The following is a 72,089-nucleotide window of genomic DNA, read 5'->3' on the forward strand; positions in this document are numbered from 1 at the left end:
GGAATCAATGCCATTACTCTGAGGTCTAGAACCAAATTGCAAGAGAGGAGTCCCGAGGAGCCAAGCTCAAGAGAAGACATTCAAGTTGAAGACATTGTTGAGGTAGAAGATGTTGAAAAAGAGGATGAGGTACAAGATGCAGTTAAAGAAGAAGCGGCTCAACCAAAGAATGGAGTACCTAAGGAAGATGATGCTGTGAGAGAAGCCATTCTCATTCCTTTTCCACACCTTGCTAGGAGGACCAAGAAGCAAGTGGAGCTAGACCCCAAGATAGTGGAGATCTTCAAAAAGGTTGAGGTAACTATTTGATAAACCACTATTTTATGGTTTATCTTATGCTCAATTGAGTGGTTCTTATCAAGTCTTTGCACACTTATTCATACTAATCGCATGTTTTACATTTTCCTTCCTGATTTTGTTCTATGATTGAAAACTTGCTTCCTAGAGATCTTTAATTTGTATATTTTAATTCTCCTTTATACCATTCGATGCCGTGATCCGTGTGTTAAGTGTTTCAGGCTTTATAGGGCAGGAATGGCTTAGAGAATGGAGAAGAAGCTTGCAAAAATGGAAGGAACACAAGAAACTAAGGAGATGACCAGCAAGCACTGATGCGCATGCATGACTCATGCGAGCGCGCGGAATGGAGAAATTTACAGCAACGCGTGCGCGTGCCTAACGTGTACGCGTGGATTGGAGTCTGCACACAAGACGCGCACGCGTGGACGACGCGTACGCGTGACAGACGACACATGCAAAAAGTTGCAGAAGTCGCCCCCAGCGATTTCTGGGCTCCTTTTCGGTCCAAATCCAAGCCCAGAAACACAGAATAGAGGCTATAAAGTGGGAGAATCCATTCATTCACATACAACATTCATAATTCACAATTTTAGGTTTTAGATGTAGTTTTTAGAGAGAGAGGCTCTCTCCTCTCTCTTAGGTTTTAGGATTATGATTTCTCTTAGTTTATGGTTATTTCTTCATTCCAGGTTTAATGTTCCTTTAATTTAATTTCTCTTCTACTTTCAACTACTCTATTACTTTAGTTTGTTTATTTTCCCAATTTGGTTTATGAATTCCTATGTTTAATTTGATTTTCTATTCAAATACAATTTCAGGTATTTCAGATTTGTGATTGCTTTCTTCTATTTATGATATAAATAATTTGGATTTTTTCCCTTTTGGCTTTGGTTGAGTAATTGGTGACACTTGAGTTGTCAAACTCAGCTGTTGATTGAAAATTAGAAATTGTTAATTGATTTGGATCCCTCTAAAGCTAGTCTTTCCATAGGAATTGACTAGGACTTGAGAAATCAAATTGATTAGTCCACTTGACTTTCCTTTATTTAGTAAGGGTTAACTAAGTGGGAGCAATAACAATTCTCATCACATCTGATAAGGATAACTAGGATGGGATTTCCAGTTCTCAAACCTTGCCAAGAGTTTTTCTAGTTATTAATTTACTTCCTTGCCAATTTATTTTCTTGTTCCTTATTTTAAAACCCCAAAAACATACCTTTTTTCCATAACTAATAATAATTCATACTTCCCTGCAATTCCTTGAGAGACGACCCGAGGTTTCAATACTTTGGTTATCAATTTTATTGGGTTTGCTTAAGTGACAAACAAGTTTTTGAACGAAAGGATTATTGCTTGGTATAGAAACTATACTAGCAACGAGATATTATTTGTGGATTTTTTTACTAGCAAGAATTCGTTCGTCACTATTCCCCTTTTTGATGCTATTCGCCAGGTACCTAAGTATGCTAAGTTTCTAAAAGATTTATGCATGAATAAAGATAAAATACATGATTTAGAAACTATACCTTTAGGTAGCTCTATTTCTGCTTTAATGGGTGCCATACCGAAGAAATGTGGTGATCTCAGTCCCTGCATGGTTACTTGTTCTATAGAGGGTGTACAATTTTTTTATTGCATGTATGATTTAGGTGCATGTGTGAGTATTATGCCATTATCTGTATATGATGCCTTGAGGCTCCCACCCTTGAAAAGGTCGGCAGCACGTTTTGCTTTGGCAGATAAGAGCATAATCTCGGTGGTTGGCATCGCGGAGGACGTCCTGGTGAGAGCATTAAGGGGTTGACATTCCCTATAGACTTCTACATTTTAGAGATGCCTCCTAATAACTCAGGAGGACCTTCGTCCATCTTGCTTGGAAGACCATTTTTGAAGACTTCGCAATTTAAACTGGATGCCTTATCAGGTACTTACTCTTTTGAGATAGATGGCAGAGCAGTGAGTTTCAACCTGGATGAAGCTATGAAGCACCCACCGAAAGATCACTCCATCTTCCAGTGTGACATTATTGAAGAGACTGTGCCTAAAGTTCACCAAGAGGCGGTAGAAGAGAAGAACATGGAGCAAGATGCAAGTGTGGGGAAGCCCTCTGAGCAAACTGAAGACACCTTGCTACCTCCAATGGCTCCGGATGATCAAGTGCCAAGCCATGAATTGAAAATAGAGTTGAAGCCCCTTCCACCCCACCTCAAGTATGCTTATCTTGAGGATAATCAGAAGCTCCCAGTTATTATTGCAAAGGAACTCACTTCCCAACAAGAGGAGCAATTGCTTAGTGTGCTTAGAAGACACAAGAAAGCTATTGGGTGGAGTTTGGCGGACATAGTAGGTATCAGCCCTCAAGTCTGTGAGCACTGCATATTTTTAGAGGAGGGAGCAAGGCCTATCCGTCAACCTCAAAGGCGGTTGAACCCCACCATTTCAGAAGTTGTCAAGAAAGAAGTGACCAGACTGCTTGAAGCCGACATCATCTATCCAATCTCGGATAGTGAATGGGTTAGCCCAGTACAGGTGGTACCAAAGAAGTCTGGCGTCACAACAGTGAAGAATGAGCATGGGAAACTCATGGCTACAAGAGTACAGAACTCCTGGAGGGTGTGCATTGACTATAGGCGTCTAAACCAGGCTACTCACAAGGATCACTACCCACTGCCTTTCATCGATCAAATGCTTGATCGCCTGTCAGGTAAATCATACTACTATTTTCTAGATGGTTATACTGGCTATTTTCAAATTCATATTGCTCCAGAAAATCAGGAAAAAACTACTTTTACATGCCCCTTTGGAACGTATGCATATAAGAGAATGCCTTTTGGCTTATGTAATGCACCGGCTACGTTCCAAAGATGCATGATGAGTATTTTCTCAGATCTTCTTGAACACTGTATGGAAGTTTTCATGGATGACTTTAGTGTGTATGGTGATTCTTTTGACCTCTTTTTGGATAGTTTAGCTAGAGTATTAGAAAGGTGTGTTAGTTCAAACCTTGTGCTTAATTTTGAAAAATGTCATTTTTATGGTAAAACAAGGTATTATTCTAGGACATGTTGTTTCTAATACTGGTATATCTGTTGATCCTGCAAAGGTAGATGTTATTTCTGGTTTACCTTACCCCTCCTCCATGAGGGAAGTCCGTTTGTTTCTTGGTCATGCAGGTTTTTACCGGCGATTTATTAAGGACTTCAGTAAGGTTGCATTGCCTTTATCCCGACTACTGCAGAAGGACGTTGAGTTCGAGCTGAGTGAAGACTGCATGGAGGCGTTTGATAAGTTGAAGATCGCCTTGACCCAAGCTCCGATTGTGAGAGGGCCTGACTGGAGTAGGCCGTCTGAGATAATGTGTGACGCATCCAACTATGCGCTAGGAGTAGCACTGGCTCAGCGCGAAGGTAAGGACCCTTATATAATTGCTTTTGCTTCTAAGACTTTAGATGGTGCTCAGTCTAACCATACTACCACTGAAAAAGATCTTTTTAGCTATTGTTTTTGCTTTGGATAAATTCCGAGCTTATTTACTTGGAACTAAGGTGGTAGTATATTCAGACCATGCAGCTCTAAAATATCTGTTAGCTAAAAAAGAGTCCAAACAAAGGTTAATCCGTTGGATATTATTGCTACAAGAATTTGATCTAGAGATCAAAGATAGGAGTTGCTCCCAAAATTTAGTGCCAGACCAATTGAGTCGCCTAGAGCATATTAAAAGTGACTCCACTCCTATCAATGATGCTTTTCCGCTTGATAGCTTGCACGCAATATCTAAGGTGGTTCCTTGGTATGCACCTATAGCTAATTATTTGGTTAGTCGTACCTTTTCCTCCTAATTTTTCTAAGCACCAAAAGGACAAGATTAAAAGCGAGTCCAAATATTATATATGGGATGACCCATATTTATGGAGATTTGGTGCTGACCAAATAATTAGAAGGTGTGTGTGACAATCAGAATTTCAGTCCATTTTAGAGGTCCGCCACTCTTCTGAGAGTGGTGGACATTTTGGACCTCAAAGAACTACTAGAAAAATTTTGGACAGTGGATTCTGGTGGCCCACACTTTTTAAGGATGCAACTGCTTTCTGTGAATCTTGCCACCCATGCCAAAAGTTTGGGAATATATCCAAGAAGGATGAGATGCCCCTAACAACTTATGTTGTCTTGTGAAATTTTTTATATTTGGGGTATTGACTTCATGGGTCCATTTCCAAACTCTAATGGTTTTTTATACATATTGTTAGCAGTTGATTATGTTTCTAAATGGGTGGAAGCAATTCCTACCCGTACTGATGATGCTAACGTTGTTGTCTCTTTTGTTCGAAACAATATTATCTGTCGCTTTGGATCAACACAAGCAATCGTGAGTGATCAAGGCACTCATTTTTGTAACAGGAGACTGACAGGTCTGTTAAAGAAGTATGGCATTATTTACAAGGTGGCGATGGCTTACTATCCCCAAACCAATGGGCAAGTGGAGGTGTCTAACAGAGAGATAAAGCGCATATTAGAGAAGATTGTCAAGCCTCATAGAAGAGACTGGAGTACTAGGCTTGCAGATGCGCTTTGGGCTTATCGAACCGCTTACAAGATGCCCATCGGAATGAGTCCATTCCGCCTAGTTTATGGAAAGGTTTGTCACCTCCCAGTATAGGTGGAGCACAAAGCTTTCTGGGCGGTAAGGGAATGCAACTTAGGATTGGGGGGAGCCAGGGCTGAAAGGAAGCTGCAACTACAGGAATTGGAGTGCCTTCGGCTAGAAGCATATGAGAACTCAATACTCTACAAAGAGAAGGTGAAGGCTGTGCATGACAAGAACATCAAGAGAAGAGAGTTTAGACCTGGGGAGTTAGTCCTCCTTTATAACTCAAGGTTGAGACTCATGCCAGGCAAGTTGAGATCAAGGTGGGAAGGACCCTACAGAGTGGAAAAGGCTGAGCCCTATGGCGTCTTCCACCTGAGTCACCCTTCAAGCCCCACTTTCTTCAAGGTCAATGGCCACCGCTTGAAGCTATATTATGGTGAGAAGATGAAGAACAACATGGAGTTGGAGATCTTCCTCTTGGCGGATCCAGCAACAGAAGAAGACTGAGCTTGTGGACCGTCCAACTTAAGGACGTTAAAGAAAAGTGGTAGGTGGGAGACAACCCACAATGGTACGATATTCCCTTTTTATTATTAGTTCTATCTTTTTATCAGTGTTAAGTTCTGCATAATTACATCAATTTTTACATAAAAAAAGGGGCCTGCCACGCGTGCGCGTACCTGACGCGCACGCGTGAGATCGGGGACAGGCATCATGCTGAAAAGATGCCTGAATGATACATCCACACGACCAAACAGAAAGTTGCGCTAAGGCCATGCGGAAGGAGGCCAAGGGCGCGGGCGCAAGTCACGCGTACGCGTCGACGCCCAAACTCAAATCATGTTGAACTTGTGCTGGGACCATGCCACTGCACGACCTGGACAGAAAGTTGTGCCAGGTTCGTGCTGGAGGGATGCTGGGTGCGCAATGCTGTCCACGCGTACGCGTCGAGCAACACGTACGCGTCATCCTACCCCCAAAGATAATGCTAAAATGATGCTGCAACTGTGCTTCCCATATGGAACAGAGAGTTGTGCCGAGTCCATGCAGGTACTGTACAAAACGCGCGAATCAAACCCACGCGTACGCGTGACTGACGCGTGCGCGTCGCTTTCAATTTTCGCAACCCACGCGTACGCGTGGGCGACGCTTACGCGTCGATACGCGATTTTAAATTTTAATCACGCAGACCTAGTCTGCGCCGTTTCTCACTCTCCTCTTTTGTTTCCTTATTTCATCCTTTCTCTCTTCTTTCTTCTTTCTTCTTCCATCTTCACTATTCTTCTTCCCCTTCTTCCGGCGAACCTCCATCGGCAACCACCATTCTCCGGCGCCTACTTTCTCCTCTCTCTATTACTCTTCTTCTTCATCTGCTCTTTCTCCATCTATTCTCCCTTCACCACTTCCACTTACCATTACTCTCCCTTGCATTTAAGGCTGCATTCCTCTATCATCATCTTCTTTATTTTCATTTAATTTAGTTATATCTAATTAAGCTATTTTTCTTTTCTTTTTTTGTTGCCCTTCATGTTCTTATTTCTTGTTCAATGTTAGTATTTTATTTTCAATTTACTATATGTTTGACATTGGTGTTGGGTTACTATTCTTTTTTTACACATTCATTGGATTGATTGGTGCTACTTGATTTATTAGATATCATATTCTTTTCTCATGGGGATTATATGTTGCTTTTGGTCTACTTACTTGTTGAATAATACAATGCACACTACATGTTTATGAAAAAGTTTCAATGAAACCTTACCTTAATTTTGCCCTTATTTTTGAATTCTTTGCTACTTTTTCACTTCACTTACCTTCTTAGTGCATTCTCCATCATAATTACTTGTGTCTTTACTACTCTCCTTTTTCCTACTTTCCAGTATGACGACCGCGAAAGGAAAGGAGAAATCTTCTAAGAAGACGGTTTCTAAAAGGCAAGCACCAAAGTCACCCACCACTCAGCAACCTTCTAAGGAATCAAAGGTGGATACCCACATTGATGAGTCAGATAAAAAGATCCCTGCTAAGGATACATTGCGGTTTGCCAACCGCTATTGTAAAAAGATGCATGCATGTATTATGGAGCGGAATCTCCACCGTGAACGCCTCCTTTGGGTGCTAGACCATTTACACCATTATGTGGAGGATTAAATGAAGAGGAGACGTTGGGGCTTCTTGAACCGAGATCCAATTGAAGTCAACTTGTCTTGGGTCGACGAATTCTATGCTAATTACTACTCCCCGACCCTTGACTCAATCTACATGCGTCGGAAGCAAGTCCCTATTTCAGAAGACGCCCTTCACCGAGTGCTTGGCATTCCACCTAATTCGGAACAGTTGGATGCCCTCCAAGAAGCAAAAACTGCCCGCAAAGGCTACACTTTTGATTGGGACCCCGTCCTCAAGACAATTGCTAAGCCCGAAACTACTTGGATTTATGGGAAAAGCAGGGTTACTCTAAAGGGGCTTTCGGCTAATGATCTGATAGATGAGGCTCACCTATGGTAACAAATCATGTCTCATTATGTTTGGCCGAGTACTCATGAGTCCTCTATCACTGGGGACATGGCCATGCTTGTATGGTGCATCCTGACTGAACAGCCAATTAGCATCCCTAGACTCCTTCGTCGGGCCATCGGCCGAGTTCACACGGCTGGCAACATCCCCTTCCCAGCCCTAGTCACGGTACTAGCATCTGCAGCTGGTATTCCAGACGAAGCAGATGACGTAAAGAGCATAATTCCTTTGGCGGGTGAACTGGTTCCCCATGGGAAGTGGATTATACCACAATTGCCACCCAAGAGTCCGAATGAAAACCCATCTGTGGATGCTCTATCCTCTTCTGCCCCACCATCATCAAGTACCCATGCAACACCACCATCCAACACCCAACTGCTACTTGAGATCCTAGAGAGGCTAGACCGGCACGGCCGGCGGATGGAACAACTTGAGCGCCGTAACAAGCACCACTACAGTTACTTGAAGGAGCTCATTAGTTCTCCTAACCCACCTCCGAAGGAACCCGACACTTCGGACTCTACTTCCCGTAATGGCGATACAAGCGATCCAGCTATGGACACGGAGGCGCCCCTGTCCACCCATCATTTGGCCATTGGAAATGGAGATCCCAGGAATACCTTACCGATCACTGATGGCATGGAGGACCGTGCCAAGACTTAAGTGTGGCGAGGTTGGTTACCGACTTCCGAAGGTAAAATCTCTCTCTTAACACCAATATGTTATTTCTGTTTTGTTAGATAGGATAGATTGCATGGTAGTAGTTGCTTGTATGTATGTACTGCTTGGTTGAGACTTTGAGCCTAATTGTATGGTTACACTATTTAACCATGATTCTTCTTCTTGTGTGTTTTCTTCTCTATGATTGCAATCTTTGCTTTGTTCCATTCTATACGTCCATTATTTAGTGTATATTCATGCATAAATATGATTGAGGTCGTCATTTGATATTAGCTCACTTATCCCAAATAGCCTACCATTTCATTTACCTTTATTTGCCACTTTGAGCCTTTTTAACCCCAATTTGTTCTTTATATTACCACATCACTAGCCTTAAGCAGAAAAATAATTAATTACCCTATTTGAATCTTTAGTTAGCTTAAGATAGAAATTGTGTGTCAATTAAGTGTGGAAAAATGTAGGAACTATGGTTGATGAGAATGTGTCTTGCTCTTATTGACAAATATTGGGAATTTGGGTTCTACTCATGTGAAATTAGAGAAACCATATACATTGATATATTATGCTTTCAATTATATATAAAAAAAGAAAAAAAAGGAATAAATGAATAGGGGACAAAATTACTCCAATATTAAGTTCAATAAAAAGATCAATGCATATGAGATGGAATTAAAACTGATACATGAGTATGTGAAATTTTGCAAAAGTGAGACTTTGGGTAGCTAAGCATGATTTTAGAATTATATAGAGTGTGTATGTGTTAGGTGAGAACTTAGGTTAGTCAAAGATTCAAATTATAGCTCACTTGGCCATATATATATATCCTCAACCTTACCTTAGCCACATTACAACCTTGAAAAGCCCTCATGATGTTTGTATTGGTACATTAAATATTTGTTGATTGGTTAGATGAAGAACAAAACTTTAGAAAGCATGACTAGAGGAGATTAGAGTGGATTAACCCTAGACACTTGAGCAATTAGAGTGCATATACACTTCCAGTGAGGGTTCAATGCTTGATTCTGTGTTCTCGGCTTTCATGAGCGCTCTTCTTACAAGTTTACTTGTTTCTTATTGTGTGATTTGAATTAGGGGAATCTGATTTATGTTTGTCTTGGAGAACTTGTTTACTTTTAACAAGTAGGTAGAAACATCTTAGCATATAGTTGCATTAATATACTTAGGTTGCATTGCATGAGTCTTATTTTCTCCCTCATTCTTTTGGTTTCCTTGAACTTAGTATGAGGACATGCTAATGTTTAAGTGTGGGGAGATTGATAAACCACTATTTTTATAGTTTATCTTGTGCTAAATTGAGTGGTTTTTATCAGTTCTTCGTACACTTATTCATACAAAATGCATAGTTTTACAAATCCTTCCTAATTTTGTTCCATGATTGAAAACTTGCTTCCTAAGCCTTTAAATTGTCAATTTTTAATTCCTCTTTTTACCATTCGATGTCGTCATCTATGTGTAAGTGTTTTCATGATTTATAGGGCATGAATGGCTTAGAGGATGGAAATGAAGCATGCAAAAGTGGAAGGAACACAAGAAACAAAAGTGCTGACTAGCGAGGATCGACGCGCACGCATGGCTTACGCGTGCGCATGACTTAGAGCATTTCACAGCGACGCGTACGCGTGACTGACACATACACGTGACCAGCAAAGTTGTACAACAACGCGTACGCGTGACAGAGCAACGTGCTGCATTAATCAGAACTCGCAGGGGGCGATTTTGGGCTGGTTTTGGACCTAGTTTTCGGCCTAAAAAAATACTAGAGCCAGGGGGCAAGCAGAGATTCAAGACACATTAACATTCACTTTAGTTTAGGGGTGGTAAAGCAGGCTGGCCCGTCCCAACCCGTCTCGCCCCGCTTAAGCCCGCCTCATAAACGAGACGGGTCGGCCTAACCCGCCAACTAAGATGGGTTCAAAATGCTAGCCCGCCCCGCTTTATGGCGGATTGGCGGGTCGGCGAGCTAGCCCGCTTAACTCTTTTTTTTTTTTGAAAAATAAATTCATTAAAATTAACCAAAAAATAATAATTAAAAAATAGTCAAATTATAATATATTTTTCACTATCTTTTTTTTTTTAATTTTTAACTTCAATAAAATTGTTTAAAATAATATTTGTCAATAGAACTATCTTTATTTTAAAAAATAAGTCACATAATTTAAGCAAATATACGAAATTGTAAAATAAAATAAACAAAGTTAATAACTAAAAGAAGAATAAAAACAAAAACAAAAAAAAAGTATTTAAAAATTCTATATTTATTAATTTTATAGTAGTAATCAATCTTTTATTTAATAAAAAAAGAAAAATAAAAATCTTCGGCCCAACGGACCGGCCCGCCCCGCCCTGCCAAAACCCGCCAATTTGGCGGTGCGGGTTTGGCGGATTTTTTTAATTTGACGGGCTCCAAATCCTAACCCGACCCGCCTTTTTTAGCGGTTTTAGCGGATCGTCCCTACGGGTTCAACCCATTTTGCGACCCCTACTTTAGTTTAATTTTAGTTTTGAATCTTAGAGAGAAAATACTACTTCCTCTAGGGTTCTTCACATTCTTAGATTTTTAATTTTATGCTTTTAGATTGGATATTGAGAGAGTTACTACCTTCGTTTGAAGCCTCCATCACTATAGTTTGCTTTCCTATTACCTTACTCTTTTGTTTTCTATTTAGTTTGCTCGTGGTCATATATAGATATTTTTTATTTTGGGATTTATTAATGCATTGAACAATTTTCACATTTAATTTCATTTCATGTTTGATTTCCTTTAAATAATTATCAGCTTCAAAATTTTCTTTTATTAATTTATTTTTATTACCATGTCTTCCATCTACTCCCTTTACATGTTTGTGAAAATGACATTCATGCTAATGGAGTAGATTCCCAACTTGACTTTGGAGTTGATTAATAGGAAACTCTTGAGTTGAAAAACTCAAGTATTAATATGTAATTAGAAATTGCTGGCTAACTTAGTTTTCACTAACTCTAATCCTTCCTTGTGTAGCGATTAGTACTTGTGAATTAGAGTTAGTATTAGTTACTTGACTTTCCTTTATTAGTTAGAGGATAACTAAGTGAAAGCAACAACCTTTTACTATTATACTTGGGGAATTCAACAAGGATAGAAACTCCGATAAATCTTCTCCTTATCAAGGCCTTTTACTTCAACTATCTAATACCTCTTGTCATTATTTGCTGCTTTAATTGATCGCCATTTATTCTTCCCGTTCTCAACCTTAAAAATTTTTCGGAAAATTCCTAATCAATAATTTACACTGCTGTGTCAACTCTTTTGGAAACAACCTGGGAATTCTACTCCCAGTTAATTTGTGACATCTTCTAAATTGACAGTGGGAATTTCGTCGGTTAAAACTGTACTCACAACACAGTTTTTATTAATATTTCTTAACCAGCATTTTTCCACCTGTCACCTATCATGATCTCCAGCGTCGTCATCCTCGTCATGATGGCCATCGTCGTCATGTCCACCACGGACCCTGCGTCGTCCACCACGTTTCCTGCGTCTGCCACCACCCCTCCCTCTGACATCTCACTCCGCCATGGCCTAATCGAGCCACCTCCACTCACGCTGGCTCCTATGTGTCCCAACACGAGCTCTCCGCTCAACACAACACCTATTTGGAACATCATCCACCCGATCCATGTCAGGCACTCATCCAGCACCTCGCTGTGTCGCCTCGACCGGAATAGGCACGGCTCTGGGGTCACCGAGATACAACTCAGGTGACAAAAATCTCTTACCATGCTGGACCCACCAATCCAGAAAATCATGTGACGGACCTGGGTCTAGCACAACATCAAACCGAAGCACATTATCCGCCCGGCTCTCCCAATGAAGGTGCCAGAACTGCAAGCTGTACGGGAACCAACGATCACCACCTCTGCCATCCTTTGACATCAAGAAGTCGATGTCGAGGGCAGGCTGGGGTCGAGGCTGTACTCACCAAACTGTGGTAGCACCTGATCTATTTGGTGTCACTTTATGACGGCAAAATATATCAGCGCTGTCACACACCTCCATAACGCCGTATGCCGAGACTCCAATATCTCCGGATGCACAATCTGAAGAATGTCAGGAGAGCTGTACGGCATCCAAATAAATTGCGAATATAGACCGTCATCGTTTAGCCATGCACACTTGATAATCTAAAAGAGATTATAATCAAAAGGAGTGGTTCAGATACTTACATCCCCAGCCTGTAAGAGGTCTATCCTGAGCCTCCACATCGCAACTCGAGGTCCCTTCTCGCTCACTGTAGGATTGTGACCTGACCACTTGCAACACACGCCCATGTTATCATGAAATGAAAATAACACCACGTAATATAACAGTAGAAACGTAGATATAAGAAAATAATAGCAGACAATAGAATAAATTAATAGTACCTCGAGGCCAAGGGCCAGCTAAACGTATCACATCCAGCGGGTCTAAATCCAGGAAACTGCCAAAAGATCCATGACTGAAGTAGTCGTAACGGTCCGGCTAACTTCACCACATGTCTGTTCGTCACGTGGCACATGCACCGGTATAACCACAAGAGAGCAGCTGATCCCTAGCTGTACCCACCCATGTCCTCAAGCCTAGCTACGTATGGGAGCCACCTAATATGAATGCGGTTGTCGGACTTATCGGCAAATAGCTGAGTCCCTAACAACATTATGATATAGGCCCGGGCATACCTCCTAATAGTGGGCTCATCGGCTCCCTCAGGAAGCTCTTCAAATGTCTCCTAGAACCAGCTGCAGTTCAATGCAAACTTTTGGATTTGGTTCGCAGGAGGTAACACACCCAGCAACTCCTGGAACCACACCCAAGCTGGCTGACCACCCTCGATGTACGTGTCAGGCAACCACTAACATAATGTCCATCGATCGGCAGTCCTAACTGGTACGCCACGTCCTGCAATGTAATAGTGCACTCCCCGAACAGCATATGAAACGTGTGCGTCTCCGGACACCAGCACTCCACGAACGCACTAACCAAGGGCTCATCCAGCCTAAACCATCTCTTGTTCATCCTCGCAAGATGGTACAAGTCGACCATCTGCAAGTACGGAACGTACCTCTCGTCCAAACGCATACCCTGCTATTGTCGCATGCTAGAAATGCATCAGTGGGGCTGCATAAAGAATGTACCAGAATGTCTCTCAGCTCGTAACATATTCATACGACATCATTCACTAATGCATATCTTAAACCCAAAAATTACAACTTGTCCACTACCAAATAATATAACGCATTAAGATGGAAAATAACATCATATATCCATCAAATTGGGTCAAATGAGAAAATATTTTTAAAACATACTTCTTTAAAAAAGAATAAAATCACGACAAGATAAAAAGATCACTGATTACTATTCATATTAACCACTAACATGAACACTTATATATTCTAAATTAGCAACAAAAAACAATGACTACCATTCTAACATACCAAAGGCAAAAAATATATATATATATATTAACTGATTGAATCTTATTTTAAAAGAATAAGCTCGCTCCATCCAAGCGATAAAGTCGGTCAGGGTTATTCCCTATCGGCTGAATATTCTGTTCAACCCTTTGTTGGAGTGGTATGAGGTTCTTTTCTCTGAGATTTGGTGGGCAAAAGTTTGAAAAAGTGGTTCGAATGAGCTTCCTTCGAACTCTTTATATAGGAAGAGGCTTAGTAATTTGAATGAGTGGGATTCGAATTACCAACGGCAGCCAGAACCATTTGCTAATTCGAAACAAGCTGTTTCGAATTACTATGTGCACAAAATGGTTGGCTAGTTTAAACTGAGCTAATTCGAACTAGTATGAGTTGCTGTGCGTATGTAATTCGTTACATGTTGATTCGAATTACTATCAAGAATTGATGCAAGCATAATTCGAGTTCCACCAATTCGAATTACTATGTGCACATGAAATTCGAATTACTTAGATTCGAATTACTATTGATTGGTGTAATTCGAGTTGCCTTGATTCGAACTATATAGAAACGTCCTCCTAGTAGATCCTTGTCACGTTTTTTGCTTTGGTTGAATCATGTAAATTCTCCTCCCATCTGGTTAAATATTGTGATTTATCTAAACATGTTAAACACCAAATATATTAAAAACTAAACACATTAAAATCCAAACATATTAAACACTAAAGACATTAAAATCCAAACATATTAAAAGGCATATATATTTTTTAAATTTTTAGTTTTTATTTAATTAATATATGGTCGGGTCTACGGGTTGGTTCGGGTTCCACACTCCAGAACTGTTCCCCGAACCAATTATTAGAGAGAGTCATTGGTTTGATTCGAGTTGGACCCAATTACCCATTGGTTTTAGAACCAATTTAATTGATTCAGTTCGGATTCGGACGAGTAATCGGGTACCCGCGACCCGTGCTCACCCCTAGGAAAGAATTTTAGAAGAATGGTAGATAATAATGTCTTAAATTGAATTTTGATGACCACGTTTTTTTTTCTTTTTTCCAATAGTTCAAACCTCTAACAAAGATCCAAAAGGAAAATGAGGAGGCTCAAGTATAAAACCACAAAAGACACAACACAGGATACTACCAACTAAAAAAAATTAAGAAAACACAAGTATCATAAACATAAACATAAGCAAAAGTCTCAATGATAATGTGTGAATAAAAAATTTTGGACCACCATATATATATATGAAAATTTTTAATTTAAATGAATTTCCAATTCAGGTAACGTGTGAACTAAAAGTGAAAAAAAAAATCATTTAAAACGTGCTTGTTCAACACTTGGTCTCTTCTCCTAAACCAACAAGTTGTAGTGCATGTACCCCAGAATACCGTTCAAGAGAATTTTGCTTTTGATATTGGAATAGCAACGGTATATTTTCAAAATGTGGTTTGATTGGGTGTTATTCTCAAATGTGGGATCGTTTAATTAGATAAACAAAAATCAGACCGTCCGATTTGTGAGAGTACAGAAATCAGACCGAAGAATTTTTGAGAGTACAGAAATCAGACCGAGATTTTTGTTAAAAAAATTTTAAAAATTTGAAGTATAAAAATCGGACCCTCCGATTTGTGTATCTTCCACACTTTTGAAAAACACCAAAAATTACAATGTTAAGGTATATCACTACTTTTATTTCCATATACAAAAAAAAGAGCCACCGTTCAACAATCAACATCATGCCAATACTCCAATAATCTACAAAGTATAAACACAAGTAAATAAGGTATTTTTGAATTTAACTCCCTGTATTTTCTCTAGACTATATACATATATATATGACCAATAATTTTCTTTTATTAATTCAAAGGAACTTTGAATATGACTCACTCTGCTAGGGTTAGCAGGATCATGATATTGAGGTGTCAGCTTAAAAATCCTAATCCCCCATCTCTGTCCTCCTTCGTGCAGGTTCCCTCATTATCGCCAACGGAGACCTTGAACCCAAATCGCTTCTCTCTATTCTCCACCAAATGAGCCCCCTTATCATCTCATGTCCTTAATCGCAATCTTGAACCCCAAACCCCATTGTCTCTTTTATATTAATACATAAAAGATAAAATAATTTTTTACATTTTTAATGCATCGAACCATTTCAATCCAACTAAATTGTTTTGAAAAATGAAAGACTTTGAATTTAGACTATACATATCAAATCAATTCCTATTTTGTATGTATTCTAAAAAAAGATTCAATTTTCAAACAAAATCAATTCCAAGTTCAAGGAGTCCAAATATACCCATGGAGAATTAACACCAATGGTTTTTTTTCAAATACTTTTTCAAGATAAAGCTTTTGCCTTTACCCTTAATTTCCACTATTCACTAGCTAGCTCAATGAAAATACCGTCATTTGTTTCTTGATGAAATTGCAACAAACACTAAACAGCAACACATATATATGGCATAGCTAAAATTTAATAAACTATTTGGTTATCTTGCCAACGAAAGGACAAACGACGAATGCAGAAACCTTATACATCAAAAGGTACTTTTAGAAAAAGACAGGCAATTCTGCATCTGTTCGGCTGCATGATAACACAGTTCTTCTTTTTCTTTTTTTATTTATTTTCTTTTTTTCTATTTTTTTGGGGGGCAAAATCATGTTGTAGTTCAGACATCTTTGCCATTGCTTTCCCCTAATTCCATGTTCAGAGCTTCGGCTAGGATCTTCTCCCTATTCTTCTTCTGTCTCTCTACAGCAACCATATATAGGCCTAGACAAGTATAATCATTAATAACAATAAACACAAGTTTACAATTGAACAAATTCAAGAAGAAATTAACACTATAATTAAACATGGTTTGAAGTTAAGAATTTAAGATTATAATTAAATAAGGAGAATAATCTATCTATCTATTTATAATATATTAAAACAGAACACAAAGTAATCTCCTAATGCATTGTTAATCTTATAGCTTCTTGATACTATGCCATGTATGCATAAGTAATTTATTTGGCACAATTTGCTTACTACTTATCTAATTAAATTACGTTTTAATCTTTTTGTTCTAACTCCTCATGTGTCTCATTATTATAACTTAGGATTCTTTTTAATTTTTTTTCACTCATTACATTTATTTTTATTTAGGTTACTCTATACTTTTAATATTTTTCTACTCTTTACTTTTATATTGGATGCCAGATATCTTCAATGTTAATAGTATTCCTCTTTAATAGGTATAAATATAATTCATCATCTTTTTATACTCACTTCTTATGTTTATTATATAAGATTATAACTTAGGATTCTTTTTCATTTTCTTTCTCACTCTTATGACATTTATTTTTCTTTTAAGTTACTCTATGTTTTTCATATTCTCTTACTCTTTACTTTTGCATAGAATACTATATGATTTTAATATTAATATTATTTCTCTTTAATAGACATAAATTGAATAATAAAGCATAATTCATCCTCTTATTTTATACTCACTTTTTCTTATTTAAATATATAAATCAATTCACTTCACACATCTTCTCTATCTCCTCTTTTCATAAAATTTTATGCCTCTTATCCTTTTTCCTTGATTCTTCCTAATATTTTGCACAAGTATTTAAAGAATTCAGTTGATGACCAAAACTCTTTTTTTTAATTTGTTAAGCATATATATTAGGTAATAAATTCCTAAAACACTATACCATTATAATTTTTCAGGTTTTTTTTAATATTATTTAGTTGTAATATGTTAATATGGTACTATCGTGAGTCATGGAAAATAAAATTAGAAAATTGAATGCTAATTTCAATTATATTCATGTCGTTTTTACAAATTCTTTAGTTTTTCCATTTTTAGTCTAATTGTATTCATTAATTATATATTTTATACGGTATATATTCATTTTATTTTCGCGCAAACGCGCGGATCTAAATTTAGTTAAAACGGTTTGAAAACTAAGAATCCAATATTATAATTAAACAAGGATTTCTCCTATTGAATTTCGTGTGTGTTGGTTACACCGCAGATATTGCTTGAAAAGGGGATTCTACAGTAGCCATATTTATATAGCCTGAAAGAGGGACTTGGTCCGTTAGTACAATATATAGTTATATACGCAATTTCTGTATAATAACTGATTATATAATATCATAGATAATTTATTCATAGAATTCTAACAGTCCACCTCAAGCTTGAGCTAAAAAACTGAATGCACCAAGTTTGTTACATAAATAAGTTATTCTAAGACCTCATAAGGCTTTAGTTAAGAGATCTACCAAGTGATCATTTAATTTGACAAAGCTTGTAGCAATGTTATTAGAGAGTATCTTTTGTCTAGTGAACAGACAATCAATCTCAATGTTGATTAGAAGCAATGTGCAAAGTCCTCTAGTTGTCACATACAAGTGTCTTAGGTTTGATTATCCTAAATTCAAGTTCTGCTATCCCAAATTCGAGTTCTGCAGGAAGTTGTTTCAGCCACATAAGCTCACATGAGATCAATGCCATAGCACAATATTCTACTTCTGCACTAGATCTTACAACTACATCCAAATTTCGACTTCTCCAAGAAATAAGATTGCCACCAATGAGGGCACAATAGCTAGAGGTAGAATGTCGATCAATCGAAAAACATGCTCAGTGGCACTAGAATTTTGACAATGCTGGTACCGCTGAAAAAAATCAGCATACTTTGCAAGGGATGGTGTGGATTGGTTTGGAGTAGTTGAGGTGGTGGTGGGATTTGTTTATGCAACATTAACAGCCCGTGGCAGGAGACCATGAAGAATCCAAAACTTACAAATGGTATGACCCAAATAATGGTAGTGATAGCATTTTGGGCATTGGCGGCCACCACAAAAAACGACCACGACCAATAGCTCGGGAGACAAAGGCAAAGGAATTAATGGTAGGCTAACAGGAGGTTTTGCAGGAATGCGAAGTAGAGACCCCCCAGATTGTATTAAGGGAGGGAACAGTCGGGGACCCAAAAATCAAATCACAGGTTGAAGAGTACTCGAGGGTTCGAGGCAATCCATACAAGGCTAGAATCATAAAGAATGAGATACTTTGTTCCAACTCTTTTTCTATAGTTGTTGCAGGAGGCAACAATTCATTGAAATCGTGGAGAGCACCATGAATTTTTTCCCAAATAAGCAGACATAGGACCATCAACTTGACAAGGGCAATGACATTCATGAGGCCTTGGCAAACTATATATGACCGCCGAGTGTCATTAGTATAAAGGGCATCAGCCTGCATCTAGACGACTTAACAAGTGACATGCACGAAAAATTTGCTTAATAGAGGGATGGATGATGCTCTTGATGAGGCTGCAAAGTTGCGCATCAATTTTAGCCTGTTTGGGACTAGTGAGCCAAAACATATCAAAATACCACGAGTCATAATTACTACCATCCAATTTGTCTGTGGTAAGAGGCACACTAACATAATTAGTGAAAGTGGGGGTTTTTGCAGTGGAAGTAGAACTTGCAGCAGCATGGGAACAAAAAGGAATGACCGATAGAGAGGGAAAGAAATCAAAGAATCCAGGGGCAAAAACAAAAATTAAAAAAAGGCAAGGTCAAACATGATCGGATGAGAAAAACAATCAGATCTGAAAAGTAGACAGTGAGATGAGCACGATGGTGGGTGTGGCAATGGAAGGTGACGGGGATGCACAAGCAGAAGGGATGGCGGTGGGTGTGCTGCAAGGAGAAGAATTGGCACGTGAAGGGGCGTCAGAAGGCAGACAGAAGTTCCGGTTTAAGGGCTGAGCAGCACATGCCAACACAACTCCAATGACATAAGCGTTGTGGAAGCTACAATGGAGGAACTGGCGGAGGAAAGCCGAAAAATAAAAGTAAAAAAAAATGGTGCTGCCAGAGTAACTCACATAGGGCAGGAGAGGTTCTAGCAACTGAAAAGATGCACGATAGCCAGGGGAAAAGAAAATGAGAAAAGGACAGTGTGTCGCCTTGGCACACGAACTAAATAAGCTTTTCTCTTTAAACACTGGACACCATGGTAAATGTGAGAGGGAGAAAAAGACATAAGAATCCTGTGTGTTGGTTACCCAGCAAAGGCAAGTTTATACAGTTTGGAAGAGGGAGTCTGTACATAATTACAGGATATGCACAATTAGCTATCATATCATAACAGACCCTATAATATCCTAACTCATTTATTCATAGATATTCTAACATCTCCAATGAAGAAGAAATTTAGAAGAGAAAAATATATTTACAATTGGATAAAGTCAAGAACAAAATAAGATTAATTAAACATAAGTTTTCTCCAATTAAAAAGGGAAAGACAGACTTCAAAACATAGTTTCTTGACAGTTTAACAAATCTGGTGAAATAAAATTCCATCAAAGCAAAGTCAAGAATGCTTACCAGCAGCACTTCCAAGAGCACAAGCCCAAAGAATTCTCATGGACCACTTGTCCCCGACAACTCCTCTAGCTCCCATGTCATCAAGAGAAGGGAAGAAGCTTTGGTCTGAACTGCAAGGTAAGATGGGGAATTTTATGGATGAAATACTTAGCTAAAGTAAGATAAATAAAAACTTGCTGATCTATCTATTCATGAATATCAAATCTTCATCACAGGCTAAAGAGGGTGAAGAGCTATGGTGTAGCCAAATAAAAAAGATAGCAAAAATTGTAAAAGAACTCGAGGATTTCATTCAAAAAATGAGAGGATCTATTCAAGAGCACCTCTCTAACTCTTTGTAAACCGTACCTTCTTGTCATTTACTGTCTCCAATGCCTTTTGAGACTTAAAATATTCTTTTCTTCCACCCTCAATTATCAACTATTTCCCCATGCATTCCCTATTACCCCACTTTCCTCCTCAAGAATTATCATTCGCAACATAAACATAACATGGTCAATAAATTAGTCAAACAAACAAAGTTTATTAACATTGAAGGATTAGTTCCCACCAAACATAACTCTAGACTATTCATTAATCAATAGTTAGTTACAAACTCCAAGACAACTAGAACTTTAGAATAGAATCCTACAACAAACCTGTTCATACTATATAACTCCTGAAGAATGACAAATGAAAGCTCTCCCACACTCAGTGCATTCTATGGAGTAAACAAACATATTCTGATATTCATATAATTAGGAAATAAAATATTCAGAATAAAGCATGGGGTGCTGGGGAGAGAATATAAGAATATAAGATTCTATCCCATCATTTAGCAGACACCAAAATAAATAACCAAATACACGTAAAAATAAAATCAAATAACAGCAAAAACAAATTCCACACTTTCAAACGAGTGAAAAGCTAAGAAAAGAAATTGTCAACAGTGAATTCAATAACATAGACATAGGCTTAAACCCAACAGAATGGAGAATGGGTCCCGGAACGCACTCCCAACACACGAAACGAACTCTCAATTGATATTGAAAAACGTAAAAGGCAGAGTTCATCTTGAATCACTAGGAACCGTGCTACTATCAGCAAACAATTGATTGAGAAAGGGAAGAAAAGGGATTACCTCAGTTACTCTAAAAAAGGGTTTGCTCACCGCAGGAATGAAAAAAATGTCCACTTTCCAGGTAGTATTCTTGTGGCAACGGATCAGGTTGTCAATTTGGGGATTGGGTGAACTGATTCGGGTCAGCATTGGTGTGTTATAAGGAGTATTTCAAGGGCAGTCAAAAACAAGCCTCGAATAGAGAGATTCACGCTTTTTTTTGGGACATGAGCCGAGTCCTACACAGAAGAACCCGAACCCGATAAGTCCCACCCAGCCGGAAACCCGATCCCCAACCCTTCCCTATGCTTGAATTCTCTCCCATGAAGTGGGAAAAATCACGAGCAGGTATTCAAAGCCACCAATTGCCAAGCTCCGTTACTAGTGAGACCCACCCACCCCTGCTAATGCCATTCGAAGAGAATATCAATGCTGCACTTTCCTTCTTGGATATTCTAAGGCCGGAGAACAGATGGAGCTAGACCAAGCTCAGAATTCCACCACAAATGAACCACGAAGAACCGGTCCATCATACCCGAGTGGCTGCACAACCGAACATTGCGCACAAGGAGCATCAAATTCTTCTTCTTCAGTCAGGATATATCCCTGCCTCAGCCGTAATTTGTTTGGGACTTGAAGCCTTCAAACTGCGACGCTGAGGAGGCGAGAAGATCAGGAATTTTGAATTTGGGTTTACCAAACAAACCCGGATACCCACCCGACCCGACACCAAACGCAGCCCAACCCAGCTCTAAACTACCCATCTCCCTCTTCACTATAAGACCTTGCATCCTTTCTTCCCCATAAGCGCGGCCGTTTTTCCCCCTGCCTTGCCGACGAAAGCTCTCCTCGCCAAAGTTGTGGTCACATCCGGTTCAGTTATAGCATCTCCAATGTGCATTTTCAGTTCAATTTTATTTTGGTCTTTCATCAGTATTTGCATAACTATGTCATAATCATAAATAGTAATTCAATAAGGCTCCAATTGGAAGATAATTGAGATTGATAGACAGATACTAAATTAAATTTCTATATTGTGTTTGATGCAAGGTTTTGAAAACCGGACCAGTGATCGAATTGTTCTAACTACTAGTTTACTAGTTTATTGGTCTAGCCGGCTCAACCGGAATAACCGTTTTATAATAAAATAATAAATAAACATACTAGTTTATTGGTCATTCAACTTTAATGAGGATGAACTAAAGCACAAACACAACACAATTAAGCCCAATAAAAACACAAAACGGCACAATTCTAGCAGCACAGCACTACGCAAAAAAGCACAAAAACAATTAAGCACAAACACAGCACAAACCCTAAACCCTAAATCCTAAAAATTTGTAATGACGGCAAACACAGCACAAATGCAGCAGAATATATGAAAGACTAATAATTAATAATTTATAAATTTGTAATGGGGATGAACTAAAGCACAAACACAGCACAATTAAACACAAACAAAGATTAATGAGGATGAATTAAAGCACAAACACAGCACAATTAAGCACAATTAAGCCAATAAAAACACAAAACAGCATAATTCCAGGGTTCCAGCAGCACAGCACTAGGCAAAAACAACACAAAACACATAACAGCAGCACAGCAGAGCAGCCAAAGCTAATCAATAATCAATTAATCATTCAGTAAAAACCCAAAACATTCAATAATTATTCAATGATCAATATGATTTCTGAACAGAGTATGACGGAGAGCGGTTAAGCGTGACGGACGACGGCGACCAGATGACGGCGACTAGACGACGGCGAGCAGACAAAGACCAAACGATGACCACACCAATGGTGAATGAGGAGACGGGTTGGAGACTTGGAGCAACACGAGCAGACGAGGACGGAAGCTCCTCAGCGTGACAGACAGCGGCGGAAGCGCAGCTGAGCAGACGAAGACGAAAGATGCCGAGCTCAAGGAAGAAGCTGCGATCGGTGACAGCGAACAGGGGTTAGAGACTTGGAGCACGAGTGAAGCTAGATGGACGGACGGACGACGGACTTTTGAGTGCGACGGACGGTGGCTTCCACTCCTTGCGGCGGTGGTGTAGGCTTAGAAGGCTAGGGTTTTTTTGGCTCTTTGTTTCTGTGATTTCCAAGGTTGCCAGAACCAGACCGGTCAATGAATCGGTAAGGTAACTGATTCACTGGTTCAATGGTTCAACCGGGGTTCAACCGATTTAATTAAATATTAAATAAAAATTATTAAAAATTTAATATGTAATTTTAAATATTTGAATTCAATAATTTGTAAACTAATAAAATTTAAATTTTTACAATTTGACATAATAAACTATTCATAACAACTTCAAACATCAAAATTTATCACTAAACAAAATCAGAAGCCAAAACGCATAAAAATAACAAACACATAATGTTCTACAAAAAAAAACCAACATTAACAACATATATTTTTATTGTATGAAACGAATTTAACTCAGAAAATCATTTTGTGATTGCATCTTCAAAATCAGAAAATCAGAAACTAACAAAATTAATCATCAAAAAAATTAACTTAGACAAGCAGCAGCAATTCAGAATATTAATCCCAGCAACTCAGAATCACAAAATCAGTATTATACTAACTCAGCAACTCAAAATAGTAAACCCAATAACTCAGAATCACAGAATCAGTATTATACTACCTCAGGAACTCAAAATAGTAAACCCGGCAACTCAGAATCACATAATCAGTATCATTTAAAAAAAATTCAAAAACAAGCAAAAATAAATTGAAGTACCGGCAGCGAGGGAGAAAGGAAGTGACGGTGACGACAGAATCAGAAATGACAGCGACGGAGAAGGAAAGTGAGCTCAAACAGAGAGACAGAGAGAGCTTGAACAAGAAAGTGAGCTCGGACAGAGAGACAGTGAGCTCCGATAGACAACGACCAACGAACCCAGCAATCCTTCGCGACAAAGACGCTAGGAGCTCGATGCAGCCCTTCGTTCGACGGCCAGGAGAGGAGGAACGTCGAGAAGATGGCCGAGCAGACTTTTCCACCGGCAACGATGGCACCCACGGCGAGGAGAAGGGTTCGGCAACGAGTGTGAGTGATGGGTTTCGAATGGTGGCTAGTGGGTGGTGAGCTGGTGGCTGTTGGAACTTCGAAGAGAAGAGAGGGAGTGAGGGGATCAAGGTTCTGAAAACCGGACCGGTCATTGAACTGCTCTAGTTCTGGTTCACTGGTTCATTGGTTCAACCGTAGTTCAACCAGAAAACCGTTTTATAATAAACACCTGATTCTATAAAAATTCAATGAATAAAGCAACTGGTTCTAAACACTCTTCTACTGCATTTTTTTACTTCAAAAGGGGATCATAAACAACTAGTTCTATGAATAAACAAACTACAATGATATGCAATGCCAAAAATAGGCCAATGATGAAATAATAAAGGGTTTCTCTCTTCAATTCTATGTTCAAGCTTGTAGCAGACCAGAATCAACAGAGTAATACCATTGAAATAGTCTTCCTTCTTAGTTCTTATATACCTCAAAGAATTTCCTACAAAATGAAAATTGAACACAACACACAGCCTTAAAACAAAAACAAGACAACACTCAAAAATCAATCACCTCTTCCAAACACAGCCTTAAAACAAAACAGAACAACATTCAGAGTTTGAGCATTGATCACAAAAAATTGATTTCTGAAACAAAACAAACAATCAACAAAACAATGAAAACAGAATTTTATTTCCTTTAGAAGAAGAAAACAATGAAAACATGAAGCATATAATAAATCAATGATCACCAATATCCAGCAATAATCTCAAAGACAACAATAAATACACAACAACAATTTAGCAAATAAACAAGAACAAGACCTAAATAGAGAATCCAAATTAAATCGCAGCAACTTAACAATTTAGCAAATTAAAACAACAGCAGCCCAACAATTTAACAAATTGTCAACTTAACAAGTTCAAGAACAGAAAATCACAACAAAAACAAAAAAAAAAAATTAAAAATAACAGAGGAACAACAGAACAACAGAACAACAGAACAACAAGACAAGAACAATTAGCAAATGAACAAGTTCACAATAACAGTAAAAATTTACCAGAAAAACACTAATGCAAGTGGAATCATCATGCTAATATGTTTTCTGCAAACATGCTATTTATGCAGCTAAAATTTCCTAATTACTAAAGATCCAATTATTCTAATTTCACATGCAATCGACTTACTAAGTTTCTAAAAGCTAGAAATTATAAATCCAACCAGAAATATGGTTAAAGCATTTCATCAAACATGTTGAGTGCGGTAAAATTAAAACGAAATAAGAGATTCAAAACTTAATATCAATGTGATAGAGAAAAGAACATAACTATTGTATACTTTACTTCAGTCTATGAAAAAAATCCAAACCACTGCCAAATCAAATAGTTACTTATTGTAATAGAAATCAGAAGTTGCAGAGTTTGAAGCAGAGTATTAGTGTTGTGTTAGTGTTGTGTGAGTGTATTGTCTGGTTGCGGGTTTAGGGAACTCACGACGGCAGACAAAAGAGAGCAGTTCGACGGCTAGGTGGAGCACGCGGGTTGGTCGCAGAGTTTGAAGCAGCGCAACGTGGCTTCCAGACGAACGCGAATGCGAACTCGAACGGTGAACGGCGAGTGAACGCGAACGGTGAACGCCGAGCGAACGTGAACGGCGAAGAACGCGAACGAAAATGCGAACGTAAACGGCAAACAAACGGCGGCGGAAGCGCGGCTGAGCAGACAAAGACGACGGACGCCGAGCTCGAGGAAGCAGCTGCGATCGGTGACAGCGAACAGGGGGTTGAAGACTTGGAGCACGAGGGAAGCTACATAGACGGACGGACGGCGAACTTTGAGTGCGACCGACGGCGGCAGTATGCCACTCCTTGCGGCGGTGGTGTAGGCTTACAGTGCTAAGGTTTTTTTTGGCTCAGTTTATGTGATTTCGTTCTGAATTGAAGGAAAAAAAAGGGAGAAAGGGAGAAAGAAACGGAGGAGCTTCCGTGTTTGTGTAAACCGGCCGGGTCTCGGTTCGGTCCGAACCAGCCAGCCAGTTTAATGGTTTTCTGATCAACGGTTTTACATATCTGACCGGACTGTTAATGTTGTCAGTTTGCGGTTATATTCGGTCCGATTTTTAGAACCATGGAGGGGATCAGGGACAGATTAGGATTTTTTGAGTGAGAGGAAAGAAAGGGAAGAGGGGGGTTGGATTTCACATTTCAGCATTTCTGAAGGTAGAAAAAAATAAAAACTTCAAAACAACGTTGTTTCTCTCTTCTTTCTTTTTTTCCTAGCGTCAAAACGACGCCATTTTTTTAGGAGTATGACAAAATCATATTTTTAAAAATCCCGCTTCATTCACTAGTTAACCATTAGTTCGGCCAATTCTTAAATCGATATTTTGTAGGACGGTTCTACGAGTCAACCGGACTGGTCAGATGATCGGGTTAATCGGTCAGTCCAATCTGGTTTTTAAAACATTGGTGATTTTTTTCTAAATGAAAGAAAGAAATAAAGAAAGAAAAGGAGAGAGGGGCTTTTAGGGTGAGGGAAGAAACAGAGGAGATTCGTTTTCCATAAACCGGGGGGTGCCGGTTCGGTCCAATCGGCTAGTTTAGCAGTTCTCGAACGATTTTTGAAAGGGTGGTTTTTCAATATAGATCGAACTGCAAAGTCTTACCGGTTCCTTATTAGACCGGTTTGACTGGTCAATTTAGTCCGATTTTTAAAACCATGGTTTGATGCACAGTGTACAGGACTCAATATCCTGTTTTATTCAAGACACATATAAAGATCCAAATAAATAAAATTACTTAAATACCCTTATTAGTCAAAAATATAAAAAACAAAATAAACTCTAATCCCCACCCTACGCCTCTGTCTCTCTCTTCCCCCTCTCTATCTCGCCATTAGCCCCTTGAACTTATCTCGCCATGGTTGGTTCTCCCCTCAATGTCGTGCGCATTCTTGTCCCCGTCTGTTCTTGCCATCACTGAGTCTTCTCCTCATAGTCGCAATCATTGTTCACCGTTGATTCTTCTCTTCACCTCGTTGTGTTAGCCCTCACTATCTCAAATCCTCCCCATGTCAGCTCATCGGTGTCTCAACTCTTCACGTGCTGAGTCTTCTCCTTGCCTCACTGTCGCAGCTCCTAGCCATCTTAGATCATCGCCGCTTGAGCTCGTCACTGTCTCAACTCATGATTGTCCTAACTTCAGACTCTATTTTAATTCTTATATCACAATCATGAGGTTCATCACGTTCAATAGTTGGGAGGAGACTTCAGTTCTCTATTGGTTGGTTATCTGGTGGATTCACTACCAATGTCGGCAATAATGAGGACAACAGTGGTGGAGGAAATGGAAGTTTCAAGAGCAAGGTATGGTGTGGGAGGAAAGGGAAGGTAGGGTTAGATTTGGAATTTGAAATGTTAGAAGAAGGTATTTTTGAAAATATGTGGTATTAAAATTTTAGTTTTCGTTACAAAAAATTTCAATCACTATGTCCATACTTTTTTATGTACTAAAGGAATTAAAATTTTGCGTTCTAGGACTGAAATTTTCTAACCACTAAATACAATATTGAATCTAGTCCCCTAGTTCCAATTTCAGTTTCTGAAAACAAACACTATTTAATAAATATAAGATTCATTAATTTAATAGTTAATATCAATTTCTTTTAAACTTTATATGAGATGATAAATTTAATCCATTTTTTACCAATATCATTTCATTTATCATTTCTAATATGAAATGAAATTTGGAGTAATTCTCATTTCATGTACATGTCAAATTTAAAACTACAAAAAAAAAACACTCATTTGAGTTGTTCTTATTTATATAGATTTTTAATTCCAAAATTAAATGGTTCGAATTACAATTGCGAGTAACGCACCAACCATTTAAAAATTTAATGATTCAACAGTGATCAAATCAATATAATTTAAATTTAAAATAAAATTATTTAAAATATAAGATATAATTTCTATATATCTTAATTTAATAATTCAATGACAATTCAAAATTCCACTTTTCACTTAATAATTTGTCTATTTTTCATCATTGAAATTTTCTATTCAAAGTTTAAGTGTTTAACATAAGAATGGTAATTTCTCCCGCCAGGTCGAACATGTGCGAATATTCACCCGCTAGAAATAGATATAAGAGATTTTCTACAAAATTTCTCGCTCCGTTGGTGCCTATATAATACCTATATGTATGAAATAACTAAAATGTCCTTTATATATACATGTATTTGAGAAACCATAACCGCCCACACTCTCTTCTTTACTGCCATCACACAACACTCCACCCTCCCTTCACATTCAAACATTCTCTCACATACTCTCAATATCTCACCGGTCGTCATTGCTGCACCCTCACTATGTCTTATCACCACCCTCCTCCAATTGGTATTTCCTTATCAGACTCCCAACTTTTATCGGCACCCTCACTCTTTCTGACAGCCACCCTCCTCAACCATTGTCCTCGCTATCTCAGGCAGAATCATTTTTGCCAGCAAAGTACTCATCGCGCGCCTCCAACTGCTTTGTCGTTGTTGCCTCCAACAGCATCCTCGCTGCTGATCGTCATTGCCTCCAGCATCATCTTCGCCATTCATTGTTGTAAGAACCCGATTTTTCCTAAGATGATTTTTTTGGGCCTTCTGTTATTGAAATTCGAGAAATCTGTGAATCACGGTTCACTTTGTTATAACAAGATGTACCCATAATAATAATAATAATAATAATAATAATAATAATAATAATAATAATAATAATGATAAAATATTATTTTTTATATAAGACAATAAGTATTTTTTTAATGATGACATTTAATTATCGGGTCCAAATTCAATCAGTAAAAAATTTTTACTGGTATTCTTTGGTCCATTTAACTTCAAAAAAATATTTTAGAGATCTTTTAGAGCTGAGATAACATATACTACAAGAATAAGGCTGATTAGCTACTACAAAAATAGTCAAAAAATCATCATTAATCTGACGCAAAATATAATTTGTGATGGATTAGCTACCACCTAACAGCCAATGCTTTCCTCGCTAATTACAAGTCGCAAATTAGTGAGACAAACATAGCAGTCGCTAATTCATCGGAAAGATTTTTAGCGACCAAATAGATAGTCACAAATCCATCGCTAAATTATAAGCTAATTCCATAGAACAAATAGACTAAAAGGTAGTCGCTAATTAGCAACAAACTCTACTGTAGCAGACTCTTCGCTAAATCAAAGCTAACTTCGTAGACAAAATGGAATGCTTAGTTGATGCTAATTAGCAAGAATTTTTTCGAACCTAACTCATCGCAAGTTGTTCGCTAATATGATCGCAAATCTATCACATTTTGTAGCAAATCTATAATTAATCTTTGAAAATTCTTAATCAAATTTGCAGGAATTGTGTTGCTAAACCAAAGATATTCTAAATGAAAAAGCAAAGTTAGGAAGGAGTCGCTAATTTGCTAGGAAATAATATGTAGTCAATTAGTTGCAATATTATCGCCACTACAAGAAAATTAGCTTTTTACCACACTATTAAAGCATACCAAAAAGTGCAAAAAAGCATAGCAATAGCTTTTTGCCACGCTTTGAGCTATCAGCACACTTTTGAAAGTATCACATCCGCAAGCGTGCCAGTTGCTTTATCGTCACGCTTTTGTTGATTTATTAGCACGGTTTATTTTTTGCCACGCTTTTATCTATTAGCATGCTTTTAAAGCGTGCTATATCCTTATCAAACTAAAAAAAATTTCTGGTATGTGCTTTTACATGTACTCTAATGCACTCCAAAAACAATAAAAAACATTGAAAAAATATGTAAATATCATTTTAAAAATTAATAAAAAAAATTAGTATTACATTGGTAGAATTCAAACCAAATTAGACATATCAATCTCTTATAGCCAAAGTAGTTATAAAATGCATCGAGATATAAAAATCAATTAAGATAGTTAAGTATAGTTGATTAACAATAATATGCTATATAAGTACAATTCATAACAATTAGGAGTCCTTAATAGAAATCATAATTCTTTATTGTTCATTCCAGAAGACCTACTTCTTAATCATCTTGGTGGTGTAACCTCACTCTTTTCTACAATTCTACAACAAAAAGTATAATATGTAAACATAAAAAAAAAATAAGAAAAGAATGATATTGAATTATTGATCAAAGTAGTACCATATAATTCAGCTTACATTTTCTTGTAGATGAAGACCTGCTTGCTTTATAAGAACCTACATTTGAGTAATGGGACTATGATCAAGGAATTACTCTACACCTCAACACTGAAGATTTTATAATGGATATGTAGAAGACTAAAAGAGAAGATAATAAGATGAAGATATGATACAAAAGCATGTTAATAAAATTTTCAACATATAGTTATGATCATATCAACTCTATTTTCATGGATCCCATTAACTTGTCTTGAACCCGTTGAACCAGAAAGACAAAGTGCCTACAACATGCATATGAAAATTTGCTTAAATATTACAAAGTAAAAGATGTGTGAAAGAATTTTTATTTATGTATTATTATGTATCAACTTCCAAGTATTTTCACGCAATGATACAACGAATCAACAACTGAGCACCAAGAACTAACTCAATTTTGACTACAAGAACAATTTATATGGATTTACTCATGAATTTTATATTTCATGTGTAACACCCTCACTATTAGAAGTCACGCTTCCGGCTGCGCTACTCTGATAGCAAGAAGTATTACGACTACTTTACATACTAAATATTAAAATAGGAGCCTATGACTCGACACTGTATCGCTGATTTTTTTGAAAAACCAGAAATAAATACTTTATCTTAAGAAAATACAAATATGTATAGATTCATATACAAGACTCCTTACATAGTAATTCAATATATTGTACATATAAAACATACAATTCCTATCCCTCTTACAAACTTGTAATAACAAAGACGAGGGAAGAAAATAATCTAATTAATACAACAGCATATAAACCAAACGCAGTATAACTCTTCTTAATGCTTCTTCATCTGGTTCCTGAAAAGGTAAAGCTGTAGGGGGGTGAGAACCTAACCACACGGTCTCACCACGGAGTTTCAAAGTTGTCATAAGAAGATATTTAATAAGAAACTGTTTTCAAGCTCAGCGATTATCATTGCCTTATGAATCTTTTAAAACCAATAGGAAATCATTCAAAACCCTTTTCAAAGAAACAATGTTTAATCTTTTAGAAATCCGAAATCTTTCCTTATTTATAAGAAAATCTCAATCAGAAATCAACCACGCAATCAAACAACACAATCATTAATTCAGCATCCAAGTTCATTCTCAAATGTAGCACGCCAGAACAAACACAGGCAAGACAGACAAGGAAAGCACAAGTAGGTAGCAGTTACAGCAAATAGTTCAAGTAGCAGTTAAGAACAGTTTAGCAATTAGGCAAACCAAAACAAGTTCAAACCCAAGCAAAGCATACAAATGCATATGATGCATGCCTGTCCTATGGCTGATGAGGCTCATCTGTCGGTTATCCAGCCAACCCGACAAGTCTGAATTGTCCTTAGACTGTCCCCCGACGTGCATCCCCAAGAGTCTATGCATAGCTTTTTCTCAAATAATCAATATTGCTCAATGGGGGTATCATTCCCGGGAATTTATATAGTGCCCGGTCACACTTACGTCGTAGGGTCAACAGAGTATCGAGTTTTCAACCTGGTACACGTGGTGGCAAGCCACGGCACTTAATCCAGGGAACCTCGTATCTCAGATATTTCAAATTCATAAGCCATATAAATAATTCATTCATCATTCATCAATATCTAAGCCATTCTCAATATCATCATCATTCGTCAATCCATATCCCATTTTCAAATTCATTCAAAAACCATATTTCAAATTAATCCTCATCATCCTTCTTTCCGTTAATCAACAATCTCAATTCAAAACATAATTCTTTCTTTTCTAAATAAATCAATCTAAAACAAATAACGTTTAAGAACTAAATCTTTTTAAACAATTACTTCAAACAAACTTCCAATTTTATAAAATTTCGACAGCATCTCCTCTAAAACTCGGACTTTGCCACCCTTTTCGGGTCCCAACCAAACCAAACCAAACACCTGTTAATCATTCAAATCACTTCCAATAATAATTTTCACAACAACCACACTCAACACAGGGAAATTGCAAAATCCAGAATCCAATCAACCAATCCTATAAATCGCAGTTTAAATCAACATCATTCAACAGCATTAATCAATAATTAAGAACTTTCAGTTTTCTCAAACAGTTTCAAACCAAACCGTTCCTCAAACCCTGTTCGAACCATTACCAAAATAGTAAATTATTCTCAATAAACAAACCGTTTCCAAATATCAAGTCCTTTCCAAATTGGTTTTAAAATCAAATTCCAATATCAAATCGGGTTCAATATCACATCAAATTTCAATACTAAACCTTTCCTAAAATCGAATTGTTTCCAAAATTAAACTAAATGCCATTATTAAATCTCTCCCATTAATTCAAGGAAAACCACTTTAACAACATCAGTCAACTAATCAGAATATTCAGCTTTCTCAATCGATCCATCTATCAATCAAACTAATAATCTTATTCATCCAAAACAACTCTATTCAATTCATAAGACTCAGGAAATCACCAAAGATGTATTTTACGCATTAATATTGATTTACAACAACTCTGGAAAGAAAAACAAGTTTGAGAAAGACGCCCCTACCTCAGAAAGTCGAATCCATAAATTAAATCCGTCACCAGAAACCTTTTCCCTCAGCCCCAAAATCAATTGCAGATTTAACTCCAGCAACTCTAATCATAGCATATAATAATCGAAACTCAAACTTATAGCAATTATCGTGACAAAACCTCAGTGTAAGATAACGGAATAGCAACTAAAAGGGGTTTCGAGGCGAGAACAACTTACTGAAGTTAAGAATAAAAGAAGGAACGACATAGCAGCAGCTCCGGTGAGCTCCAGCAATGGTAGCTGTGGTTGGTGACTACCCAAGTTTGTAAGAGGGATAGGAATTGTATGTTTTATATGTACAATATATTGAATTACTATGTAAGGAGTCTTGTATATGAATCTATGCATGTTTGTGTTTTCTTAAGATAAAGTATTTATTTCTGGTTTTTCAAAGAAATCAGCGATACAGTGTCGAGTCATAGGCTCCTATTTTAATATTTAGTATGTAAAGTAGTCGTAATACTTCTTGCTATCAGAGTAGCGCAGCCGGAAGCGTGACTTCTGATAGTGAGGGTGTTACATTATGGTATCAGAGCGGTCTTTCTTGTAGAGCCTGAGGAATGGACCGATTATGCTTCAATTGCATACTCTGAGTGTCTGTCATGTTATAGGTCTTGTCCGAATGACGGGAATTAGAGCTTTATGCACATGACAGTCTTTTGATTAACGTTGTTAGCTTACCATTGCATATCTGTTGATATTAAGTCTGGCCATCTTAATGTTGATGGTTTACGTGTACGGTAAAGTTAATGGGTTATCATGGACAAAGTAGAATTAATAAGCGATGCGGTTCACGGGTTCTGGGAACGTTAGAAATTAATTTTTGAAGTTAGTTCCGTTTTGACGTATAATCTTGTTCGTGTCGTGTAGCTTAGTACACCGTTTTCTCTTTTATTGGTTATGTTGGAATTCCTTGTTTTAGATTTTTCCTTTTAGGATATGATTCAACTCTGTTCCTAGCGATACTTATTCATTCCTAAATATATATTTCTGCTTGATTATAATCCTGATTATTCACTTGAAATCATTTGGAACCTTTATCCTTGATGTTGCTCATATTTCTCTCTGCGAATCATGAGTTTTTCCTTTGAGTTGGTTTTGAACTTATTTCACATGACAATGGTCCTTAATTCTTTGAAAAACGTCAGATGTTATTCCTTGATTAGTTTACACCGAAGGTAGGTGCTTTAATCATGCCACATGATGCGCGTATTGCTTATTCTTCGATTTATCATCTTTTTCACTCCTTGTTTTAATTCTTTTTGGAACCAGATTTGATTATCCATCATTGTTATTATTTATGCATTTCTTCATAAATTCTGTATCCTTTTATTCGATCTTAAATCTGTTCTAGCGTAACACATAATTCTTAATACTTGAGTGATTTGAAACCGTGAGAGTTACGATTTATAGCAAGCTAATTGTGTAATTTGGTTCTTCTACTTCGCCTTCTACAATTTATGCGTATTTTTCCCAGGTTACAATTTTTGATCCTGTTTTCCTCTAAATGAATAAAGTACTCCCCTTGATAAAAATTTCGAGTTTGTCTTGGTATGAGATAACAATTCTAGTAATATTCTTTCGAAGTTTTTGTTTCGGAATCTTCGTTGAGTTTTGATCTTTTTATTTTATCTGATCTTGTCTGTAACCATTCTTTGAATTCTGGATATGACTATCTCTGATCTTACATGTACTTTCCTACAAGAAATAAATAAATCCTTTATGTAGCTAAAAACATACTTATTTTTAAAGGTACTATCTATATTCTTATTAACTATATAGGAACACTTTACATTAGATTTCTTTTTTTTAAACATAATTTGATTCTCCTTCAATATTTACTCAAATTTTTTTATATGTCTTTACTTGATTATGTACTCTAAGATTCTTGATAAGAAATTTTTGCTTCTATTCTAGTTAATCTCTAATTGACAAACTTCATATAATTTATTTTAAATTGGATTGTTTTGACGCAATATCTTATTAAAACTTCTAGTAATTATTTTGGGAAAATGAATTCATTCCTTCATAGGGTTACAACTTGATTTTCCCTTTTGGTACATCTTCTTGTTTTGTACATCCTTGCTTACTTATAATTTCAAACGTTTCTCCAAGTTTTTGTAAAACACCATTTTGGTTGCTTATTCTTCTTTATCAAAATTTGTATTCCTTTGAGCAAACTTCAAACTTATTTTGGTACAACATACCACTTTTTATAATCTCATTTTAAGGTTTTTGTTTCGGATTCCATAGAAAAAAAAATTCAAATCAGTTCTTTTGCTGGATTCTATTTGTAGCTCTACTTGAAATTTTAATAAAATCGTTTTGAAACTTAGCATATATTCACTGATATGAAGCTTTAAAACTTTCTTATGCAATCAAAACCTATTTGTTTGTAATGCACTAAGTATTCTTTTATTGACTAATTTACCTCGGACTTTCTCTTCTGAATAGAATTTAGTTCTACCTCTAAGTGTGATATAAATTTTTATGCATATTCTTGTTTGATTATGATCTTTTAAGATTTTTCAACATTTTTAGCTCAATTAATTTTCAATATTTCAAGTTTTGCACAAATCTAATTTAACTTGAATTTGTTTTAACATAACCCAATATTTACGCTTCTGTTACCTCCCTTGAAGGATATCTATCTCATATCTTTTCTTTTTAGAATGAGAAATCATACTTTCTTAGATTTTTCCATGCTTTTGAGTTTTGCAAATGATGTCATTAATTCAGTTATTCCTCTTTTGTGAACTTAGTGTTCCTCTGTTTTGACTTGAACTTATTTCAACTTAAATCATTACTACTTTTCTTATTTCTTATAGAGTTCCTGGATTCAAATTTCCTATTTAGATACAAAATGATTTTTCCTTCCAGAACATTTTCTCGTGCCTGTAAATTGTTACTTAGTTGCAATCTTACGTACCCTCCTAAATTTATATGAATTTTATCCTCGTCACTTATTCATCTTTTCCTTAGATTTGTAACTCCTTGAATATAGTGGTGCTTATCTCAATGTCACACGTGGTCCCTAGAAGATAAAAAACCGAAGCGTTAGTTTCCAGGGAATAACTAGTAGTTGAGAAGGTGAACTTGGACAAGTTTAAAAACGCCGTAGGTTATGACGTTTAAATTTCAGGAAAGGAGTATTGTTGAGAAGATATTCAAGTTTTCGGTAGCTCAATTTGTATAAAATGACGACTCACAACAAGTTAGCTAAGTGACCGGAGCAACGTGATATAGATAGGTGTAACGTGAAACTTGTAACACGGTAGTTCTTTAGGACACGGTTCGTGAATGTGGAAGGTGAAGCTTATAAGTATGTGACATCAAAAGGAGTTGTGATAGTGAGCTATGTTAAAACCCTTAAGGTTGACACCATGTAACCCTCTTTCTTTTGAGCCTATTTTGTAACTTCTGCTTTACACCATGCTTATCCTTTATTTCTAAGTCTTATGGTTTATTTGCTATTTGAAAATTTATATATACCAAAACTTTTTGTATTTCTAAAGTATTCAAAAAAAAAGGTATTGAAACCATGTAATATTTCCTGTAATATGCTAAATTTTCTTATCTAAAAAAAAAAAAAGCATTTGGACAGTATAGTACTGATTCTTGGTATTACCTTGTGTATTCTTTTAATTTTTGAGGACGAAAATTTTTATAAGGTAGGTAGGATGTAAGACCCAAAACTTTTGAAAAGCCTTATTCTAAATTGATTTCAATTTATTTATTCATTAAAGACTTTAATTTTAGAAATTATTTAATTAAATTTAATTAAATCAAGTTTTGATAATTAAATTAAAATCTTTGTATAATTTTATAATTGTTGGATAATTTTCTATATTTGAACTATAAAATTTAGTAATTGCAAAATAATAAGAATTTTGTATAAATTGGTTTAAAGAATAGAGATTTTGGAATTTAATATTTTAATTTTTATGAATAAAGAAATTAATTACATTATCTCTAATTATTGAATTAGAGTATTTATTTAAAAATAATTATAAATTGATAATTAAATAGTATTTTCACAAATATTATTAGTGGATTAAAAATTAGTTTTTGGTTTTCAATTACTCCTAATTTTAGTGAAATGATTGAACTACCCCTAATCCTAATTCCCAAATTGGGAACCTAATTCCAAATCCCTAACGTAATTTCCCTTTCCCAGCTGCCATTACCCCCTTCTCCTTTTTGAAACCCCAACACACACACACGCATGCACAGAGATGGAGAAGAGAGAAATAGAGGGCGCCAGCGGAGAAGAAGAGGGGAGGGAGCCACGCCACCACCATCCAGCCCGTCGCGCCGCTGCCACGGTGATTTCCTGAGTCTCACCATGAAGAACAGCAAACCCCACTGGAACAGGAACAGAGGCGGGCAAAATGGTGAATGGATCCGGGCAGTACAGGGCAGAAATCGAATCATGATTTCAGCAATGGAAGGACAACTCCACTCAACTTCTGCGCGTTATCCTTGAGCTCCACGATAACATCCTTAATCAACGGCAATAAGGCTTCGATGATGGTGGCTAGGCAGGACGTGATAGCAGCAAGCTCGCTTCAACGGCTCCTCCTTCCACGTCTCCTTCTCTCTCGTTCGCTTCAACGACGGCAACGGGTTTCATTATTGACAGCGGTGGTGACTGGCGCGAGGATGGCGGTGCTGCGACGGTCGCGGCGATGAATTTCTCCACGGCGGCAGCTCCCTCGCGAACGCGTCTATCCCTCTTCTCTGCTCGCGATTCGCAGCGGTGATAACGTGTGGCTCGGCGTCGGTGATGGCTCTAAGGCGGCGACGGCGACTACCCCTGGCTACTGGCTGCGTTCTTCTTCTCCCTCTCTTCTCTTCTCGGCGACCACGACGGCACTGTGGCAGCGGCGCGACGGGCTGGATGGTGGTGGCGTGGCTCCCTCCCCTCTTCTTCTCCGCTGGCGCCCTCTATTTCTCTCTTCTCCATCTCTGTGCATGCGTGTGTGTGTTGGGGTTTCAAAAAGGAGAAGGGGGTAATGGCAGCTGGGAAAGGGAAATTACGTTAGGGATTTGGAATTAGGTTCCCAATTTGGGAATTAGGATTAGGGGTAGTTCAATCATTTCACTAAAATTAGGAGTAATTGAAAACCAAAAACTAATTTTTAATCCACTAATAATATTTGTGAAAATACTATTTAATTATCAATTTATAATTATTTTCAAATAAATACTCTAATTCAATAACTAGAGATAATGTAATTAATTTTCTTTATTCATAAAAATTAAAATATTAAATTCCAAAATCCCTATTCTTTAAACCAATTTATACAAAATTCTTATTATTTTGCAATTACTAAATTTTATAGTTCAAATATAGAAAATTATCCAACAATTATAAAATTATACGAAGATTTTAATTTAATTATCAAAACTTGATTTAATTAGATTTAATTAAATAATTTCTAAAATTAAAGTCTTTAATGAATAAATAAATTGAAATCAATTCAGAATAAGGCTTTTCAAAAGTTTTGGGTCTTACATCATGCATTTGATTTCCTTAAAAAGAAAATTTTACAAAGTGAAAACATAATCATTTCTAACAATTGCTTGCAATATGTTGATAATAAAGGGGAGTGAAATTACCCACAATAGAAATAAAAAAAAAATCACCTGAATTTCAATAAGGAATGTTCGAAAGCCATCCATTATCACAGCAACAGCTACCCCTGCTAATATTTTCGAATCTAAATGATGCTCACTGAGAAATATTTCACTCGTATTTGAAACAACTTGAAGTCCTGAATGTGACATCTCAAAAACACAAAGCTGACAACAAAGATCAAACATAAATTTTTTGCTGCATCATCGTAACAATAGAGTAAAGAAAATAATGCCAAAACCATATAAGTGGAAGAAATTGGCATGATTACACAAAAAGATACTACTTTTCTGTATGGTTAAAGAGAGGCAAATAAGGTGCATATAAAGACACTACCAGAAACGTACCAAAATAAACTAAAGAAGGAACAAAGAAGTTAATGCCAAGACATCTGTTCATAATATTAAGTGTTGCAACTTGCAAAAGATATTTATTGAAGTTGTTGGTACTTAGATAGAAATAAAGTCAGGAAAGATATGGTAGATCCACAACATAATTGTGGTGGTGTACCTCTGATAAACCCATATTCCATGAGTTCTTTTGTGCTTAATTTGAGTGATTTAGACAATCCTTCACCTACTTATTCACATTAATTGCATGGTTTTACTTTCCCTTCCTTATTATGTCATATTGTGAAAAACATGTTTCCTAAGCTTTAAAAATTAATTATTTTAATTACCTTTATTTCCATTCGATGCCATGATTAGTGTGTTGAGTAGTTTCAGATTTTCTAAGGCAGAATGACTTAAAGGACGGAAAAGGAAACATACAAAAATGGAAGGAGAAGGCAAAACAGAGCTTTAAGGAAACTGGTATTCACGCGATCGCATGGACGACGCGATCACGTGCCAGAAGCGAAGATGCAGCGACGCGGCCGCATGACTGACGCGACCGCGCGCCTTAAGCAGAACACACATGACGCGGTCGCATGACTGACGCGACCGCGTGGCAAGGAAAAGCTCCGAATGACGCGACCGCGTGACCCACGCGGACGCGTGACAGAGGCCACGTATCAGAATTTACAGAATACGCCCCCAGTGATTTCTGAAGCCCTTTTTGGCCCAGATCTAAGTACAGACAGCATAGACCAGATGTTATAAAGTGTGGGAATGCACTCATTCAGAAGGGAGCTCGCATATATTTTACTTTTCAATGATTTAGATTTAGTTGAGAGGGAGATCTTCTCCTCTCTCTCTTTTAGGATTTAGGATTTCTTCTTGCTTTAAGAGTGACTCTCAATCCAGGTTTTACGTTCCTTTGTTTTAGCTTCCTTTTACTTTTATTTATTCCAGCACTTGAATTGATTAGTGAATTTATGAATTTCTTCCATGTTATAGATTGTTATTTGAATTAATGATAATTGAGGTATTTTCAGTTTATGATTGTTCTCTTGAATTAAGTTACCATTGCTTCCCATCTAAGGATATTTTTATTATTCCAGCAATTTTACTTTTTCCCCTTTTGGTCCTGGTTAAGAATTCAGTAACTCAACAGTTATTAAACTCAACATAATTGATAATCGTTATCTTGCTAATTGAGCTGAACTTAAGTAATCCCAACCTTTTCTTAGGAAATAAATAGGATTCAAAGGTCAATTTAATTAGTCCCTTGACTTTCCGTTGCCCTAGTACAGGTTGATCAAGTGGAGTTTAGATTCAACTTTCATTATAGTTGAGAGAAATAACTACGTTGGACCTCTAACTTCTCTTACCTTACCAAAAGTCTGCTTTACAGTATTTATTTATTTTAATTGCCATTTACTTTACTTGTCATTTAAATTACTTGCTTCTCATCTTCTAAACCCCTATTACAACCTTTATAGCCAATAATAAGAACATACTTCCTCGCAGTTCCTTAAGAAGACGACCCGAGGTTTGAATACTCGGTTAACAATTTTTAAAGGGGTTTGTTACTTGTGACACCCAACAAGTTTGTATGAAAGGACTTTTGTTGGTTTAGAAGCTATACTTGCAACGAGGATTTATCCGCAAATTTCTAGACCACGCAAAAGTTCTCTCATCAAAATGACGCCGTTGCCGGGGAACTGCTAACGTGTGCCTTATTATTGGTTATTGTAAATATTTTTCTTTTGCTTGTTTATTTATTTTTGTTTTTCCTTTTTATCTCTATTTGCTACTATGAACTCTCACCCCTTTCGCTTTGAGTTTGGTTCTAATATTGTTAAAGGAAATAGAAGTTACAGCAGGAATGTGTACCAAGGTCAGACCAATCAAGGATGGATGAAACCAAGAGGATCTAATCAACCCTTTTGGCAGCAACACCCTCCGAGATATCCTGGACAAAGACCATTCTACAGTGCATACCCAGCTGAAAGACATGGTGGACAACCTTGTAACTACCAACAAGCCCCACCCCGTGCATATAAACTATCCTTTCAACATAACCTCGAACCACCACACTCATAAGCTTCTCTTCACCATTCGCCACCATATGATCCTTCCTTACCCCAGTACCAATCCAATCGCTCCCAATCGCCACCACTTTCCTTTGTGTCATGTCCAAGTCCAGCAACCCAAGAAGCAGAGGCTCGCCTAAAGGAAACAGTAATTAAATTTCAAACAACCATTCAACAACTGGAGCAAGCGATAATTCAATGGGCTTCTAGGCGCTCAAATACACAAGGATCAGCCACAGCTCCATGTGGACAGCCCAATGAAGAGCATAACATGAAGGAGCTACCAGAAACTCCAGTGGACAAGATAGAGAATGAATTTGTACTAGAACAATTAGAAGAAGCTATCTTTGTTCAAGAAGAAGAGTTGGTTGAAGACCTAGGAGATGCTGAACTTCCATGGGAATCCATAATTGAGGAAAACTCCGTCCAGGATGCTACAGTTGATGCTAAGGAGGATACTGTACAATCTCCAAGGCAAGTTGTTTATGAGGAATTAGACGGAATAATCCAAGAAACAAATTCCCTTAATGATGATAGTCACAAGTCTAGCTCTCTTAGTGATGAACTTGCATCCGCAAGTGAATTCTCTAAGATCGAAGAATCTTCCCCAAGTGAATATGAAGATGATGCGGAGGTAGATTTCTCTCAACCTCCAATCTATGACTCAAGTGATGAGGAAGACATAGAAGACTTTGACCAGGACACAGATACAATTGAAGATCTTTGCAAAGAAGTGGAGGAATTCATAGAAGAGCACAAGGAAACGGAACTTGCAGAACCACCAAAAACACCTATCCGAAGGCCATTACCACCTAATACAAGCTTCAAGTGGGTACAATCCTTAACTTATAATTTTACTTATTCACTTGAATATGGTTTGCTTGAAACAGATGGCCAGCTTAGAGCTCTCTGCGGCTTTAAGAGTAAGAGGGAAATGGCTCGTACTCAGAGCTGGTGCACAAGGTTCAATAAGGTTCCACGCTTCACCTCGAAGTACATGGATTGGTATCATGCTCAATTACATGGATCACGGAAAACGTTTGGTCACCAAGGTGAGATTCTACTTTTTAACCCGCCAGAATGGAAACATGTAGATCAAGACGGAGGCGGATTTAAAAGCAAGGCTTGGAATCTTGGACTCTATCCTGACATTCGTCGTCCCGGGAGCCTGAAAATCTGTTTGGAGCTGCTTAGAAGCTTTGCATGCTTGGTTTGGGACCCCGGAGGCTATTGGCATTCCAAGCACTGGTGGAGATTTTTAGACGAATTTAAACATAAGCTGCCATAACAGGATACTCCTCCAATGTCCAACTTAAGGACTTTAACTAAAAGTGCTAGGTGGGGGACAACCCACCATGGTATGGTCGCTTCTTTTTCAATTTATTTCTTGTTAATTCTTTCATTTTTTTCCTTTTTCAATTTCAATTTATTAAACCTGGAATCATACATCGCATTCATGTTAATCGTTGTATTCTGCATTTTTCATGCATATAAAAAAAATGGTGCACGACGCGACCGCATGCCCCATGCGATCGCGTCATATTGCGAGAAACACCACCCACGCGACCGCATGACCCACGCGGCCGCGTGATATATATATCGGCGTAAGGATCCAACGAACAGAAAGTTAGGCTGGAATCGTACGGCCCTTGTGCGTTTCGCACAAATTGGCCCACGCGATCGCATGCCCCATGCGATCGCGTCACTTGCACAATACCAATCCCACGCGACCGCGTGAGCGACGCGATCGCGTCGCATGGATTGCACATCACCCCAAAAGGAGACAGAGAGTTGCGCTAAAACGGCACTGGAGTCGTGCATTTCACACGAATTCCAGCGACGCGATCGCGCGACCCACACGATCGTGTCACCCCTCTTTCCCCCCTCTCATGCGATCGCGCGCCCCACGCGATCGCGTCACTCCCATTTTCACTCCAACCACGCGACCGCGTGCCCCACGGGGCCGCGTGGATTCAAAATATAACCCCCAGCCACGCGAACCCTATCACTCGCGCAGCCCCCCACCCCCAACCCTCTTCTCGCTCTCTGCTTCTTCTTCCTCCAGCCACCACCCAGCATCACCCAGCCGCCACCGCGCCACCACCCAGACGCCGTCGCCGTCCAGACACCGCCGCCGCACAACCCTTTTCCCCTCTTTCTTCTTCTTTCTTCTTCTCTCCTCCCCTCTCCGTCACTGCCCTCCGAACCACCACCCACCACCGCCGGCCTTCCAGCCGCGCCCCCCCTCCGCCACCCACCCGCAATCCCCCTCCCTTCCTCTATCACTATCCCTAAACCCTTTCCCCATTCCCCCTCTTCCACTGCCCCCCCAGCCGCCACCGCGCCGCCGTGCCCCGCCACCGCGCCGGACATCACCGCCACCCCCACCCAGCCGTTTCTACCCCGTTCTGCTTCTTTCGCTTTCCAGGTTTCGCAACACACACTCCCTTTATCCGTTCGTCGTTTTTCTGTATTTTTCCATTTTTGTTCATACTTAGGATAGATAGATATACATGCTGTAGTGGATTTTTAGGTTGTTAGGTAGCTTAGGCTGTGGTTAGTGGATCTAGATCTGTTTACTTGCACTGTTCCTGCTTATATTTTATCATAACTGCAATTCTGCTGTTCCTGTGACCTCGTTCATATGCTGTGATTTCTTGCAATTGCTGCTTGTTACTCTAAATTTTCCTGTTTCTATTCATTACTGGTAACTGCAGCAAGTTTTTAATTCATATGAACTGCTATGATTGCTGTTTATTTTCCGGGACAATCCAATCTTAGCCGGAATGCTGCCTGAATTTTTTGTAAATTGTTTTCATTCATATTTTGGTTTGGCATTTCTGAACTCTGTTTTACTCTGCTTTACCCAAACCGTTTCATGAATGCTATGGCAGACTTTCTTATCCTCTTTGATTTCCTGGTTCATAAACTGCATTTGTGCTTCACTGATTCTAATTTTTACTTTCTTTATTTCTATTTGAATCAGCATCACCCTGTTTTCCTTGTTCAATTATGAGTACTTCTATTCTTACCTGTGAATCCTTGTTATATGGAATTTTTCTCTATCCCACTTACTTTAACCCGCACTTTACTAACTCACTATTTTAATTTACTAATTTCTTTTTCAAATTCTAACCATACTAACCCTTTTAATCTCTTTTCTGATTATTTTCACTTTCCTCTAACTTTCTCACCATGACATATTTGATTATTTTTCCATTTAACATAAATTCAATCACATTTCATATACTCATTTTCCTTATTTTATTTCTCCTTTGCCGCTTTGAGTTTCCTTTGTTTAATTGCCTAATTGCTTTCCTATTTTTATCCATATTCTGATTTTCTGTTTTCAGGATGTCTGCCTCACAAAGGAAAGGAAAAGGCAAGGCTACTGGCAAGCACAAATGAGGAGATTCCTCCCAGTCCATCATTGCCCTCATGCACGATTCCTCATGGCGAGAGAAGAACTTCACACAGCAGGAAAAAGCTGACCAGCTGCTCCCTGCAAATGATCCTATAAAATTTGCAAACCGGTACTGTGAGCTGAAGTACCCGGCTTTTGCCAACTCCAAAAATCTATAGCTGGAGCAAACTCTGAAGATTCCAGAAGCACTCCAGCAGTACACCACTGAGCAAATCAAGCAAAGGGGATGGTTCTTTCTGGAAAGAACACTGACAGAGGTCAATTCATCTTGGGTACGGGAATTCTACTGCAACTACTACCTCACCACCCTAGATGCAGTGAACCTGAGAGGAAAACAAATTCTGGTCACTGAGGAGGCCTTAGAGGACATTCTCCGGCTCCCAGCCAAGTCCGATCAGCCTGATGGTTATTAAAGGCTGAGGAGGACATGCGTCAGATGCAGTTTGATTGGGATGCTGTAAAGGCACGGATAGCTCTCGACCCGACAGTCCCTTGGGAGATGGGTCAGGACACCACCATGCCTAGAGGGATCAAAAGGGTGTACTTAAATGATGAGGCTCGGTTATGGCACCAGATCTTGAGTAATTATGTGATGCCGAGTACTCACGAGACGGAGATCCCGGCTGCTATGATCACCCTCCTTTGGTGTGTGCGGGAGGGTAAGGACCTTTATCTGCCACGTTTCATTCGGCATTATATGGCCAGGGTCCACGTCCAAGGCACCCTCCCTTTTCCATATCTAGTTACACAGCTTGGCCGTCGAGCTGACATGTTATGGGAGGCTGCCGATGAGAGACCACCAGCGGCGGATTGCAGGAAGATCATTCCGCACAGCTGGAACTTCTTAGCCCTGGGCCACAGACCACCACCATTCACTGCTACTGATGAGACAGCCCCACCGTCTGCTGGACCCTCTTCTTCCACTGCTGCACCACCTACCCCTGCTACCACCACTGCACCTCCACCTGCCACAGAGCCCGTCTATCATCTAGTGCACCGCTTGTTTCAACGACTTAACCAGATGGAGCGTCGCAACAAGCGACGCTATGAGCACCTAAAGCTGATGATACGATCCGGTGACATCCCCTCCGAGCCTGACACACCATCCAAGGCAGAGACCTATCCCCAGGGAGAGGCAGCGCCGGCCGCACCACAGATTGCGGTCCCACATCAGATTGAGGCTGCGGATCCCGATCCAGTCAGCCCCACCTCTACAGCAGCCAGACTCCCAGCCCACCACCATTGAGACTCCAGCTACCATCCCTCCCAGTGATGACACTCCTTCACACCCGGCTTGATTGAGCATCGGGGACGATGCTTCCTTTTAAGTGTGGGGAGGTCGCCATCTCTGGCGTTTATTTTGGTGAACCACTACATCTTTTTTCTTTTATTTTGGATATTTTTCTGTATTTTTCTTCTTACTGTTATTTGCTGAGTACTTATACATTGCTTTTATGTATTTTTACTCTATTTTCTGCATTTTGCATCTTTAGTTCATATTTTAGCCATTTAGTTTATTTTAGTTATTTAGTTTAGTTTGCAATTCTGATTTATTAGTGGATTAATTAGTATAGTTTACCCTTTTTTTTAGCATAAGATAGTATAGTTTAAATTGAAAAATATAAAAAGGAAGTAAGCTAGGAAATTGAACATATCAGATTTAAATCCATAAACCTTGTATATAGCATTACATGATGTAGTTAAGCTGACAACATTTCATCAAGGAGGAACATTAAAACTTTAAAAGCTACCCTAAATAATTTTTTTATGAGAATAATGGGAATTTTTAACTAAACCTGCATAACATATATGAATGATATATGATGCTTGAGTTAGAGAACACACAGCCTGTGAGTCTTGAGCTTAATTGTATGGTTGCATTCAAACCATAATTTCATTTCTGTGTGTTTCATTTCTTTTTATTCTGATGTTCTTTACTTTGCTTTAATCTATATGTCCAATTATAGAATATAGAATGTAGATACATACCAAGAGAATGATTGAGGCCATCATTTGATTTTAGCTCACTTACCCCAAATTAGCCTACCTTTTACATCACCTTTGTTAGCCCCCTTGAACCTTTTAAAACCCCTTTATTCTATTTAGCCAAATTACTAGCCTTAAGCAGAAAAACAAAAGAAAATCCCAAGTGAATTCTTGGTTAGCTTAAGATAGAAAATCATGAATAGAGTTAAATGTGGGAAACCTTTTGGGAACATGGATGATAGAAACAAAAGGTAGAGAAGTTAAAAGAAATAAAATAAATTTGGGAAGCATGCTCATGAGAAAATCAAGGTGATTTAATTGCCATGTGCCTTAAAAAAAAAGAGTTATTTTTCAGCATTTAAATAAAAGGGGGATACAAAAGAAATTCCCCAATGCAAAATAAAAGCAATGCACATGGAATAAAAAAATAATAATAAAAAATGAAACATGAGCATGTAACAATAAGTGGGATAATATGGGAAAATAGGTAAAGAGATTTTGTTTTACTAAATATGTATGTTAGGTGAGATCTTAGTCTAATTAAGGATTCACTTATTAGCTCACTTGACCCTATACATAAATCCTTACCTTTACCTTGGCCCCATTACAACCTCAATTAAAGACCTCATGACTTTTTGGTATGACTATATTCTATAATTGTTGATTGGTTAGATGAAGAACAAAGCTATAGAAAGCAAGAATAAAAAGAAAAATAGAGTGAATAAACCCAATAAACAATGAGTGACTAGAGAGTAAACACAAAATCCAGTGAGGGTTCAATAACTCATCAACATATATCTGTACTTAATTTACTAATTGTTTTGCAAGTTTGTACAATGTTTTCTTTCCCATATCATTTGCTAAAATGCTTTATTATTTAAGGGTTGGCTATATATATATACATGACTCCTTGAGAATGTGAATTAACTTGGCTACATGTAAGCTTTATATATGAGTGAATAAATTAGAGTTGCATGATGCATCATTCATTTAGGTAGTTGCATTTAAATTAGGTTGCATTGCATGACGTTCCATCACTTTAACCTTAACTATTTACCTTGGATTTAGCATGAGGACATGCTAGTGTTTAAATGTAGGGAGGTTGATAAACCCATATTTCATGAGTTCTTTTGTGCTTAATTTGAGTGATTTAGACAATCCTTCACCTACTTATTCACATTAATTGCATGGTTTTACTTTCCCTTCCTTATTATGTCATATTGTGAAAAACATGTTTCCTAAGCTTTAAAAATTAATTATTTTAATTACCTTTATTTCCATTCGATGCTGTGATTAGTGTGTTGAGTAGTTTCAGATTTTCTAAGGCAGAATGACTTAAAGGACGGAAAAGGAAACATACAAAAATGGAAGGAGAAGGCAAAACGGAGCTTTAAGGAAACTGGTATTCACGCGATCGCATGGACGACGCGATCGCGTGCCAGAAGCGAAGATGCAGCGACGCGGCCGCATGACTGACGCGACCGCGCGCCTTAAGCAGAACGCACATGACGCGGTCGCATGACTGACGCGACCGCATGGCAAGGAAAAGCTCCGAATGACGCGACCTCACGCGGACGCGTGACAGAGGCCACGTATCAGAATTTACAGAATACGCCCCCAGCGATTTCTGAAGCCCTTTTTGGCCCAGATCCAAGTACAGACAGCATAGACCAGATGTTATAAAGTGTGAGAATGTACCCATTCAGAAGGGAGCTCGCATATATTTTACTTTTCAATGATTTAGATTTAGTTGAGAGGGAGATCTTCTCCTCTCTCTCTCTTTTAGGATTTAGGATTTCTTTTTGCTTTAAGAGTAACTCTCAATCCAGGTTTTACGTTCCTTTGTTTTAGCTTCCTTTTACTTTTATTTATTCCAACACTTGAATTGATCAGTGAATTTATGAATTTCTTCCATGTTATAGATTGTTATTTGAATTAATGATAATTGAGGTATTTTCAGTTTATGATTGTTCTCTTGAATTAAGTTACCATTGCTTCCCATCTAAGGATATTTTTATTATTCCAGCAATTTTACTTTTTCCCCTTTTAGTCCTCGTTAAGAATTCAGTAACTCAACAGTTATTAAACTCAACATAATTGATAATCGTTATCTTGCTAATTGAGCTAAACTTAAGTAATCCCAACCTTTTCTTAGGAAATAAATAGGATTCAAAGGTCAATTTAATTAGTCCCTTGACTTTCTGTTGCCCTAGTACAGGTTGATCAAGTGGAGTTTAGATTCAACTTTCATTATAGTTGAGAGAAATAACTACGTTGGACCTCTAACTTCTCTTATCTTACCAAAAGTCTGCTTTACAGTATTTATTTATTTTAATTGCCATTTACTTTACTTGTCATTTAAATTACTTGCTTCTCATCTTCTAAACCCCTATTACAACCTTTATAGCCAATAATAAGAACATACTTCCTCGCAGTTCCTTGAGAAGACGACCCGAGGTTTGAATACTCGGTTAACAATTTTTTAAGGGGTTTGTTACTTGTGACACCCAACACGTTTGTATGAAAGGACTTTTGTTGGTTTAGAAGCTATACTTGTAACGGGGATTTATCCGCAAATTTTTAGACCACGCAAAAGTTCTCTCATCAACCTCATTAATGGATCTAAATCAATTTTTTACAACTCAAAGCATGCGATGGGTGGAGTACTTCTCCCTCTGAGGATTACAATGAGCAGTTGTTAACGTAGAGAAATGAAATGACTTTAGCAAGGTAACCATTCCATAAGTAGCATGCGAAAAATGCATTAGGCAATAAAAACAAAAAAATGTGATTTTAGCAAAAATATATACTCCCAAAATAATTTTCCAAAGGGATTAAGGGAATAGAATGAACTATGTCTTGCACCTGAACAATAACTTAGAATCTAAGTAAAAATATATAGTCAAAGTCTCAAAGAATAGATGCAAATTAGAATTTGTCAACTATACAACGAAAGAAAGATACATCAAGGTACCAACTTCCATATATAGAACAACATTTATAATATGCTCCAAGACACGAGGTCCGGCTATGTCTCCAGATTTAGTCACATGCCCAATGTAAAATATAGAACAAAAAAAAAAAAGCAAATTTGTAATGGTTAAGCCAACAATTGACAGGCCACTTAAACAGGAAAGGTACATTGCATAAGTTTGATGAACATATGCTTGCTCATTAAAAGAACGGGGATATTTGTTGTCTTTGCAAATTGCAACAAAGCTGAAGTGTAGCCTTTCACCTGTCATACACCTATATGACATGTTATAACACCTATATGACATGTCATATATCATGGAACCGACATGTCATTTCACCGTATAAAAAGATATAGCCAATGCACATTTGACAGTTTTGGTAATGTAGATTAAATGAATCATGAGTAGGGATGATATGGTGTGAATGATAAAGTAGGCCATTTATCTCAGAAACAAAATGAACAAATCAAAGAGTTCCAAGCAACAGAAAATCTACGAATCATACCACAGATGTTATCATTTTCAGTAAGGTTCAAGTTAACAAGAAAATTTAGCAAGATAGATTCCCAACATGTGTAATCCCTCTAGGACATTCCATTATTTCTTTCAAATATATAGTTTGTATTGAATCAATAACCAGAGCCCGAGGAAAGAGGTACTAAACTTTTTTCAATATATTCTGACATAATATAATAGCAAACAATAAATAATTTGTAATAAATAATTGCTTAATTCAATTAGTAATAAATAATTAGTTTCAAATAGTATTCTAGTATGTGAATGTTTAATTTTCTGAACTACTACTAAATAAGTGAATTTGATACTATCTATACATTACAATGAACTACTAAATTCATTGCTCATAAATATATAGTGGCCAAATATATAGTATAGTTACTGATGGAGACATTTTTAAATTTCTAGCAAAAAAATTAGTAGTTTGTTACAAGGCCACAAAGCACATAACCAAAGATATTAAGTTTTAAGTAAATGAACACAAAGATATTTAGCCATTGAGATTAACTTCAAACAAAAAAAAAACTATCACATCTCATGCAAACATAACTAAAGTTCAGAGTGCAACACAACAAACAATTGGAAAGAAAAACCAGAACCAATGGTGCACAAAATCAATTATAGGAAGAGAAATTGAAAGATTTGATTAAGACATACCTTTCTCGAGGGAAAGACCAGCCCTAACCTTGGGTGTGTAGATGATTTCCGATGAAAAATTGGAGTTGAGATGCTCTAACAAAAATATTTTCCTAACCAGAAATATTCATATCCTATTTTCACAACCAGAAACTTCATAAATTAGGAAAAAAAGAAAAGAAAAGCATAACTAACATTGTACAACTATTCATAATTATAACCCTTATCCATCCAATTTCCAAAATCCCCAAAAATGAACTAAAAAAGTTTTAGTTTTTAACACAGCCGTTGTGACCCATCGCCGAATACACCTCTTAGTTTCTTACTTCTTTAACTACCAAACCAACTTCTTGCTTTTTCCTGTTCAAGTACCACGGCTTCTTCCTCTATCTTTGTTCTCCTTTCTTTCTTTTTTTGATCATCTTCCATGGTTAGATCTCAACTTTTTTCCTGATACTCCATGTCACAAAAGACTCAGCAACACTTTAATACTTGACTACACTCTCTTATGGAACCATAAACCTTTTTTATAATAAGAAAATTTACAAGGAGTGCCTTGTTGTCTTCGGTGAGGTAAGGGTTTTGAGTAGTGCAGGAGTTGAGCACCTTACGAGAGAGAAAGTAAGCGCAACGACAATGGGTTGCTAAGTCATAGAGGAAATGACGATGAGTGAGGGTTAGTGCGAGAGAGGGGGTAAGCACCATTGAGGCGGGGGAGAGGTTGCGACGATTAAGGGTTATGATAAGGTGTGGGCAAAAATTAAGGAGGACGACAGAGAGAGAGGCACAAAAAATAGTAGGAGACTGAAAATTGAAGAATGAACTAACTTAGAAATTATTTTAGGCAGATTCTTCGATGTAGAATGGAAGACAATTCTACACCTCTAGAAAAGCGCTGGAGAGATTGCCTGTGCGACAAGTGTCCAAGAAGGGTACAACTTCTGGCAGTTGAAAAGGGACATGTATGAAGTCTCTCAGGTGATGGTTTAAGTTAGTTTAGGTTAGTTGGTTATTAATGTTAGTAAGCTATAACTAATTAGTGTGGGTTAATTAACGGGCTTATATGTAGGCCTTATTCTGGTGCAGGGCGAAGGGATCCATTTTTTTATGTAGTTAAATGTTTTAAACAATCAACCTAAATAATTTGTTATTTGTTGGACGTTTGTATTTTTTATATATGTTCAAGACCTAGGCCCAACTGTTTTTGGACATTATTTTGTAGTGTTATGACCATGTTTTCAAATAATGATAAAAATATTGGGCTAAGGCCCCTATAACTTACCAAGAAAGTATGATAAGATAATTTTGATGTAACTTTGTGAAATCTTGATTAGATAAAATGAGTTTATTTTATCCGTAAAATTTGATATTTTTTTAGTAAGTAGATACGTTGATTTGTTTTTGTTGTCAACAACTAATAATACTTTTAGAAAATAAAATGAAATAAAAATATAGAGATAAGATTTTGATTGATTTTTGTGCATATTTTTAAAACAATTATGTAAATATTTGTATAAAACTTTGAATCTAAGGTATAATGAATTTGTCACGTTTTAATATATTTGAGGTTACTTTTGTCGAGGATAAAATTCCAGTGTATTTTCTTCTGGGAGAAAATGACTGGATTGGATTTCTAGAGATTTATCCGTTAAAAAAATATTGCTAATTTTTTTGTACTTATATGTAGCTATGTTGAATATATTAGTTTCATAGTGTATAAATCATATTTAAGAGTCTAATTTAAATAATTAGTCGTTAAAACAAAGGAAATGAATGAAGTTGTAGTTGATAGTGTATTTTCGAAGGTGATTAAGTTGGAATTTCGAAAATTAGGATTTTGGAATTGGGTTTCATATTTAGAGTTTAGAGATTAAGGTTTTGGGTTATGTCGTAGGATTCTGGTTTATGTGATTCAGAATGAGGATGGATCATAAACTGTATAGTATGACACCTAAAAACAAAATTAGTAACCATAGACCAGTATGCATACCACTCAGTTATGAACTTATTTTAGAAAAATATCTTAACAATTCTATATGAAAATCAGTATTTAATTCATAACTAGACTAATTGTCAATTATTAATGTTTTCATTCATTCTAATTATGTTAATTGTGAATTATTCTAAGGGTAAAACACTGAAATAAACCAAGTTCATGCCAAAATTACGCAAATCATCCAAAGCAAAAAACATTACATTGATGTTCCGAAGCATGTAACTATATAATTCGAGTTAGACAAATTCAATTTTCACATTTTGGGAGTCAATCGAATTAAGTTGAATCGATTTACATAGGAATGTTGTGTTAACCATAAATTGAATCGAGCGTAGGCGAATTAGGTAAATTCAGAATAAATCGAATCAGACATATTCGATTTACATGAATCAACAATAAAACGAAGTAAACCAATTCAATTTATAAAGATGGTGGCTATGGTAAATCGAATGCAACATTGTCAATTTAATATGCACGTGGCCATAAAAAGGAAAAATAATTTATATTATAACAAAATTATAATAACAAAATTATAACCCCTTTTGGACAAAGTAAATAAAAAATTATAAGTAAAAATTATATGTTGTAACTCTTTTCATAATAACAAAATTGATAATAACTAAAATATATTATCTTATGTGTTATTTATAATTTAATAAATAAATATTAATTTTTATTATAAAAAGATATTTAAAATGATCAATTTTTATATGTTATTTATAACTTAATAAATAGATATTAATTTTTATTATGAAAAGAATACCAACATATATAAATGAATTTATGTTAAATGAAAATTAAAATTAAAATATTAAAATTGAAATATAGTTATGTTACATTAGTAATTATGTTATATTAATAAATATAAATAATATATAGTCATTATGTACTTAACCAAGTAAATGTGCATATATGATTTATTTTGTAGCCTCAATGTTAAGTTATATGTTTTTATTTTTTTTAATATTTTATATGCACTAGGCATATTAGGTAGCTAAAGTGTTTAGTTGCGTGCAGTATCTTCCCAAATTCCCAAGGTATTGCCATCATGAAGGCTTGTCTTTTTTCAAAAAGGTTTTTTATGACTCATTGGACTCCACGCGGAGTTTTCACATCAGCATTCAATACTTTTGTGTGAGATACTGAAGCTGGATTATATAGTCATTGGGGTGTCTAGGTTTGCCATTGAACATTCATCAGAGAATTCACTTCACAGAGCGAGCGAGAATGGAAGGTGGCCGATATCAATACTACGCGGTGAGGAGGGGGCGTGTTCTTGGCATATATGGCACATGGTTAGAGTGCAAGCGTCAGGTTACCAGGTTTAAGAACAATGACTATAAGGGTTTCAAAGACTTAGATGAGGCTAAGGCATGGCTTGGTGGCATTCTAGAACCACCATATTTTGGAGGGAGCCTCAGCAGCTTGCTATCAAGGCGGGGGAGCAACATCAACAGGGAGACCTCGGGCAAGACCTTCCACATCCGATTCAACTTCCGGTGTATGGAAGCCTGCCGTCCCATGAAACTGAAGACACCCATGGGAGCTCGTTAACTAGTCTTGACGTTCGCGGTGGCAGCGGCAACTGGTATGTCATATGAGGTGTGTCAATAATTGATTTAAAAAGCTTTTATTAGCTTTTAGAGTAGGATTGATTTGAGGGATTAAGAAAATGAATTTGGTTTTCTGATGCAGGTGGTGTAGTTGGCCGTTTGATGAACGAGGGACCTTTCTTGCACGTGGAGGACATGGAGTTGTTGCTAATGCGTGCATGCTCATCCCTTCACATCGGAGCTCCCATATTCGTATTCCAGGAGAATTGGTCTAGTGAGGAGGTTGTTCACTTTGCGTTCACAATGGTTCTGCCTTATAACAGTAGGGGTCTGGAGCTCGTTGCACACGAACCCACTTTAGTAGATGTGCAAGTGGCTCGTCAAGAAGTCTCGTTTGCAATGTTGGAGAAAACGGTTGCGGCAATTGGATATAGCATATGTGACTACAACTACCACACAGTTGCTCGCATGGAGGAACACTAGAGAGAGACTCGGGATGCAAGTCTAGCTTCCATGGCACAACAGATTCGGTTTCTAAAGGAGGAAAATGCTGATCTTCAGCGTCAAGTTGAGATGATAAACGACATGTTGGAAGAGTAGTGGTGCATTTTACAATTTAGTTTTGGGTCTGAGGTATGTGTGCTTAGGACGGTGGCTGTTGAAGGTTTAGGTTTTTACTCTAGTTGAATATGTTGTTACTTTAGGATAAGTTTGGGTAAGTTCTGGTAGCTAACATTTCTAGCATTGGTCTGAGTATCTCTGCTGGAGTAGTAGGCATTCATGTGGAAGTTGAATGTAACATAGATATGTATATTCTGGTTATGATGAATATGGCGTATGGTTAAGACAATGAAGGTTTGGTTTCCATGTCTGGATCAGTATTTGAATATGTATTTAAACACTAACAATATGGTTTTGTTGCTAATTTTTGGGTGTTGGACTCCTGATTTTTTTGTTTCTTCCTGTTGATGCCACCAGCAAGTGCCGAGGTGGTACATTGTCATTTGGTTGGAACATAGGTGGAAGAACCAAAATAGTTGTAAATAATGATTAAATATTTAATGGATAAGATTACTCAATATTTTGGTTTAAAAAAACCCAATGCTATTAATTAATGGTTATTTTAAAATTAAATACGTGATTCGTTGACCATGTTAACAAAATAGGTGGTGATTAGTGTATTTTATTCGTGAATATGTGGACAAAGGGATTGGGGAAGAAGAAGCCATTGCCCTAAAAAAATATTTAACTTAAGCTTTCGCAGCTATCAATCATGTCGAATCAATCTATCAAGTAGGAGGACAGATAGTAGTGGGAGGGTTTAGGGTGAGTGGTTCGGTGACCACCTCGTGATTCGTATCAAAGCTTGCAACGAAAGATTACCATCAGGAGAAGGGAGAAATTTTGTTGGGAATCAATGGTCGGGCCTTTGGTTGTATTTCATTCCCTTTGTGCAAAGCAGGGCCTATCCAAGTGAGAAAAAGGAATTGACACCTCGATTAATAAAATCACTGGTCTCATTGTACTGGTAGTAGGAACACCTCAGTAATCATCCAAAGTTCCATTTGGCGCGTAAAGTTGGATTCGTGAGGGATGAATATGGGTGATCCAAAGAATGGATTGGGGAAGCTCCTAGATCAACTGAATTCCTCCGAACTTTGCATCAGTGGAGGCATCCGTGTTAGATGAGATTGTGAGGTATGTGCTTGTTTTCGATGTCGATATATGCATACCCATGTGAAGGGTTCATGTTTGAAGGTACTCAGTCGATTGTTATTTGCATTAACAGGGAGAAGAAGAATGCACATGAAGAGGATGGATTTGCTCCGGAGGACAGGAGCATGGCTGTGTTCAACAAGATACATGAGGTCAGTATGGTGATGTTGTTAATGGTACTAGTGTTTCAAGTTTCCATTTTGGGTTATCCTTGTCTACATTATACATTTTTTTTGTTGTAGCTGTTGTTGGACAACGATTGAGCTGTGTGGGAAGTCGTCGAGTCTCAGGGAAAGTAGATAAAAGGATTGTTGGAGCTTGCGGCAGAGAACTGCAAAGTAATCGCCATATTGTAGGGAAGACTACGTAGTGAGGCGCAAAAGAGAAGCTATGGTCACTGATGTTCACATGAAGAAGACACATGTCGTGGTTGGTTCAAGTCGTCGAAGGGGGTAATGTAACTAATGCAAGTTGCAGCAAACACAGGACGACAAAGAAAGTTGATCTGCCAACACGAGAGGTGGAAGTTGTTATTAGAAATGTTGAAGCCATTTTACGTAACATCAGAGGAGAGGTGGAAGACCTTGTGAAGTCAAGTAAGTGTTCGGCAGAAGGAACGGAAGATGCCAGAATGTCCAAGGTTGTTTCCAAGAAGAGGACATCAAGACAACCTTTGAAGGTGGTTAAGGTATGTTTTGTTTTCTTGGGACCGTTGATAGTGAGTTTTTGTTAATATTCAGCGGTTGTAAGGTCCTTATGGTGCTAGTTATTTTCTATTGTGGCAAATTTGTGTAGCGAAAACTTGATTATTGGTTGGTGGACGATGTTGTGGGTGGTCTAGGCTCAAACCACACGCAATAAGAAGTCCTAAAGTCACCTGCACATGTTGACGTCGTGGCGCCGACTTTCGTGGAGCTATGTGCCCTACCGCTGTGGTTAGACTTTTCCTTCCATCCGCCTGCCGGAATGAACTTGTCGTCGTTGGAGTTGGTGGTCGCGGCTTATATCTTCGCGCCTGACCTAGATAAGAAATAAGTTTTATTATGAAAAGGAGAGTTGCAATGTTGTGCTTGAAAAGTTTTTTTCCAACCTTGTTCAAGATTTTTTATTAACTCTTCAGCTTGGTGAAAAGGGACGATCCTTCGACGTGAAAAATGGCTCCTCTCAAAACTTTCTCTGTGGCTTTATCATTTTTTTTGGACCTGGCTGTAGGCCATAGAACTGACCCAGCCCAACCAAAACCGACCCATAACCCAACACACACAAAGACCCACCCACCCTAACAGACCAATCCTCTCTTCCTCGTTCTCTGTCACTGGAGATCTCTGTTGTTACCAAAGCTTAACCTCAAGAAACTTGACTTTTGTTGCATGGAGTAGAGGCCAAGTGCCTCCATCCTTGACTGTGGACTCCATTAGAATCCACAGATGTTACCTGTTGAAGCCTGTCAATGCCGCACCGTGTTGAATATTATTTGTATTGTGGTTTTCATTGAAGCCCCAACATTTCTTCCACTATACACTATGATATAGAATACCCAACATGCATTATGCACTATGAGCAAACGATCATGATCATCTGTGGCTTTATCTTTCAAAGCTTTTCCTTTGGCGCTGTTTTTGGTTTCAGGGTGTTGCCCATGATGATTTTTGCGTGTTTTGTTAATTTTTTTACTTTATCAATGGGGGTTCCATTTTTTGTACCAATTTTTCTCCTTTTTTCTGTTAGGCTTTATTTTTCTTTTTGCTGATATTTTGTTTGGGCCTTAAACCTTTCTCATCCACAAGTTCACAAGCCTGAAGGATTTTTACCCTAATATTTCAATCACGTTTTAACACCTGTTTCTATCTTCTAACTCTAAAAAATAGCCACACAAACCGTTTTTATAGAGAAGTGATTGGAGAACACATGGTGATTGGGGGTAGATTAGTGGAAGTGAGAGAGGATGAGGTCGTTAGATGCTGGTGAGCACTGGCTACTGGAGAAGGGAGGTAGTGGATGAGAGAAAGGGGATTCAATTTAGGATTTTTTTTTAATTAAAAAATTGCATATAGTCATGTGTTCTAAATTATGCATGGTTTTTAAGCATTTTAATTGTGTTGCATATCGTTTAAGAGTTAAGTGATGCTATCTTCTTGCCCACACTAATGCATAATAATCTAATTAACTGATAAACAAATTGAAAGCATGAATGCATCTGGCTCTGAATTTTTATGTCTAATTTTGCGTAGGTTTTTTTTATTTACTCCATGATGCTGTCATCTTCGACGGTGCAGAGAGATATTGGTGCCCAACAATCATTGTATTGGCGACAGGAAAGCATTCTGGACACTTCGGCCAGGGAAGGAAGTCGTCGACAATGTAAACTTCTCTTCAATCATAATTTTATCGTGGCTTTTCATGCTATAAGTGATTTTACCAACTGTTGCAAAATGTTTTGATCTCGCTTTTGCGATGACACAGCTGCTAAACTTAGTTGCAACCATGTTGACAGATGACCGGACTGAGAATACCTGGTGGCTTCTAACGACTTTCTCAGCGAGTGCTCCTGCTTCTCGTGTAACCTTGTACAGAGGATCCAATTGCTCCAAACATTTGTGTAGGTTGAAATTAGTGTGCAGCTAACATGGTGTCATTTTTTCACCCAATGAAGCAAATAGCTCTGAATCTGACAACCTACTGCAAGGAGCCGTTGGAGTACAATGAACGTCGCTACATGTGTCGGTGGACGACATCACCAAGGTAATCCAGAACCCCCGTTCATGCCCCGTCTTGCTTAATACATAACTTTTGTCTAGCCTGAGAAATTATGCTGTTGTACTCGTGTTTAGAACATTACTAATACAAACCATCTTCGGATATAGATATACATACCCATGTACACAGAGGGGCGTTGGCACTTAATGGTAGTAGACATGCGCAATCAACTTCTAATTTATCTGTACTCCTTCAAAGACGACAAGCTTTACGACCAAAAGGTCGGCCAAATGCAATTTGTGGTTTGATATAATATCTGAAGATTACTCAATATTTTCCCTTATAGTTTCTTGATACCCTATTAATTATTATTTTACCTTTCCGTTGCACAGGCTCTCTTTTTGCACACAATGCTTAGGGGGAGGCGATTTTATCAAAAGAAAACTAGCATTCCTGCAATGATTAAGGACTTCAAACTGACAGAACATGTTACTGGCCAACAAGGAGAGTATTCGTAAGATTCCGAAGTTCCCTCGAAAAATTATGCATCTATCTTTAACGCTTAATACATTATTGGTTACATCAAAGTTGAGTTATCTAATTTCAGGAGAAACTGCAGGGTTTGGGTAGCACAATGGATGGAATTCTCGCACTTGTGGACATCGTACGACCTAGAGGCAATCAAAACTCAAAACTCAGCATGAAGGTCATTACCCGAATTACGGTTGATGATCTAATAAGGCCCCATACATTATCTTCATACAGGTGGTCGCCGATCAGACAAGAATGAGGCTAGCATTAGATTTAATTTTGTGAAAGTCTAATTCTAAAAGGGATGACATTTGTAAGCTAGCTGTCGAGTATCATGACACAATGCTTCAAAAGCAAACAAGTTACAAGCTTGGAAAGACCGAAAAAGCTCCCAAGATGGACGTATGCTGTGTTGATAGCAGTAGTAGCTAAAGTCTCACCATCTAATTTGGGGGAGGACTTTTCATCCATTTGGTAGTGAGGTGTAGTGCCGGCATCTCCTATTGTATTTTGATGATGTAGTTGATATTCTATAGTATAAGCAAACATGTTAAATGCCTTTTTAGATAGGTACTCCCTTTTTATTTTGTTAACATTGTGCAAGATGTTGTTAAATTTTCCTTTTATTCATGAAAGGAAAAGCTAGCAACACCTTAATGCAAGTTTATTACTGGAGGTGGATGTAACGAACGGAGATGTTTTGCAATAAAATATCCTACATGTTATTGACCAAGTGTGTCTATACTTAACGCAATAAATTTGGAATGTGCTTTTTTGGTATTTTTTTTGTCATTTTTCTCCGATTTTGTTCACCTTAATTATAATAATATTTTTTCAGGAGATAATACATATTTTATACAGTTTTTTAAAATTATTTATTTTAAAAACCTAGACCAACAGGTACATAAACATAACATAAAAATTAATTAATACGTATATTGCTGTTACTTATATATTTTATTTTTACCACAATTGAAGCAATTTCGGCCTTTTTTCTAGTTTTTTTTTTTTTTAAATTTTCTCGCTTGAAAAGTTTCTTTCTTTGAAATCAGAAGATGATTATAATATATCGTATGAACTTCACAGACATCGGTTTTTGTGAGCAAAACTTTTAATATTCAGAAATATATAAAGTTCTGAATTACATGCTTCTATTAATGGCATTTGGCCTTGGTCACCTTGGCCCGAATAAGTAACAACGCCACATTTTGCAGTGGAAAGTAACACAAGGGATATTAGAAGGAATGAGAGAACTGAAAAGTGTGATGGAATATTCTCCCTGTTTTGTGTGTGTGGTTGTCTTAATTCTTTGATGGTATAGATCGGGATGATTTGGTGCATGCCAATGTACAGGAAAATCAATCCAGTTACATTTGAAATGTTTTGACATAGAAACAAAGATATAAAAACAAACACAACTGAGCATGTTGCTGCTGGCACCTTGTGGACATCCATAATAACATACTATTGACCATGTCAAGACGCCCAAATTTGACAAGCCAAAAGAATACTAAGAAAATACTAAACTCCACATGCGTGAACTCATCAAGAATGACCTCACAGAGTACTAGTGTGACTAACAACATATAATATTCATATCATACTACTTAGTATAAGAAAGGTCCCTTTAAGAAGTACATAACTTCGACATCATGACTTATGTAACAAACACATGAATGCACCAACTTGTCATTTGTACTTAACGTGTGCGTGGAGTGACCGAAGGAGGTCCAGCACCTCAAAGGCCCAATTCCCCTTTGGCTTGCACGCTTTGGCCTTAATAGTCTCGCTTTCCCCTGTTCCGATGACGCGATCGAACTCACAAGCGGCTTCTATGCCTTCGTCCCTATTAACCTGAGCAGTGCTACCCTTTGCAACCTGGTTCAAATTTGGGGACTCACTCAAAAATTACTTGACAGAGTATACAATAACAACGTTACCAACAATGAATCACCAAGAAAACGAATGTGACACATATAACCACTAGGGGTGGGCATGCTTTGGATTTTCAAAAATCCGAACAACATCCACTTTAGAACCAGTTCTGTAGTTCATGAAACCAAGATTCAATCGGATTAAAAAGAGAGAACATGTTCTAAACCGAATGGAAAAAATAAAAACCGATTCCAAACTGGTTTTAATATGTAAATCCAGCTTTATTTCCAAACCAATCTTGAAATCAGTTTTTGAATATCGAAATTTAAAATCATTTGTTAAATCTGATTTGTTAAACCAATCATCGTCTGTTTGTGGTTGTTTGCACCCGAGAATATTACAAGCGGTCTCTTGTACTTTTTCTTTTTCTACATCGAATCGAACGCGGTGACATCACCAAAGTGTTGGTAATTAACTCTGCTCATTCCATCGGCCTAAAACAAGTTGGTCAACATACCCTCCTTAATCAGGTTATACCTCGCCATTGCCATCGGGTCCACAGAAGCCTTTCCCTCCAAATAAACAATGGCAGAATTTGCGTCCCCATCTGCGATTCTTGCACGCTTAGTCCGGTCAAAGTAGTTATAAGCATTCATCTTTGTGAAAACCAATAGTGAATACCCTCCAGCAATCCCCTCCATGTAACCAAGTATCTTTGACGTTGGTAGCCCATGACTTTGCATACCATCTAGCTGATCCTTTGCCGCACCTGAAACCCGACAGAACTTAGGAATCAAGTGTACCATACACCTAGCTACTAACTCATGGTTGTGCTCAAGGATGACTTTTCGGACCTTCCAATTCGAACTTTCTTTGTCAAGATATATGGACAACTTAGCCTGGCAATTCGTCCGCGTCTCAAGCTTATGACATCTTTTTCTATCATATTTGTTATAGTGCTTTTCATCCCTTAATCCAGCTTTGTTGCAAAAGAATCTCCTCCTAATTAGGTTTCCGTCGTCATTCTTCCCATAGTCTTCCTTGCGTACACCAAACCCATGGCACTTCCCAAACCTCATATAGAATTCATAAGCACATTCCTCCATTCTGAAAACCTTGTTCTCTATTTCAGCTATAGTAAGACCAAATACATCTCCATAATCCGACAGGTCATCCTAGCCATTTGGATCCAATTGCTCAACATCAAATTCATCAACATCTGAACTAACTATGTCGCCAACACAATCACTTTCATCCTCTATGCAGAATTTCTCGCTATGACCAGTGTATTCCATCTGAAAAAAAATTAATCAACAAATAACTCATCATCTAATTTTCTCACGCTCCCTAATATATTTAAAGTACGATCTTATGAAAAGAAAATTGGTACTACTTAATATTTCTACGACACACATTACAAATCCCTTCGGCAGTACTAGGCACATTCACACTAACAAGTATCACTCCACAAATACAACTACTCCTAAAATTGCATCCACCAGATACTCCATCGCAGATACCAAATTAAATAACAATTAGTCAAAACTCACACAACACTTCCATGACTAAATAAAACAAGTGGTCTAATAGATTTCATAAGTTACATTCCCAAGGCCTAATATCACCGATTTCAGTTTATCACAAATCACAAATCATCTACTGAATAACATAAACTGTCATGATGATGTATTTCGTTTGGAAAAAATTGTTCAACTGATTTTCACTCTCTCTCTCTCTCTATATATATATATATATATATATATATATATATATTCTTTTTATTTAAGATCAACAACATTTCAATTTTACTCTTATTTTTTAAGTTTATAATAACAAAGATAAGCTTATCATGTTAAATTACAATGAACTAAATGAAAAATCCAACTATGAAATAATAAATAATACAAACAAATAATTTTATACTATTTTATTCATTCTAATATTTCAACTAAATTAAAAAAAAAAGATAAACAGCATGTTTCAACTAAATTATAAAATAGATAACTAGTTACACCCTTATGAATTTTCAACAATACTTTATATCTGCATTACTTCACAAGTAGTCATATAGCTCCAAAATCAAAGGCATAAATAGCAACTAAGAATTCGTTCAGACACTCATACCTTCAACATTGCCAATTTTACACTGATGGCACACAATCCTCGTATTTCTAACGCTTTAACCAGCCCAGCACGTTGCCGCCTATACCACGCCCACCAAACTTAGCAGACACAACAACCATCAAAGAAAGGGCAACTCCACTGCACTGGAAATAGTTCGCACTTCCACATTGGATTTCAGTTGTTAGTTACCTCTTCTCATATAACCCTACTCCAAGGGGTCCGACACTCACAGCGGGGAAACCCTTATGAAAAACCCGCCCCAATTGAATTTCTTTCTCCAATTCACTTTTCCATTACATTTCTTTTGTCTTCTCCTGTAAAATTTTATTCCAAGTCCTGTAAATTACATAGTCCACCAAAACTTAGCCCATCCACATTTTAAGAAACATTCGACATGTGCAAAAAAGCCCAATAACATGAGGCCCATGTAGAACTAATACTAATTATATATACTTAGCCTAATTACACAAGTTGATAATGTTTCCATGTCACGTGGAGGGAGTTGCAGTTTCTGAATTGAGAGGAGACTGTTCCCTCAACAAGTCACATATGCTCCCTCACTCACACACTTGTCGCATGTTGCGCCTGTCCACGCCATTTCTACACATGTAGAAGTCGCATCAGTTTCTACATGGGAGACTTCGCCATTGTTTTAACTTTCAAGCGACAATCCTTATTTGTCTTCCTCTTTCTATAGCAGTAGCTACCATGACAAAAGAAAATTATTATAAAGATAATGTGATTTTTAACTTTTAATTTAAAATATTGAGAAAGGACGTTTATACACAATTTTTGATTTGAAGTACTGAAAAAGCAGCCATATGTGCATTTTCAATTTTTTGAATTAAACACTTTTAAAATTAATATAACGTATTTTATTTTTTGAGTTATTATTTTTTTTTTGTTTTCAAATTTTTATTTTTATTTTTATTTTTAAAAAATAATTTAAATTAAAAAAAATTATAAAATAGATAAGATTTTTTAATAAACACAAAAATATTTATGTAAATGTCAATTATCTTATATTAAAATAAATAAATTAAAATAATTTGTATTATTCTTTTTTTTTGGAAGCAAAAAGCTCTACAAAATAAGGTGAAGCAAATGAGAACAAAGAACAAATAAAAATAAAGTTATAATCCGTAGTCATCTTCGGCATTGCCATCAACAACCATAGGAGTCAACACCTTGCCATTCTTTGTAGCTGTTCACCGTTCTATTGTTGACATCCTCTACACCCAAGTGCTTGTTCTTGAAAATCCTATCATTCCTTTCAAGCCAAATATTCCAAATAACAGCAAAGAAACTAAGCAACCACCGTTTGCATTCTTTTTTCCCTTGAGAAGCTTCAATCGAACTCTCAAAGTGCTGCATAATATTACTTGAGATCTACCACAGTCTATCTGACGCAAACAACGAAGCACACCACACCTGCCAAGAATACTCACAATTAATAAACAAGTGAAATATGTGCTCTACCTTTTTTTTACACAGTACACAAAAAATATCTTCCTAACCAATAACACCTAGTCGACATAATCTTTCTTTAATGTTTACCCTTCCTACCAATACAAACTAAGTAATAATTCAACTCTTGGTGGAACATTGCCTTTTCATATAGTGCTAGTAAAACTATAACTGGTGATATCATCCGATCCGGGAGTATTTCTGCCTGCATAACCTGCACAAAAGAGCTAGTAGAATAAATGCCTTTAATTTGTTGTCAAACCTTCATATGACACGATCCTCTCTCTCGGTAGTTAGCTTGACCAACTATAAAGTTTCATGGAGTTGATTAAGTAACTCCATCTCCCATTGGAACAACTCCCTCTTCCATTGAAAATTCCAATCCATTCTGACCTATCCCAGAAACCACAATCCCCTATAACGGAATCTCGTTGGTTTGAAACTGAGAAAAGTCTTGAAAAAGTATCTTTCAAAGCACTGCTTTATAGCTAGATGTCCTCCCAAAATTGAAACTTTCTTCCATCCCCTATCTCCCACACAAACCCCGAACCAACTTCTCCCTTGCACTTGGATCAATAATTTGTAACCGACAAATATCCTTTCAAGGACCCCCCTGTTTCGGCATAGGTTGACTAGCAAGCATCTCTGAAGGATTCAAGTTATTACATGAGCACACAATCTTCTTCCATAATGGACAATCTTTTTTTGAAAACTGCTACCACCACTTAAATAAGAGGGTTGTATTCCGAATCACTGCAACTCTAACTCCCAGACTACCTAGTTTTTTCAGAGCCTACAACTGTTTCATTTTACTAACGACATCCCATCTTTTCCATCCTCCTTACTCTACAAAAATCTCCTTTGCAATGAGATCAACTTCTTTGCAACAAACTTAGGCATTTTATATAAGCTAAGATAATACACAGGCAAACTATTAAGGACAGACTTAATAAGAACTAGCTTACTAGCCTTATTGAATGTTTTTGCTTTTCACATAATGAGTTTTGCTTCTACTTTGTCTATCACTGGTTTCCAAGTCTTGATAAGTCTTGGATTTGCACCTAAAGATATTCCAAGATACTTTACTGGTAGTGAATCCTCATTGCATCCCAGCAAACTGCACATCCTTCGCGTCCAGCCTTGCTCACAATTAACTGAAATCAAACTTGTCTTTTCAAAACTGATGCTCAAACCAGATATTATCTCAAAATACCTCAACAGCCTCTTATAGTTTCTAATAGTGTCTTCCTCCTAGGGGCAAAATAGGAGAGTATCATCTGCAAACTGAAGATCAGACAATTCAATCTTATCCCATCCCACCAAAAGAGGCAAAATCCGCCCATTCTGTATTGCCTTCCCAACCATCCGATGTAAAACATCTACAACCAGCACAAAAAGAAAAGGAGAGATAGGATCACTCTACCTCAAACCTCGTTCCATCCGAAAAGGCTTAGACGGGTTCCAATTTGTATCACTCTTTTAATTTAATAATATTTTTATATTTTATAATTTATGTTTCCATAACAAAAATCTCACAAATCATTTCAATTTAAATATATATTATTGGATACTTTATATATAATAAAATTTATTTAAAGTATAATTTATAAAATAATCTATATCATATAAATAAATAGTAAGCAAGTATTCGGTATTCGAATTTTATCTTGAGTATATAATAATTTATTGGTTAGTGACAAATTGTTAAATAGAATTTTGATCTGTAATGGATTATTTCTTGACTTATCGAGTTAAGAAATACCATGAAAAACTAAAAATAGTAAGGAGCCAAATTTTCATATCTCATAATTGGCTCGTGTATTTTTTCTAAAATTTTGAGGGAACCTTGGTAATATTATGTAAAGGCTGCACAAAAAAATCCAGGTCAAAAATCGCACGTTTGCTCCGTTTTTCATTTTTTTTGAATTTCCGGCTTTTCGGGCGGTAAAAAAATCGGCAAAAAAATCCACACGGTGTAAATTCACCAAATTTGGGGGATGGAAAGATCTTATTTTTCTAGAGGTTGTTGCAAAAAACGGCGTCAAAATTCAACCTCTAGAGCACTTTCCTTGAGTATGTCTCCTCACGGAAAAGGATGTCTACCCGTGACACTTTGGTAATGGCTCGGCAGCCTATTATAGGGGGGAGGGGTGTCATGCTGCTGAAACTCGAGTTGCCCAAAGGCTTGCTGGGCGCAATGCCAGTAAGATGCACGTTGTCTTGCCATCCCCTAGGCACACTAGCAAGCACGTTGTGGTTGTGGTGTGCCGCCGGGGTCCCCCGCCCCCAACGGAGGCACCCGCCGTTGCAACGATGGCTCGGAGCGTTGCAACGGAGGAGCCAAATTTTCATATCTCAGAATTGGCTCGTGCATTTTTCGTGAAATTTTGAGAGAACCTTGGTAATATTATGTGAAGGCTGCACAAAAAAATCCAGGTCAAAAATCGCACGTTTGCTCCGTTTTCATTTTTTTTTGAATTTCCGGCTTTCCGGGCGGTAAAAAAATCGTCAAAAAAATCCACACGGTGTAAATTCACCAAATTTGGAGGATGGAAAGATCTTACTTTTCTAGAGGTTGTTGCAAAAAACGGCGTCAAAATTCGACCTCTAGAGCACTTTCCTTGAGCATGTCTCCTCACGGAAAAGGATGTCTACCCGTGGCACTTTGGTAATGGCTCGGCAGCCTATTATAGGGGGGAGGGGTGTCGTGCTGCTGAAACTCGAGTTGCCCAAAGGCTTGTTGGGCGCAATGCCAGCAAGATGCACGTTGCCTTGCCATCCCCTAGGCACACTAGCAAGCACGTTGTGGTTGTGGTGTGCCGCCGGGGTCCCCCGCCCCGGGTCCAAGGTCGAGCACGGGCGTCTGGCTACGGCGAACCCCGATCACCGAAGGACCAACAAGAAGAAAAACACGTCCGTGCACGGCTCACTTAGGCACCACCTAGGGAGCATGGCGTGGTGGAGTTGTGCCTTGGGCACACGCTCGGGGCAACACCTTGTGCTCGGCCCAGGACTAGGGGATCATCCCAAGTCCGAGCACGATGTGGGAACGGCGGGCGGCCTGTGCGCCCCCGCGAGGGGCAACGCGGCTTGCGCAGCCCAACGCTTGGCCAGTTCTAGTGTGGCGCACGACGCGGATGATGGATATGCGTGCGGCAGCGGGTGTCGTGGGCAGGGGGCAACGCGACGTGCTCGTCCTAGCACTTTGAGGGGGCACGTTGCGGAAGACGGTTACCTGTTCGTGTCCACTCCCGAGGGGCAACGTGTATATATATATATATATATATATATATATATATATATATATATATATATATATATGCTATTTTACCAATAAAAGTAGGTTTGTATATATAATGAATAGAGACCACTTCAAAATGTTTTATAGCTTTTTAATTTAATCTTAATCATTCATTTAAAAGATTTAACAGTTCATATATATTTGACCCGCATATTCTAATATATTTGTTAGTATTATTTATTAAATTTAATTATAAATGCAAATATAATCATTATATATATATATATATATATATATATATATATATATATTTGAATCTATTCCTATACATAGGTATTGATTATTTCTTGTATTATTGTAGTTTAGTTATTGAAAATTGATTAATACTCAATTTGATCCCTGAAATTTGAGGTCGAATTCAAATGGATCCCTAATTACAATTGACTCAATTTGAACCCCAAAATTTACAATATTAATAACTCGTATTACTCCTTGAACTAATTTCTATGAACAACATGTTGATTTTGCACATTAATTTGTCAAGATTTGGACTATTCACCTAGGTTTTATGTAACTGAGATCTACTAGGCCTCCTATAAATTTGATGAATTCCCAAAATCCTCACGAAGACGACAATAACAAGTTTAATTTGGAAATTTTGGAACTCTAGAGCAGCAGTTAAGCTTTTGAAAGCTCTAATAGGTCTCGATCACATGGAACCTAAACGAGAAATCTAAATCACAGCAAGTTAATGTATCAAATCAACACGTCATTAATGAAAACTAGCTCAGGGACTTATGTGAGTTACGATTACAAATTTCAGGGTCCAATTTGAGTCCATTAAACTTTTGAGGGTCAAAATGAGCCCGACATCAAATTTCAGGGGAAAAATTAAGTATTAACTCTAATTTCTTTATTGATGGGCTTCAATTTTCTGGCAATCTGGAACCATTAATGGCTAGAGTCCAGCCCGATTAACCTTTTTTTTAATATTGAAAAAACTATAATTTTTTGGGAGTGAGCAATTTTGAAAAAAAAAACAATATTAACCACCAAAAAATAAATTTTAAGTTAATCGTGTTACTTTTTTTAGGGATTGGTCGGATTTTAAGACGGGTCCACAAAAAAAAATGCACTAGTTTATTTTGAACAAAAAAAAAAAAATAGAGGCATCAGTTTGGTCCAGGAGTCGACTAACTTAATTCGTCATTTTTTTTGTTAATCGAGCTAAGTCGTTTAGGTTCGCATTTTACGAGTTTGGCTTTAGAGTCAAATATCCATCTATTTATGTCAAACAAACGAGCTAGTTCGACAAATTTGGCTCATTTTAATAATCCTAATTAATTCAAAAGTTAGCTCAAATTAATCTTTATTGAATAAATTCTAAAATAATTCTACTTAATAATAAAACTTGTACAATCATATGCAAATAAATCCTCATATATAACAATTTAATTATCTTATCTATTATATATTTTTGTAGTATATTTTGTGACTAAAAATTATTTATTAACATTATGCTCCCATTTCTTAAAAGTATTAAATTTTAAACTTGCCTTTAAATTATATTAATTTTAAACTTCAATTCAAATTAGCAGCAAGCTTCCCCTTACAAATAATGACAAAGTTTTTTATTTGAGTTGTTTGTGAAATTTTTTAGAATTGACATTTTGCTAGAATATTGTAAGTTATTAGTTATTAGTTATTAAAAGTTAGCTAGCTAATTATTAGTCATGACTCTGTAACTTTAATTATTTTCTCGTTTAAAATAGCTTTAGATTAGTAACAAAATTATGACAAATTACATTAGCATGCTTGGCAAATTTATTTCAAACTTTTCATAAATTTTTCGTGGATTTATATAGAGGTTAGCGATTAGTAGCAACATGAAATAAGGACAAAATAAGGACTAACGTTTCCTCACAAATTAGTAGCAGCATAAAATAAGCAAGGAAAGTCTATCAGCTGTTAAGTGGTCGCTAATTCCTCACTAAATAAGCTTTTGATTAGTGACTCAACTGCGACTACTTACTTCCAAAATTTTTTCGGTTAACTTTGGATTTGTTATAACTCTACGACAGATTTTCAATGAGATTAGTGAGTAATTTGCTAAAAATTATAGGTAGGATATAGCTTTTGTTTTGTGACAAGATTGCAGTTGTCAAGTCGCTCGCTAAATTAAAATTGCGACAACTTGGCGACAAATGTATTTCGCTCACTAATTTGCGACTTGAAATTGGCGAATGAAGTGTGTCAGTTGTTAAAGGGTCGCAAATTTCTCGCCACTGAGATCCTATGTTCTTAATATCCATATTTCCACTTTAGCGACTAATTAGCAAGGAACACTTTCCTAGCTGAATGATTTATCCGTTTCGACAAGTTAGCGACGACTATTTTTCGTCGCTAACTTAATTTGAATTTTACAATATTATGCGACAAATTAGCGAGGACTCGCTAAAAATAAAAATTCTGGTGACAAATTAGGTAGGAAATTGTCCATCGCAAAATGCATTTCAAGTATTTGTGATGAATCAGCTAGGAACATTGTTTCTCACTAATTAGCCTTTTCGTACAAAGTTTATTTAGCGACGAATTAATATGTAAAACTGTTTTTCGCTAATTGTACATCAAAAATTGCGATGGAACCGTGACAACAATATCCCTTGCTACTTCACTTTTATTCAATTGAACTCCTAAGTGACTGATTTGCTAGAACATTGTCACTCACTAATTAATTTGTGACAAATTAGCGAGAAAAATTTTTTCGCTCTTTTTTTAGCTGCAAAACTCATTTTGCGAGAAACAAATTTACTCGTGAATCTCTCGCTACTCAGTTGGTTTCTCAAGTTTAGATATTTTATGACCGTTCATTAATGTTGTCATTAGTGCATCACTAATTCCTCGCTATTTGGTCACAAAATATTTCTGGCAAAAATCCGGTCTTATATATATAAGACCGGTATTATTTATACTGATATAATTATTTTCTTGATTTGATACAGTAAGAACAAGTGATCAAATAATTATCACTTTTGGTAATTATCCTCTAAGATGAAATCCTAGCTACATATTTTGCTATTCTCACATTCATTCTCCTTTCCAATCCTTTCACCACCACAAGTTAATTAACCATGGTTAGATCAGTGACGTAGCAAGTCAGATAAGAGATTAGCATGGAGATCGAAGGCAGAATACGATGCAGAGAGATGGGTAGTGTTGTCACTGTCGTTGAAGAAGAGTAAGGTGGTGGTAGACACAGGCTAAATGGGGACATCGCAATGCCGGTAGAGCCAAAGGCAGCAGTAACAACGCATTTGTGGGAGAAGAGGTATAGGAGAATGAGGAGATGATGTGCGTCTCTCCATTTGTGGGAGGAGAGGACATTGCGTCCATGGAGGCTTCATCGAAATAGAGCCAACGTTCGGTGAAACCGAGCAACAAATGGGTCTTCTCATCACAGGTGCCAACGGTAAGGTCGGAGACACCATCGTTAGTTAGAGGTTGAAGAAGCATAGTGTTATGTGAATGGGAGAATGATAGTGTGTATATGGAGATAGGGATTTTTAGGGGGGGGGGGGTTTGTTTTGACAAGGAATATTTCATGGGTAAAAACTTTTGGGTTTTATCTTTAGGTTTTTCAGCCTAACTCTTAAAAAAAAGAATTTGACAAAAAAAAAAAATTGGCGGGCATCCGCTGGGCTGGCTGTAACATCCTACCACACAGAACCTTACGCTTAAGTCGTAAAGCAAAGGTGCTGAGGTACTATGAACTCTAAAAGTAAGATACGCATATATAAATATAGTTGAAAGAATTTTGTAACTAGGATACTTGAAGAAGAAGCTAAGCAAAAACGAAAACAGAAAATTGTGTCACACTCGCATGGATAATCGTAAAACGGATAGGTAATATCAAAAGAAGGCTAAAAACATAATATACAGATTGGAGTTCCAAAATAAAGATATCAAGCTCCAGACTCGACCTACGAAGCTAAGGCCGGCCAGAGTATGTAATTATATATACTTATACAACCCAAAATATTACTCAAACTACAAAATAAACACCTGTTTCTCCAAGTCAACCTCTAGGAGGAAAAAAAATACAAAATATACATGCGGAGATTCTATATACATATATACATAGCCTAAAACAAAATATAACAGCCCAAAAGATAGTTCTTTGCATGTAAGGAGGGTCTCCAGATGCTCAACGTGGTGCCTCTCGACCTGCATCTGAAAACAATAGAAAAATTTATGGAATGAGAACCGGAGGTTCTCAGCATGATAAAGGTGCCCACATAGTTAATATAAAAGGTCCCGAGAAAGCCAGAGGCATTTCTAGAACTTCGACACTCAGATTAATCTTAAAATTTATTCTAAACCAATAATATCAGTAATCTAACTAAAGGATCCTAGCCCTATCCTAACTATGCACCTTTTGTCAATCTAGTTCTAGTCTAACTTTAACTTGACATTTCACTTTTTGTCTCCTTTAACCCTCCGAATCAC

General features: G+C 37.3%; 1 protein-coding gene and 2 pseudogenes across 10 annotated transcripts; all 3 read right to left on the reverse strand.

Moving 5' to 3' along the window:
• Positions 1–15,994: 15,994 nt before the first annotated feature.
• On the reverse strand, positions 15,995–26,038 carry LOC107639175 (uncharacterized). 10 transcript variants are annotated; one of them, XM_088485561.1, is made up of 4 exons: positions 25,537–26,002; positions 20,283–20,384; positions 19,935–20,039; positions 15,995–16,313 (listed from the first exon to the last, which is right to left on the reverse strand). In XM_088485561.1, exons 3-4 carry the CDS (start codon positions 20,008–20,010, stop codon positions 16,210–16,212), a joined length of 180 nt encoding a protein of 59 aa, XP_088341687.1. In that variant the 5' UTR covers positions 20,011–20,039; positions 20,283–20,384; positions 25,537–26,002; the 3' UTR covers positions 15,995–16,209. The 10 variants fall into 10 exon arrangements, 9 of the variants coding, with proteins under 9 accessions (XP_088341687.1, XP_020976701.1, XP_088341686.1 ...); XM_021121042.2 differs by having other exon boundaries at positions 19,935–20,044; XM_088485560.1 differs by having other exon boundaries at positions 20,283–20,392.
• Positions 17,388–19,120, reverse strand: LOC148567042 (uncharacterized; annotated as a pseudogene).
• Positions 26,039–60,565: 34,527 nt separating the features above from the next.
• On the reverse strand, positions 60,566–62,046 carry LOC148567043 (protein FAR1-RELATED SEQUENCE 5-like; annotated as a pseudogene).
• Between the last annotated feature and the right edge of the window lie 10,043 nt (positions 62,047–72,089).

Source organism: Arachis ipaensis, chromosome B4, assembly GCF_059453495.1.
Source record: "Arachis ipaensis isolate K30076 ecotype BB chromosome B4, ASM5945349v1, whole genome shotgun sequence".
Classification (NCBI taxonomy): Eukaryota; Viridiplantae; Streptophyta; class Magnoliopsida; order Fabales; family Fabaceae; genus Arachis; species Arachis ipaensis.

Excerpts from the sequence above, each read along its gene's own strand:
- LOC107639175 (XM_088485563.1), bottom strand. The coding sequence starts at position 24,201 with ATGACCGGTCCGGTTTTCAGAACCTTGATCCCCTCACTCCCTCTCTTC. Across the intron at positions 20,045-23,779 it reads TCCTTTCTCCCTCGCTGCCG|TTCAGACCAAAGCTTCTTCC; the intron begins GTACTTCAATTT and ends CTTACCTTGCAG. Across the intron at positions 16,314-19,934 it reads TGCTCTTGGAAGTGCTGCTG|GCCTATATATGGTTGCTGTA; the intron begins GTAAGCATTCTT and ends ATACTTGTCTAG.